The sequence below is a fragment of the Rattus rattus genome, chromosome 5 (genome assembly GCF_011064425.1).
Source record: "Rattus rattus isolate New Zealand chromosome 5, Rrattus_CSIRO_v1, whole genome shotgun sequence".
In the NCBI taxonomy this organism is placed as follows: domain Eukaryota; kingdom Metazoa; phylum Chordata; class Mammalia; order Rodentia; family Muridae; genus Rattus; species Rattus rattus.
In genome coordinates, this window is record NC_046158.1 from 124,247,590 (window position 1) to 124,319,231 (window position 71,642).

General features: G+C 44.5%; 1 protein-coding gene and 1 pseudogene across 1 annotated transcript; both read left to right on the forward strand.

Moving 5' to 3' along the window:
* The first annotated feature begins 331 nt into the window (after positions 1-331).
* Dtd1 (D-aminoacyl-tRNA deacylase 1) lies at positions 332-35,523 on the forward strand. Its single transcript, XM_032904337.1, has 4 exons — positions 332-485; positions 4,353-4,443; positions 18,877-19,112; positions 35,183-35,523. Exons 1-4 carry the CDS (start codon positions 443-445, stop codon positions 35,506-35,508), a joined length of 696 nt encoding a protein of 231 aa, XP_032760228.1. The 5' UTR covers positions 332-442; the 3' UTR covers positions 35,509-35,523.
* A 25,874-nt stretch (positions 35,524-61,397) lies between these two features.
* On the forward strand, positions 61,398-62,890 carry LOC116902051 (annotated as a pseudogene).
* The last annotated feature ends 8,752 nt before the right edge of the window (positions 62,891-71,642 follow it).

Sequence of the window (71,642 nt, forward strand, 5' to 3'; positions counted from 1 at the left end):
TGTATTTAGCAACAGGCTTGCTGCTGAGGCTAGGGAACAAGTGAAAAATCTGTGACTGGAGGATTGGAAGAGGGAGAAAAGCAGGAAAAAGACTAGGGGTAAAACTGAAAGAGAAAGAAACTGGAGCAGAAATCAATGTATGTCCAGACATAGTGGAGTCTAGGCAGGCAGTTTGGGACTACAGTGCTTAAGGAGCTCAGGGGTGGATAGGGCGGGGCCTACCACAGACGCACTAGATTATGGATAGGTGACAGGTGAGCGTGATTGACATGGGCGGGGCCAATTGGTGGATAGGTGTGGCCGACGTGGGCGGGATGCAGCTCTCGAATGGGTCCTCGCGGAGCTCTTCCGGTGTTGCCGGTAGAGGGCGCCGGCCGAGGAGCCACTGGCGGAGTCGCAAGGTCTGACCACACGGCGCGTCCCAGTCGCTACAGCCGCCGCCATGAAGGCCGTGGTGCAGCGCGTCACCCGGGCTAGCGTCACAGGTCAGTCGGGCGGGCCCGGGAGGAGCAGCCTCTGACCCCGGCGACCCGCTGTTCCGAGTGAGGGTTCCCCGCAGCCCCGAGTTGCGGGGCAGCTCCGGGGCAGCGCCGTGGCCGAGAAGATCCGGCACGTGCCTGGCCGCCCACGGGTTCAGGCTCCGTGCTTTTGTTGCTACATAAACCCTCATCTCCGTTGTCATCACCATTATAATCATCATCATTATCTTTGTGAGTGTGTGTGTGTGAGTGTGTGTTCCCCACAGACAAGGTGTCAGAACCTGTGAGCATCCCCAGGGCCCGGTGTTGAATGCACTGTTGCACAAACAACACATAGGGAGCATTTCCGGAGCAGACTCCCTCGTTTTCCACCGCTCGGTCTGAAATGTTGCATTTTAGCACCCCCCACCCCTTTGTGTATCTTTTTCTTTTAAATGGAACTTGGCTCATGATAAAATGCACAGACCAGGGATTGCTAATTGTTTGAACTCTGACAGCTGTGAGCCATTACATGCAGGCATCCTAACCAGGTGCAGATCATCCTTTGGTTCTGGATGTCGGTTCTGAGCGGCACAGAACCACAGAATTCGAGATGACATGTTTTCTCTTTCCTACTAATTCAATATGGACCAAGACGTTCAACCGTTAGCCATCAGTTGACTGTGGGAGTCTAGTTGAAATATTCAGGATCCAGCTACTGTAGTTATTTGAAAAGTGTTATAAAAAAAAAAAAAAAAAAAAAAAAAAACCACGTGTGCCATTCTTTCAGTCTTACGTTAAAAAAATAAACACATTTATTTATTTGGTGTGTATGTGTGTGTTTCTGTGTGTAACAAGACACTGGTGTCTAGGCCAGAGAACAATTTAGATGTGTCACTACCATTCGGGTCCTTGGGATTCAATTCAGGGCATTAGGCCTGAGAGCCAGTGTCTTCACCTGCTGAGCCATCACTCATCTAGTGTTTGTTTGTTTGTTTGTTTGTTTGTTTTTCCTGGAGACAGGGTTTCTCTGTGTAGCCTTGTCTAGCCTGGAACTCACTCTGTAGACCAGGCTGGCCTTGAACTCACAGATCCACCTGTCTCTGCCTTCCAAGTGCTGGGATTAAAGGTGTCTACCACCACTGCCCAGTGTATTTTAAGTTTATATTGGCAGAACTACATTTTTAGGTCAGATATTATGGCAAGCACAGGTAGTCACAGGCACTTTAGAGGGGGGAAGGAGATCCCTTGAGCCTAGGAATTCAAAGCAGGTTAGACAACAAAAGAGACCCTATGACACTCCGTTCCCCAAAGTTTCAGTTTAAGCAATACAGATATCTTTTTCTTCTTTGGTATTTTATACCAAATACATGTTTTTAAGTTTAAATCTAGACCTAAGATTCCTCCCCAACCAAGTAGCCAAACCACATATTTAGACCCAAGAGACCACCTTTTAATCCTGTTTAGTGATTTGCAAGCTGTTCTGCTAACTTTAGTTTTAGAAATCATTCTGGATTAATAAGGAGCAGAATAGGACTGGAGTTTATGGGACTAATAACATTTCAGGAAATATTGAGCACATGAAAATTGGGAAAATTCATTGATGAAAGATGGCTTTGCTTTTTGGGGAGGAGAATCTGTCTACTTGTTATGGTTATCACCAACATATTAAACTTTGAGCTTTGGTCCTTAAGCCCTCTATCCTGCTGATCAGGAGTTTGGAAAATGTACCTTTGGTTGTAGATGGTGGCCTATTCCTATCATCCCAGCACCATGGGGGCAGAGGTAGGAGTTCTCTAGTGTGAGTCCAGCATGGGCTACCTGGTGAGTTGAAGGGTAGACTGAAGCTACATAGTGAAACCCTGTCCTATCAAACCACGGCCTGGCACATGTGAGGCCCTGGGCTGGTACTTACACGGAGTGTCTAACACTCTTGGAATTTCCCTAGGGAGTCCTTTGACCATACTTGAGCTTAAGTTAATGAGACAGTTCAGGATAAGAGTCAGGGAGTAACCCGAATGACTGTCAAGTGTCTAGAGTGGATGGGCCATTGCCTGTAGTTTCTAGAAGTGTTCTAGGATATGTTTGGGTAGTAATGGGGCATTATCAAGAAGTTGCCAAGGAGAACAACTTATTTCCATTGCTTGAAGCAATTATACAGGGCCTATGTGACGGCTTAGCCAGTTAAAAGCATTTGACACCAAGCTTGAGGACCTGAAGAGAGCACCAACTACTACAAGTTGTCCTCTGATCTCCACATGCATACTGTGGCACAAGCATGTCTGTCACACGAGTAGACAAATCAATGTAAAAATTCAGTCAACTGTAAACGACCCGAATTAATATAATGACAGATAATGTAATGAGACCCCAAGTGTTCATGAGGTCTATGCAGGTGGGGTCCTAGGCTGCTAAGAGGTTGCTAGGTACATGGCTCAGAGAAGAGTGCAAAGTCCAAACCAAGTGGAGTTCCAGTTTGCTAAACTGTTCCCTATGCTTGCTGGCCTCATTACTTTGATACTTATGTGCTGAAGAATAATAGTAGGGAATATTAAAAGCCATTCTTTCCTATAAGCCATGGTGTTTCTGAGCACAAAGAGCATAAAACTGGGTGTGTACCATAAAACGTTACCATCGAGACGTGGGAGAGTATCAAATCTGAGGAGAGTCGTTTCGGGCAGTGTTTGTTGGTGTTGTGTGGCATGTGTGCGTGTTCTGTGTTCAGCACCAAGGCTGCATTGAAGTGGCATCATGAGGCAGCATGAATGAACACTGCCAGAAGCACCTGGGACACATTATGTGTTCAGATTTGTGTTAAGTTTTGGTGTTTGCACACTCAGAAACCTTTTATTGTAACCCTTGCTTTTGGTCATGTGAGTCCATATATAATTACAATCGAAAGTTGAAGAAGTTGGGGTTTAGTATGTGCTTCCTTGTTAGGAATATTTGCAGATATTGGTGCACAGCAGAAGACACACACACACACACACACACACACACACACACACACAGAGGCAGAATTCATTCTTCTATTCCTGATTGGAACATTAGGTCAGTACAAAATGAAATTAAAAAAAGAAAAACAACAGTAATATAATGAGACTGGGCAAGAAGGGGGAAATTAATCAAGGCTGCCACTTAAAATATGAGCTTTAACTTCACCGCCATAATGATGAATATTAGTCTAGATACTGTGCCAAAATTTTGAGATACTCGCTAAAAGTAGTAGGGAGTACATTTGACTACAGATATTAGCATGGTGTTCTTAGAGGTTTTTTTTTTTTTTATATGGACACAATGCATGACTCAAAAAGATTTAGATGCTATTGGCTCAGAATGTTACTTTAGAAATATATGTTGGGAGATGACAGCAGTTTCTGAGGTGAAGCTTACCACGTAAGTCACAGCGTTTATGGGTAATGAATTCACCTTTATAGTAAACAGGAAAAACGTATTTGTTTTTATGCCATGAACATTTTTCCATTCTGTGCTGTCTATGTTTTGAGTTACTAGGTTTGCTGATTTACAAGAAAAACGGGGGCTCTCCTTTCTGAGAATTAATCTCGCCGAGCTGGAGTCTCTGGAGAAGGAAATCACCTTTCTGTTATTCAGATGCATATATGGAACTGTGGAACGTTCCAGGCAATGAACCCAAAGTTGCAAATAAGATCTGGTGCTAATACCCCGCTTAGAGATTATTCACCTTACAGCTCCGATGGGTTCCAGATGAGAAACCAGATCGGATGGGAGTCATTGGCTCACGCACTCACCGACCTTAGCCAAAGAAGTGGTCAGAAGGATGTGTGATGTTAAGGATGGTCATAAAGTGACTGAAAAGACACTTCACAATGCCTGATTATATCTAAGTCTTTCCTCCTTCTTGGTTCCTTTTAGTTGGAGGAGAGCAGATCAGCGCCATCGGACGGGGCATCTGTGTCTTGCTGGGTATTTCCATGGAAGACACACAGAAGGAAGTGGAGCACATGTAAGATCTGGATTCTTAAAGTCATCGCTAAGTCCTGGGCTATGTGCTGGCCATTCTGGCAGCGCCTGTAATGATTTTGTGCTTATAAACTGAGCCTGTGCTGTTTTAAGCATTGTTCCACGCAGAGGAGACAAAACAAGAGTGATGTCAGCAGTGGAATAGGACCCCAGTCTACCTTATGCCCATGTACCATCGCCTCTGCAAACAGTGTTTCTCTCTCATAAATGTTGAGTGCCTTCTGTCTGATTTCTCTTTAAACTAGGGCAGTGTGACTTGAGTACTGTTTAAGCAAAATGCCGAGTTGTGCATCGGTCATGTGAGGATCTGGAACTCAGAGAGGCTCATTTCCTTGCTCTAGGCCATGCTTGTGCTCACTCAGTGAAAACCTGACCCCAAGTTAGGATCTGGCTGTGCACCCTGGGCTGCTGCTCTTTTCCAGGCAAGCTGTCTTAACGGAGTAAATCTTCATCTGCCCCTGCTTCTCCTCTAGTACTTCCTGTGTTCAGTTCAGATGCTGTCCCGTGCTGCCCAGAGCCTCAGTATGGTTATTAGAATCAAAGTCAGGCCCAGAACCTAATTCTTGCTAAGATGTTGATGACTAATCCAAGCAGTTTGATACCACTTTAGGGATGCTGGTATTGATTGAGTGAGTCCCTTAAGAGCTGAAATGGAGTAGAGCGGGATAGTGGGTAATACTTGGTTCTGGGTCTGGATCTCTTCAATGCTCTGATGACTAATCTTGATCATCTATTTATTTGGGTTGAGATGCTCATAGGAGATTAGTAAGGCTCACCTCTGGGTATGTGTGTGAGCATCTTTTCCAGAGAGGAGTAAGTAAGGGAAAGGCCTCTTAGCGTATGTAGATAGCACCATCCCATAGGCTGGGGTGCAGATGGAGTAAGAGAACATGCTAGTCATGTTAGGAGCTGCCATGCTCCCCCTGCCGTAGGAGACCAAAATGCCCGAAACTCTGAGGCATCAGAAACCTTTCCTCTCTGCAGGTTTGTTCTGTCAGGTATTTGGTCACAGTGGTGATCAAATTGACTGACAATTTGACTGGGACCCACTGCTGGTGGTTAAGGGACAGAACTCCACATAAGGCAAACCTTGTCCTTGATGCAGGGGTAATGAACAGCACCCTTCACGAAGGATACCCATGTGGTCACCCACCAGATGACAGTGTCTTTGCCTTCAGCATCAAAGGGTGACTCTTAGAATTGGGAATTTGAGCTTTCATACAGGTGGTTCTTTCGTGGCTTTTAAATTGGACTTACAACCATTTTCTGGTCCACTTCCTTGACAGTAGTTGCCCTTTGTCATCTGTATGAGGAAAACCTCCTTAGGCAAGCCCACCAAAGACATCCCTCTCTCTGTCGTGTGTGTGTGTGTGTGTGTGTGTGTGTGTGTGTGTGTGTGTGTGTGTGTGTGTGTGTATGTGTGTGCATGCATGCATGTCTATTTTGTGTTGTCGACTACTTCCTGGAATTTAGTTGATATACTCCCTGGCACTCTACTAGAGAAGATAAGGGTTTTCCTTTCCCAGCAGATATCTATCAATTGCAAATAGCCTCTTGATTATGGGTGGGGCTGCTCGTTCACTTCTCTTTCTCCACACTGGGACCTCGTCGTGTTTGAACCGGTGTAGGCCCTGTGCAGGCCGTCGAGTCTCTGAGTTCCTATGCACATCAGTCCTGCTGTGTCCAGAAGACACTGTTCCTTGGAGCTACGTTTGAAAATCTTTCTGCCTGCTCTTCTGTAACCTTGAGGGGAAGGGTTTGATAAAGACATCCCGTTTTAGGACCAAGTCCTCTAAAGTCTCTCACCCTCTGTACATTGTCCAGGGGTGGGTCTGTAAAAGGAATTATGGTTTCTAACTAGCCCGTATAAAAGGCGCATAATCCAGAAATTTCATTTATGAGCTGTAAGCCTAGATTGGTCAGGCTTTGGAGCTATTCTAAGTCATGTCCCAGCCATATGTCCCTTGTTGCTTGCTGTTTGTCCTGGCTGTGTGCTCATTGTCCATCTCTTTTCCTCTTCCCCTGTCTCCTTTCTTCTCCTGTGTCCTTTCTTTTCCATTCTCTCCCTGTGACCCACAGTCGGGTAACTGAAAACCCACCTACCTCTATCTATCACCCAATCACAGGCTTTGGTCTTTTATTGACCAATTAACTTGGGAAGCAAGGTTTATATAGCATCATTTGGTAGAACAAATGATCTGGTGGTGGTGGTGGTGGTGAAGATGAAGGAAGAGAAAGAAGAGGAGGAAGAGGAGGAAGAAGAAAAACCAGATCTGGGAACTAGTATTTAGCATTTAAATACAAGCAGCACCAGACCAGATCCCCTACATCGGATTCTGTGTTAATTACCAGCTCCTGCAAGAAGCTGATTCTCTGTGATGGTTGAATGATGTACTGATGTATGGATAGAGCAATATGTCAGTAAGTCATTTTATTTCTTTGTTCTTTTAACAGAGCAATGTTAGTAGGTTTTCTCCTAGGACTCATGGCCCACCTAGGTCTCAGGTTTTTGGCCACGTTATCAGTGTCAGATATAGGTTCCATCTCAAGGAGTGGGCCTTGAATTCAATCAGATTCAATCAGATTCAATCAATGATTGGTTATTCCCATATAATTTGTGTCACAGTTGCGCCACTGTATGTTGCAGGCTGGTTGCTGTTGTGGGTCACGTGGTTGCCCCTGGGCGATACTAGGGCTTTTTCTCCTCCAGTACAATGCAGAGTACCTTCTATCGCAATGAATGCTAGTTAGTAGGGCTGCAGCTTCCAGTAAGGCATCCGCCTGATTTCTCCGTATTCAGTGACATAAGTGGTGTCTTCAGAAGTAGACCTCGGGCTGTGGAGAGCAAACAGTAGCCTTGGCGACAGCCTGTGATGCTTGGAGGGTCTCTGGGACCCCTTAGCCAACAACTCAATATGGTGTGAGCTATTCCTGGCCCTGAAGGTGCTATTGGGTGGCATAAGATGTCTAGTTGGGGGTGTTGGTCTCCCCCATTTTACTGTGACTTCATTTAAATTCCTTTCATATGTGTATGTATTTTAAGAAACTTTTACAGTAGATTTCCACTTGACTTCTCTTAAACTATCTTTAATAGGTTTATTTATTTTATTTTATGTGTTTTGTCTGTATGTATGAATATATACCATGTGTGTTCCTGGTGCCCACAGAGTCTAGAGAAGGCACCATATCCCCTGGCACTGGGTTAAGGATGGTTGTGAATGACAGTCCACTTGGCTTTTCTTTAGGGGTGGGCGTGTTGGTGGCTCGCACCTGTAATCCCAGCTGGGGAGGGAGAGGCAGGAGGGTGTCTGTGATTTTAAGGCTAACCTGGTCTACATATTGAGTTCCAGGACAGCCAAGCAAGCAAGCAAGCAAGCAAGCAAGCAAACAAGCAATCCTTTGATGTTACTTGTCCCTCCCCACATTCCTTCCTTTCCCTTTCCCTTCCATCTCCTTCCACATTTTATCTCTCAATAACACATTATTCTACTTCCTCTTCCTTGGAAGATTCCCCTCCTCCTCCCTGGCTCCTTACTTGGTACCTGGCTTCTGATTGTAGCACACATATCAAAAGCTTAAGCACTAACATCCACATATAAGAGAAAACAGGAAATCTTTGTCTGGGTCTGGGTTACCCCACTCAGGATGATTGTTTCTAGGCCTACCCATATACATGAAAATTTCATAATTAACAGCTGAATAGGGGTTGGGGATTTAGCTCAGTGGTAGAGCGCTTGCCTAGGAAGCGCAAGGCCCTGGGTTCGATCCCCAGCTCGAAAAAAAAAAGAACCAAAAAAAAAAAAACAAAAAAAAACAGCTGAATAATATTCCATTGTGTAAATATACACCATGTTTTTGTTATTAGTTCATCATTTGATGGACATCTAGAGTGATTTCAGTTTCGGTGTACTTACGAGTTGGACGATGAACATGGATGAGTGACTATCCCTGTAGTAGGATGTATAGTCAGTCCTTTGGGTGTACGCCCAAGAATGGTATAACTGGATCTTGAGGTTGGTCTATTCCCAGCTTCCTGAGGAACTGCCACACTGATTTCCACAGTGGGTACCAGTTTGCACCCCCGCCAGGATTGAATATGTGTTCCCTTTCCCCAAATCCTTGCAGGCGTGTACTGTCATTTGTTTAGGAATCTTGGCCATTCTCACTGGGGTAAGATGAAATCTCAAGGTAGTTGCATTTCCCTCATGACTAAGGATGTTACTCAGCCATTTGTGTTTTATCTTTTGAGAATTCTTTGTTTAAGGCTATACTCCATTTTTAAATTTGGTTAGATTTTGTACTGGCTAGTTTTTTGTGTCAGCTTGACATAAGCTGGAGTTATCACAGAAAAGGAGCCTCAGTTGTGGAAATGCCTTCATGAGACCCAGCTGTAAGGCATTTTCTCAACTAGTGGTCAAGGTGGGAGGATCCAGCCCATTGTGGGTGGTGCTATCCCTGGGCTGGTCTTGGGTTCTACAAGAGGGCAAGCTGAGCAAGCCAAGGAAAGCAAGCCAATAAGAAACATCCCTCCATGGCCTCTGCATCAGCTCCTGCTTCTTGACCTGCTTGAGTTCCAGTCCTGACTTCCTTTGATGATTAACAGCAGTGTGGAAGTGTGAGCTGAATAAACCCTTTCCTCCCCGACTGCTTCTTGGTCATGATATAGAATGACCAAGTGCAGGAATAGAAACCCTGACTAAGACAGATTTGGTTCAGATCTTATACTAACCCTCTATGAGATGTATAATTGATAAATATTTTTCCCATTCTGTAGGTTGCTTATTGAATTTGACTTATAAATATTTTATTGGGGGTTTTGCATCTCTATTCATAAGGGACATTGGTTTATAATTTTTTGGGGGGGGGTTGGGTCATTGTGTGGTTTCAGTATCAGGGTGTTATTGGCTTCATAAAAAGAATCAGGAAATGTTCCTTTAGTTTCAGTTTTACAGAATAATTTGGGATTGGGAGGTATTGGCATTAATTCTTCTTTGAAGGTTTTGTAGAATTCTGTATTGACTCCATCTAACCTTGGGCTTTTTCAGTTGAGATTTTTATTTACTGCTTCTGTTTCACTAGGGGTTATGAGTCTGTTTAAATTGCTTATTTGATCTTGATTTAACTTTGGTAGGAGGTATGTAATATGAAATGAACCCATTCCTTTTAGGTTTTCTAGTTTGGTGGAATACATTTTTTTAAATACATATTTTAAAGTACGTGCTTATGAGTGTCCTTGATGTCTGTTGTAATATCTTCCTTTTCATGCCTAATTTTTTTTAAAGATTTATTTATTTATTATATATAAGTACACTGTAGTTGTCTTCAGACACACCAGAAAGGGGCATCGGATCTCTTTACAGATGGTTGTGAGCCACCATGTGGTTGCTGGGAATTGAACTCATGACCTCTGGAAGAGCACAGTGCTGTTAACCACTGAGCCATCTCTCCAGCCCTCATGCCTAATTTTTTTTTTTTTTGTTCCTATAAAGGACAGCATTTAATTGGGACTGGCTTATGGGTACAGAGGTTCAATCCATTATCATCTAGGCAGGATAGCAGTATCCAGGCATCATGCCTAATTTTTTAATCTCTCTTTATCTTTTGATTAATTTGGCTAAGTATTTGTCTATTGATTTTTTGAATACCCAACTTTTTGTTTAATTGATTCTTTGTTTCTCTGTCTCTCTCTATGTGTTTCCATCTCATTGATTTCAGCCCTGTGTTTGATTTTTCTATCCTGTCTCCTCTTTGGTATTTCATCTTGTTGTTCTAGAGCTTTCAAGTGTGTCTTTAAGTTACTAATATGAGATCTTTCCAGATATTTTTACCTGATTAATGCTCTGAATCACTTTCCTTGTGTCCCGTAGGTTTGGGTATGTTGTATTTTCATTTTAATGCAATTCAAAAAGGTTTTAACTTTCCTTCTTGATTTCTGTCTTGACTCAGTTTTCATTTAGGAGTGTGTCGTTCAATTTACAAGCATCCATATACTTCCTGCTGTTTCTCTTGTTGATATCCATGATGATCAGGGTGTTACTTGAATTTTCTTATATTTGTTGAGACTTGCTATGTATCTTAATATGTTGTCAGTTTTGGAGAAGGTTCCATGAGCTGCTGAGAAGAAATCATAGGTGGAACACTGTGGATGTCTGAGACGTCCATTTGATTTATGACATTATTTAGCTCAGCATTTCTCTGTTCACTGTTTGCCTGGATGGCCTGTCTGTTGGCAGGAGCGGACATTGAGATCCCACTTCACTGCAGGTTTGGCTGTAGTAGTCTCTGTTATGTACTTGAGTGCTGTTATGTTTGCCGCACGTTTAGAATTGTAGTATTTTCTTGGTGGGGTTTTCCTTTGATGAGTGTGTAGTGTCCCGTTATATTTCTTCTGATTAGTTTTGAAGTGTATTTTTTTTTTTTGGTTCTTTTTTTCGGAGCTGGGGACCGAACCCAGGGCCTTGCGCTTCCTAGGCAAGCGCTCTACCACTGAGCTAAATCCCCAACCCCTTGAAGTGTATTTTGAGATATATTCCTGATTGCTTCTTGGGTCTCTTTACTTTTGTGATTAGGTTATATCTGTTCTTGATGTTGAGGTATATTTCTTGTTTGTATCAGAAAGATGAATCCTATTTCCTAATCTAATCTCTTAGTCTATATCTTTTTTATTGGACAATTAAGACCCTTGATGTTGAAAGTTTTATTTCTCAGATGTTTTTTTAAAAACTGAAAAAAATTATTATTAAAAATTTTATTTTATTTGTATGTGTTTGTGTGAGAATGTCAGATCCCTTAGGAATAGTCACAGGCAGGTGTGAACTGCCATGTAGATGCTGGGAATTGAACCCATGTCCTCTGAATGAGTGCTCTTAAGTACTGAACTATCTGTCCAGCCTCAATGTTGAGAATTTATTGATAAGTATTGTTTATCAGTTCCTGTTGTTATTGTGGTGTGGAGGTCCCTCTCTTATTTACTGTTCTAGGATTATTATATTTTGTGTCCACTTGGTTGTAGTTATATTTCTCTTTAGACTAAAGTTTTGGTTTTAGTGCCTTCTGTAGAGCTGAAATTGATGGATAGAAATTGTTTAAATTTGTTTTTATCCTGAAATGTTTTTCTTGTTTCTTTGATTGTGACAGGTTTTCTGGGTATACTGGTCTGGGCTGGCATCTGTAGTCTCTTAGAGCTTGTAGAACATCTGTCCAGGACCTTCTGGCTGTTAGAGTTTCCATTGAAAAGTGCTGGCTCAGCGGCTAAGAGCACTGACTGTTCTTCCAGAGGTCCTGAGTTCAATTCCCAGCAACCGCATGGTAGCTCACAGCCATTTGTAATGGGATCCGATGCCCTCTTCTGGTGTGTCTGAAGACAGCTACAGTGTGCTCATATATAATAAATAAATCTTTTAAAAAAAATGTCAGGTATTATTCTATTAGGCCTGCCTTTATATGTGACTTCTTCCCTCCTTGCAGTTTTTAATATCCTTTCTTTGTTCTGTACATTTGGTGTTTTGCTTAGTATGTGTCATGGGCAGTTTCTTTTCTGTTCCTGTCTATTTGATTTTCTGTACATTTTTTGCATCTGGATAGACACCTCTTTCTTTAGATAGGGAAATTTTCTTCTAATATTAAAAGAAATATTTTTTGTGATTTGGGCCTATGTTTCTTCTCTTTCCTCTCTATAAATAGGTATAGCATTAACAGTGCTTCAGATTTCCTGGATTTTTTTGTTTGGATTATTTTAAGATTTAACATTTTCTTTGTCCGAACTATCTATATCTTCTACCTTGTCTTCAAGACTTGAAATTCTTCTATATCTTCTAACCTGCTGTGAGACTTACCTCTGAGGCTTTTGTTTGACATGCCGAATCTTTCCTTTCCAGGTTTATTTCAGTTTGTGTTTTCTTTACTGATTTTGTTTCTTTGTTAAATTCTACTTTTATTTCTTGAATTTTTCATTAATAAATAATAATAAATAAATAATAAATTTCATCAACTGTTTCTTTAGATCTGTGCAGTCTTCAAGGCTTTATTCATAGCCTCCTTAAGGTCTCTGAACGTATTCATAATTGCTATTTTGAGGTAGGTCTTTTGCCTCAGCTAAATGCTTTCCTCACAGCCCATTATAACAGGGTGCTGGGTTCTGGAAGAGGCACTACTGGCCTGGTTATTCAGATTTGTGGGATCAAGACATCCAGAGTTGACATTTGAAGTGTTTCAGTTATAAATTGCCTGATGTGGGTACTTGGAACTGAACTCAGATTTTCTGGAAGAACAGTAAATACTCTTAACTGCTTGGCCGTCTCTTCAGCCTCTAAATTATATTTTTACTTGGCTTATACAATAATAGGCTTCCGTAAGGCTTTTTCATAGATCTTTAGTTTTTGTTGATCAACTTCCCATTCTCCTTCCCTACCCTCTTCAGTTAACCTTTAACCCCTGGTATTTTCATCCTTTCTTTCACATCAAATGTGTTCTATTCCTTGTCCCATTAAGATCTTTCCCTTGCCACCTCTCAAGGGGCATTTCTAGCTTCCTGACCTCTACAGACACAATGGAATTTTATTCAGCTATTAAGAAACTGTGCAGAAAATGGATGGAACTGGAAAATACTATACTAAGTGAGATAACCAAGGCCCAGAAATACAGTTGTTGAATGTTGTCTCTAATATGTGAATACTAGTTTCAAGTTTGTAGATTTGTAGTTTTGATTGAGATTGTATTGACTCTGTAGATTGTTTTTGATAGGATGGCCATTTTAATAATATCACTCCTACTAATCTGTGAACCTAGGAGATCTTTTCACCATCCTCATGAATTCTTTCTTGAGGTTTTATGTTTCATCATGGAGGTGTTCCATATGCTTGGTATCTGAGTCAATGTTCTATTGCTGAGAAGAGATGCTATGACCAAGGCATCTCTTATGAATGAAAGCATTTAATTGGGGGCTTATGTGCAGTTTCAAAGGTTTAGTCTGTTAATCATGGTGAGGAGTGTGGTCTCAGAGATGGTGCTGGAGTGGCTGAGAGCCACTCTTCATTTGCAGCAGGGGTAGGGGAGAGAGATAGAGATAGAGATAGAGATAGAGATAGAGATAGAGATAGAGAGAGATATATATAGAGAGAGACAGACAGACAGACAGAGACAGACATACTGTGCCTGGCTTTTGAAACCTCAAAGTTCCCCCGCCCCCCACATCCTTCAATAAGGCCACACCTGCTAATCCTTCCATTCCTTTTCACTCCCTGGTGACTAAATATTTAAATATATGAGCATATAGAGGCCATTCTTATTCAAACTTCCACACTTGGATAAGGATATTCTAACATGTTTTTATCTATCTGTCTATCATCTATCTATCTATCTATTTATCTATCTATCTTTCTTTCTTTTTTTTTTTTTTTTTTTTTTTGGTTCTTTTTTTCCGAGCTGTGGACCGAACCCAGGGCCTTGCGCTTCCTAGGCAAGCGCTCTACCACTGAGCTAAATCCCCAACCCCTCTTTCTTTAAGGCTCTTATGAATGAGATCTTTTTCTGATTTCTCAGTATGCTTGTACAGGAAGGCTGCTGATTTTCATATGCTAATTTTGTATCTTGTTACTTTGTTGAAAGTATCTATTAATTCTAAATGTTTTCTGGTGAAATATTTAAGGTCTCTTATGTACACAATCATAACATTGTAAGCCTTTTATTTCCTTTTCTTGTCTTTTATTTCCTTTTCTTGTCTTACTATTCTAGACAAGCCTTCCAGTACTGAACTGAATAGGAGTGGAGACAGAGACAGCTGACACCTTTGTCTTCCTCATGGTTTCAGTGGAAAGTTCTTCCTCACTTAATATAATGTTGACTATAGCCTTTATATTGAGATATAGTTCTTAGTAACCTCAGGACCGCCCCCCACCCCGAGTTTTTCTGCAGCTCTGGCTGTCCTGGAACTCACTTTGTAGACCAGGCTGGCCTCAAACTCAGAGATTCGCCTGTATCTGCCTCCCAAGTGCTGGGATTAAAGGCATGTGCAACATTGCCTGGCTTTTTATTTATTTATTTACTTTGTATGTTTTGATTCTTTGTGATTCTCTTTCACATCATGCACCCCAATCCCATTCATTTCCCTGTCTCTTTGTATCTGCCCTCTGCCCTGCTGCAACCTCCCTACCAAAAACCAGCCAACCAACCAACCAACCAACCAAACAAACAAACAAACAAAAATGGACAAAACAAAACAAAACCATGGAGTGGAAGCTGCAGCGTGTCACAGTGTGTCCCACAGCACACCCTTTTTCCTACTCATGTTTCCTTGAAATATTCAGTGCAATGAGCCATTGGTCTGGTTCAATGCCCCTGGCTTCTGCTACACTATTAATGGTGGATCTGCACCAGGACTCCTCCTGGATATTCTGTTGTTGCCCTGTGTCATGGAGATCCCTGCAGCTTTGGATTTTCAGGAGCTCCCCCTTTACATACTTCAGCAGTTCGTAGATGGGGTAGATGTTGGGTGGGCCAACTCAGAACCCTGGATCTGGTCCTGGGTCATAACTGAGTGGGTCAGACCAATGGCTCTCCTGCACTCCCACCAAAGGGCCAGCTCTCCAGCACTGCCCCAGCTAACTCCCCAAATGCTGCAGCCAGCAAGGGGCAGGGCCAGCTGCCCTGCATTCATACCACCCTCCAGGCCCAGACCCTCCAGGCCTAGGCGAGGTGCAGGTTCTGCTCTCTGGAGCACTGCAGTCAGTGAGGGCAGGTTCAGCTATCCTGTTCTCATGACCCCAGGGCTCTTCCACCAGCCATAGGTATAGAGGGGCAAAGGCATCTCTCTCATGCCCAGGCCACCTCTTGGCAGATTAAGTCAAAAGTCTTCTTAATCTATCAAGATGACCATGTGGTTTCTGTTCTTGAGACCATTTATTGATTTTCATATATTGAGCATCCCTGCATATCTGAAATAAAGCCAACTTGATCATGGTGAATAATCTTTTTGATGTATTCTTGAATTTGTTTGCAAATATTTTGTTGAGAATTTCTGAATCTATGTTCACCAGGGAGATTGGTCTGTAGTATTCTTTTTATGTAATTTTTTTTATGTTTTTATATAAGATTTTTTATTTGATTTTGGTATCAGATTAATACTAGCTTCACAGAAGGAGTTTGGTAATTAAATTAGTTTTCTGTGACTATGATAAAATATGACCAGAAGTAACTTACAGAAGAAAGTCTCACGATCATAATGGTGGACTAGGCATGGTGGGTGGGGAAGGAAGCTTGACATAGAACGCAGAGAGACTGAACAGAGTGTGGAGACTACAGACTCTCAAACCCTGCCTCCTCCAGGGACCCACTTCCTTCAGCAAGGTTCTTCCTCTTTAAGGTTTGGCCTATACAGCATTATCAACTGGAGACCAAGTGTTCTAATACAGGTCCCTCATAGAGGACATTACTCATTGAAATCACAACAGTAGTATTTCTTCCCTTTTCTGTTTTATAGAATAATTTGAGAAGCATCAGTGTTAGCTCTCCTTTGATGGTCTTATAAATTCACCACTGAATCTGTCTAGATGCGGACATTTTTTAGTTAAGGGATTTAAAAATTTCTGTTTCAACGTCACTGCTTATAGATCTGTTTAAATTGTTTATCTCATTTTAGTTTAATTTGGCAGGCCATATGCACTTAAAACTTCATCCTTTTTTAGATTTAAAAATTTATTACAATCCATGTTTTTTAGGTGAGGCCTAATGGTTTTCTTGGTTTTATTAGTATCTGTTGTAATGGTGCCCTTTTCATCTCTAAAATCATTAAGTGTGTCATCTCTTTCTTTCTTTTGGTCAGTTTAGATAAGCATTCATCTAGTTTATGTTTTGGAAGAACTAACTCTTAGCTTTATTGATTCTATTTTTTGGTTTTCATTTTACTAATTTTTATCCTGACCTTAATGATTTTCCCCCACCGACCTGTTTAGAGTTTGATTTGTTTTTCTTTCCCAGAGCTTTGGGTATCAATCCTTAAGTTATTTATTCCTTGCTTCTCAGCTTTAAGTGCAGGTGCTTAGAGGAATAAACACCCCTCTCAGGGCTGCCTTTACCCCACAGATTTTAGTGTGTTTTATTTTCATTTTCACTTGATTCTAGGAATGCTTTCTATTTCCTTCTTGGTTCCTTCAAGGACACACTCATTGATTAACAGTGTACTGTTTGATCTCCATGAGCCCGTGCTCTAGAGCCTTTCTTGTTATCGATGTTTAGCTTTACTTCAATGTGATCAGGTAGGATACCAAGGCTTTTTGAAGTTTTCAGATTTTAATTGTATTTTTTGAGTCTGGTTTGTTTTCTAATGTATGATCTATTTTAGAGAAAATTCCATGGGCTGCTAAGAAAAAAATGTGTGTTTTGCAGTGCTCGGGTAGCATATTTTATAGAAGATGGCTGTCCATTTGAGCTAAGATGCTGTTTAGTCAGTTTTTTAATAATTTATTTATTTTTACGTGCATTGGTGTTTTGACTGCATGCATGGTTATGTGAGGGTGTCAGATGCCCTGGAGTTACAGACAGTTGTGAGCTTCCATGTGGGTGCTAGCAATCAACCCAAGGTCCTCTGGAAGAGCAGCCAGTGCTCTTAACGGCTGAGCCATCTCTCCAGCCCCAAGCTTTTTTGCTGTTGTTGGGATGGACTGTAATTTGGTGAGAGTCGGCTATTGAACTCACCCATTGGTACCTTGTTTTTTTCCCGTTGGATTGTTCTAGTTCCCATATCTAATCTTCAAACTCACATTCTATTCTCTCCTTGGGCCACTGCATTGCTGAGACTTTCCACAGCGTTCTTTATTTCCAGAGTTTCAGGCTGGCTTCTCTTCAGTATTTCTACCTCTCTGCTGCATCCCTCGCTCACGTCCTCTATCATCTGCCTTGCATAGCTGTTTGGTTTAGCTGCTTAGCATGCTCATCATCGTTACTTTGAGTTTGCTGTCTGAAACCTCATTTCACTTACTCACTAGATGCTGTTACTGCAGCGTTAGTAATTTTTAGAGAGTTATGTTGTCTTGCCGTTTTGTCTTTCTTGTTATTGTATTGAGATTTATGCATTTGCTGTTATTTCTTTGCTTTTAAACAAAACAGCTATATTCTTTTGGTTGAAGTACTTGCAGTGTTCAGGCGGGACATGGTTGGACATGGCAGAGTTGAGTGAGTTTAGGAAATAGTTTCTCAGTCTAGGCGCTCAGGATGCCTGGTCCACACTCTGCATGGTTCCATAGTAGAGCAGTGTCTGTGAGAATGACCACAGCTGCTGGATATTACCACTGTGCTTCTTGTACTAGCCAGTTAGCCAGTAAGCGTTGGAGGATAAATGACCAAGGACAGTAAAGAGTACCCTGGGGTTTAGGGAAGTAGAGTGGATCAGGATGGGGTGAGCGTTAGACTGACTTTGAAATAAAAAAGAAATCAAGGGGCTGGAGAGATGGCTCAGTGGATAATAGCGCTGACTGCTCTTCCAAAGGTTTTGAGTTCAATTCCCAGCAACCACATGGTGGCTCACAACCATCTGATGCCCTCTTCTGGCTGGTGTGTCTGAAGACAGCAACAGTGTACTCATGTACATAAAATAAATAAATAAATTAAAAGCGAGTAAGTAGCTAAGAGAGGGTAATTGGAGTGCTATCGGAGCCCACAGGTTCTAGCGACCATTAGAGCTGTAGAAGGTAACAATTAAGGAGCGGAAGAATAAGGATGAGAGAGAGAAGAGGCAGGGATCAGAGGGAAGGGAGTCCATGAGGTGAGGGTGGAAGACACTAAGGCCTGACTGAGCAGTGATAGAGACAGGCGAAGCCATCACGAGCCGTAAGCGCAGGAGTGGAGACCAAATTCTAGAAAGTAAGGAGTAGAAGATGCTTATAGAGTGAGTTGCTGGCATAGCTGTGCTGAGCTGGTGAAATTCTCAGATCCCTCCGGCTATACGGCAGGGTGTACTGGATCGGGGAGGGATAAAGGGGAGTGGTGTTGTCTGTAGTTTGTGAGTTCCATGTGGTTATAGGGTATGTGTGTGCCGTGCATGTACACGGACGCTTGTGTGTTTGTATCTCAATTCCTGGGCCACACCCACTTTGGCCTCTTCTGAGCCTGAAGGTCCAGAGTGTGTGAGTACCTCCCTTGCAGCTTCTACTGGTTTCTTATGGGTTTGGTGGCTGTAATCTTAAGTTCACTGATGACGCTATGAATTAGAGGACTATCAAAAAGGAATCACAGAACAGCCCTTTTGAGCAGGGCCGGTATGACCAAGAAGGTGAGGAAGTGAGGCATAGCTCACTAACGTGCCCGTGCCACAGCCTCTGTGAGAGCTGGAGCCATCTGTGTGTCTGCCTTTGGAAATATGGCGCGTGTTAGGTAGGAGCCTCGTGATTCTTCAGTTAGCTCTTACTGCTCTCTTTCCCCACAGGGTTCGGAAGATTTTAAATCTGCGTGTGTTTGAGGACGAGAGTGGGAAGCACTGGTCCAAGAGCGTGATGGATAAGGAGTATGAGGTGCTGTGCGTCAGCCAGTTCACTCTCCAGTGTGTCCTCAAGGGAAACAAGCCCGACTTCCACCTGGCCATGCCCACGGAGCAGGCGGAGAGCTTCTACAACAGCTTCCTGGAGCAGCTTCGCAAGAGCTACAGACCAGAGCTCATCAGAGGTAGGCAGGGGTGGAGGCAGCTCAGTGGCAGGATACCTGATAAACTGTGGGAGGCCCAGGGCTCACACTGAAAAAAAGACGGGAGCAAGCGGGGTCCTGGGTTCAATGTTCCAGCACCAGACGGTACCCTATCTTCAATGAAAAGAAACAAGTGATATTAATTATAAAATGTTTTTAAAGGTTTGTTTTAAAATGATATGTGAATGTCTGTGGGTCTGTGTAGGTATGCGCATGTGTGCACAGTGTCAGAAGTGCATCAGATCCCTTGAAGCAGGAGTTACAGTTGCGAGTTGCCTAACATGGATGCTGGGAACTCCTCTCCTTTGCAAGAGCAGCACTGAGTTCTCTCTAGTCCTGTAGATATACTGTAGATATTTTTTTTATTTGGTTTAATATATGCAAAATATTATGATATCAGGAAGGTAATCAGTACAACATATTTTGCGGTAGGATCTATCTATCTATATACATACACATACATATATACATACGTACACACACATATTTAAATCTCCCTGTTTGAGGACACAAGTGAGAAATACTGGTCCAAGAGCATAACAGATAAGCAATACATGATGGAAAAGGTTCTGTGTGAGCCAGTTCACCCTCCAGTGTGACCTCAAAGGGAACATATATAGATTTTACATGTGTGTGCCTCCATGCACATGTGTGTAAAAAGGCCTTTTTTTTTTTTTTTAAATAATGTCAGAATGTCAGGATTCAGAGGCTGGAGAGATGGAGAGAGGTGGGTGAGAATGCCTGCCTGACACGAGAGCAGGAAGATCTGAGCTTTGGTCTCAGCATCCACATGAAAAGGTGAATATGGTCATAGTACAGTCAGTTTAGGGTCTTGATAGTGTGTTCATTTTCTCTGCCAGTAACAGATAGCAGCAGAGAAACCTTAAACGCCACGGACAGAATCAGCACTTGAAGAAAGCTATTGGGGGTGAGGAAACACTCACATTCAAAAAAAAAAAAGACCCTTTGCTTCGGGAAGCCAAAACGCCTGGGGTAGTGATGGTATTAAAGTCTCTGAGGAATTTCCTCTCCTAATTTAGGGTTGGTCAGTTGAAGAAAGCTAGGACACTTGATTGGCCCAGAACTGCTGCGTGTCATGTCCTGTGTGGGTCTTGAACTTGTCCCACCAGTCCATCAGTGAGGGCTGCTGCTGGTAGTCAGAGCCTTCAAGCCTTTGTTTTAGTAGACCAGGCTTTTATCTCAGATTTGAGGGTGAGGAAGAAGCTGGCCGTCTCTCCTGAGTGCTGAGCCTTCTCTCCAGCCCTAGACCTTTATTTCTTTATTAACATGTCTGTGGCTGTGCTTCTTTTTTTTTTTTTGGTTCTTTTTTTCGGAGCTGGGGACCGAACCCAGGGCCTTGCGCTTCCTAGGCAAGCGCTCTACCACTGAGCTAAATCCCCAACCCCGGCTGTGCTTCTTTTAATTCTCTTCCTTATAAATGTGTACGTTTGTCATGAAGAAACATATGTGGCATCTTTCTGCTATAAATTAAATACTAGGCTTTGCTTGGGTTTTGATAGAGGAGCATAGTTCTGCATCTTCTGGAAATGGCCTCATTTAGAACTCCGTTCGTGAGTCGGCTCATGGTAGACATCTCTCGGGATCTCTGACCTAGCTTTGCTGTAAGCATACTTCTTCATAGAGTGAGCGGTTAAGTCAGGTTCTCTGAGCAGTTGCTTCTTTGCAGAGCCAAGGATTGAGAACTGTCAGCGTCATTGTCCCTGTTGTTAGATGTTCATGCAGTCATTCCATTTCCAGGAGAACTCTGATGTATTTCAGGGGACACACTCAATGGGGGAGCAGAGACTCTACCTATGAAATGCTTGACTGAAGGCAGCACAGCTTTCATCCGAGTCCTTAGACAGGGGGGCTTCACATATTATTAGATGCTTTTAGTTTGGAAGTGGTTTGTATTTTATCCAGAACATTATATGAAGGGCCTGAAGTAGTGTGCTGTAAACACTATCATTCTATAATGAGTCAGAATTTAAATTCAGGGGATATGATCTGTTTAATTACTTTAATGAAACATGATGTGAATTTTTAACCAAAAACTGTAGAGTTTTCACTGAAAATTACCTCTGCAACTTTTGGACTTTTGGAAGGGCGATGGTTTTGTGACAGAGCTGCACTCTCTTCCGGCCTCAGCCCTTCTCCGGCGTTCGGGGAGCAGAGCACATGCACCGTGTTTTCCGTGCTTATTACCTCTGATTACTTTTTGAGAATTTGGCTTCCAGCTCATGGGAAGCCTTTGAGCTGAAGAGATGTGGGGATGCAGAGGAACTACTGAATAAACACTCTGTGTTAGCGCTTCTCAGGGCCACTTTAGAAACTTTAGAGTGGAAAGTATTGTAAAAATATAAAAAATAAAAAAAGTAAGGAAGTCTTTTATCCCCCACTAGGTCCAGCACCTCAGTGCCCCATGTTATCTGCTGGATATCTTTTTTTTTTTAATCTTTATTAACTTGAGTATTTCTTTTACATTTCTAATGTTATTCCCTTTCCCAGTTTCCAGGCCAACATCCCCCTAACCCCCCCCTTCCCCTTCTATATGGGTGTTCCCCTCCCCATCCTCCCCCCATTACCGCCCTCCCCCCAACACCAAGGGCGTCCCCCTTCCACTGGTCCTCTTACTAGGCTATTCATTGCTACCTATGAGGTTGGAGTCCAGGGTCAGTCCATGTATAGTCTTTAGGTAGTGGCTTAGTCCCTGGAAGCTCTGGTTGGTTGGCATTGTTGTTCATATGGGGTCTCGAGCCCCTTCAAGCTCTTCCAGTTCTTAATCTGATTCCTTCAACGGGGGTCCTATTCTCAGTTCAGTGGTTTGCTGCTGGCATTCACCTCTGTATTTGCTGTATTCTGGCTGTGTCTCTCAGGAGATCTACATCCGGTTCCTGTCAGCCTGCACTTCTTTGCTTCATCCATCTTATCTAGTTTGGTGGCTGTGTATATGTATGGGCCACATGTGGGGCAGGCTCTGAATGGGTGTTCCTTCTGCCTCTGTTCTAAACTTTGCCTCCCTATTCCCTGCCAAGGGTATTCTTGTTCCCCTTTAAAGATGGGTGAAGCATTTGCATTTTGGTCATCCCTCTTGAGTTTCATGTGTTCTGTGCATCTAGGGCAATTCAAACATTTGGGCTAATAGCCACTTATCAATGAGTGCATACCATGTATATTTTTCTGTGATTCGGTTATCTCACTCAGGATGATATTTTCCAGTTCCCTCCATTTGCCTATGAATTTCATAAAGTCATTGTTTTTGATAGCTGAGTAATATTCCATTGTGTAGATGTACCACATTTTCTGTATCCATTCCTCTGTTGAAGGGCATCTGGGTTCTTTCCAGCTTCTGGCTATTATAAATAAGGCTGCTATGAACATAGTGGAGCATGTGTCTTTGTTATATGTTGGGGCATCTTTTGGGTATATGCCCAAGAGAGGTATAGCTGGGTCCTCAGGTAGTTCAATGTCCAATTTTCTGAGGAACCTCCAGACTGATTTCCAGAATGGTTTTACCAGTCTGCAATCCCACCAACAATGGAGGAGTGTTCCTCTTTCTCCACATCCTCGCCAGCATTTGTTGTCACCTGAGTTTTTGATCTTAGCCATTCTCACTGGTGTGAGGTGAAATCTCAGGGTTGTTTTGACTTGCATTTTCCTTATGACTAAAGATGTTGAACATTTCTTTAGGTGTCTCTCAGCCATATGGCATTCCTCAGCTGTGAATTCTTTGTTTAGCTCTGAACTCCATTTTTTAATAGGGTTATTTGACTCCCCGTGTTCTAACTTCTTGAGTTCTTTGTATATTTTGGATATAAGCCCTCTATCTGTTGTAGGATTGGTAAAGATCTTTTCCCAATCTGTTGGTTGCCATTTTGTCCTAACCACAGTGTCCTTTGCCTTACAGAAGCTTTGCAGTTTTATGAGATCCCATTTGTCGATTCTTGATCTTAGAGCATAAGCCATTGGTGTTTTTTTTTTTTTCTTTTCTATTCTTTTTTTTTCGGAGCTGGGGACCGAACCCAGGGCCTTGCGCTTGCTAGGCAAGTGCTCTACCACTGAGCCAAATCCCCAACCCCGCCATTGGTGTTTTGTTCAGGAAATTTTCTGCAGTGCCCATGTGTTCGAGATGCTTCCCCACTTTTTCTTCTATCAGTTTGAGCGTATCTGGTTTGATGTGGAGGTCCTTGATCCACTTAGACTTAAGCTTTGTACAAGGTGATAAGCATGGATCGATCTGCATTCTTCTACATGCTGACCTCCAGTTAAACTAGCACCATTTGCTGAAAATGCTATTTTTTTCCATTGAATGGTTTTGGCTCCTTTGTCAAAAATCAAGTGACCGTAGGTGTGTGGGTTCATTTCTGGGTCTTCAATTCTATTCCGCTGGTCTATCTGTCTGTCTTTGTACCAGTACCATTCAGTTTTTATCACTATTGCTCTGTAATACTGCTTGAGTTCAGGGATAGTGATTCCCTCTGAAGTCCTTTTATTGTTGAGGATAGTTTTAGCTATCCTGAGTTTTTTGTTATTCCAGATGAATTTGCAAATTGTTTTGTCTAACTCTATGAGGAATTGGATTGGTATTTTGATGGGGATTGCATTGAATCTGTAGATCGCTTTTGGCACACCACAACAGGAAAGTAGTTCATCTAGCTTCAACATTTCTTTAGCTTCTCCTTTTATGGTTGAATATTATTTATTCCCAACCAGTGTCCATTGAATCCCATACATTTTCTTGACAGTTGGTAGCCCTTCCCACTCAGACCAGATTCAGTCTGTTGTCTTACTTCCCATTGTTTGTGACCTTTTGGTCACGTGACCTCAAGCTCTTTTCCTAGATCTAAATAGAACAGGACCCCCCACCCCCATGCTGGCAAGCTAGTTACATTACTACTTTACTATTGTCAGTACATAGCATGGCAAAACACATCTCTTATTAGGGGCTTCGGATCTTCTAGGGCCCTGTGCGGAATAAGCACTTCCCATTGATTATCTGCTTGTATTTCCTCAATGACTGTATCAGATAGGCAAGACATTACCTTCACTTTACAGATGAGGAAGCAGAGGTATAGCAGGGTGACCCAGGGTAGCCTGGGATCAAGTGAGCCTCCATCCCTAGAGGCTGATGTCACCGATGTGGTCAGTTCACTGTGAAGTGCACACCTGGCCTCTCTGGCCCCCTCTCCTATCCTTCTGCCTTCATCAGGTCCATGGGGACCTTCCTGCCCTCTGTGCTGTGCTCAGGGAATTCAGCGAAGGGTTTGAACCCCATGAAGGGTTTGTAAGAGAGCAATGTGCCTGGTTTGTCCTAACTGACAGTGGCGTTTACCCAGGGTTTTAAGTTGTTCTGCTGCTTCCACTCAGATGGCTGTGGTGATTTCTCTATCAGTGAGGTGCTGTCTAGTGGGCCTGCTACTGGGCTAGCTGCAGAGCACAGCAGGAAGGAGACTGGTGTCTAAAGCAGCTTACAGCCTGTGTAGAAGAGAGACGCTGGGTGAGGGGGGCTAGTCCTACCTGTTCTAGAAGCCTCATGTTCTGCGGAGCTTGTGGGAAAGTGGAATAAGAAGCAAACCCCTGAGGACCCCATGACTCCTCTGGCATACAGGATTATTTCCTTGTCATTTTCAGAAAATACTCTGGGAACTTCTGTCAGAGCTGAGGGCTTTTCTCTTTTCTGTTGCAAATGCTATTTTATTCTTGCTGTGTTGTCCTCCTTGTCTAAGAAACTCATCTGCGCTGATGTAGCTGGTGTGGTAAACGTGTGTGTGTGTGTGTGTGTGTGTGTGTGTGTGTAAGTGCATTGTGTTTGTACTTATTTATAGATGTGGTTTTGCAATGTAGCTTAGGCTGGCCTTGAACTAATGATTTTACAGTCTCAGCCTCCCTTTCCCAAGTTCTTGGATTTTAGGTGCGTGCCTCCACATCTGGCTTCTGTACTCTCTTTTATTTATCATTAAGTGTGAGGAAATTCTCATTCCAGAAACTATTGTCATGAGAGCCTCCTGTAACAACCAGTGCTCATGCCTTAAACATGCGTAGGTGTTAAGGAGGTCTGGCTATGTTCTTGTGCTTGATTCTTTTTTTTTTTTTAAAGATTTATTCATTTATTATACATAAGTCCACTGTAGCTGTCTTCAGACACACCAGAAGAGGGCATTGGATCTCTTTACAGATGGTTGTGAGCCACCATGTGGTTGCTGGGAATTGAACTCCGGACCTCTGGAAGAGTAGTCGGGTGCTCTTAACCGCTGAGCCATCTCTCCAGCCCCTTGTGCTTGATTCTTGGTCATCTGTGTTTAGCTCATTTGTTAGACCTTCTTGACTCAGTGTGCTACATTACATGTTTGTACATGGGCAGTCTGGGCTACTCATGGCTCACCATGTGCATAAATTGTCTCTTGTCAAAACAGGGTGGGTCTCTTCATGAGCTGCAGTGATCCAGGGCACTGGACAGGTCAGCCTCAGAGCAGACTTCAGGTTTGTCCAGGGCTTGCCAGGTCCTGCATTCCTGGATTTACTGGGCTAAGGGGGATGGTTGGTAACTCCTGTGGCAGGAAACTGTGTGGTGGACCCCAAGCCTGATACCCTTAGGGCAGCATGTATGAATGCACTCCTCTGCATTGGAGCTGAGGTAGGGGTTAGGAATGAGAATCAGAGCAGGAGGGGTGGTGGTGTACCTCTGCTGGAGGAGCCACAGAGCTCATGTTCATGTCTCTAGGAATGGTACAGGCCGGTCATGCTGGCACATGTGTGACTGACCTAAGGAGTCCAAGAGGTTCAGGGACAGCTGTAGAGTGGAAGTCTCAGAAGCAGGTACTCAGTGGACTTGGGGTTCTAATGTGTGCAGACTTCCTTCAGACCAAGGATTCTGTGAACAGGTGCCCTAAGGCAGGAAGTAGACATGCCAGGCCTGGAAAGCAGTACAGTCTCACTTCTGCCATGGATAGTTGGTCCTGGCAGTCTCCCAGCCCACTGGGGAGGGGCATCCAGGGTAAAGCTAGACCTTACTGCAGGAAGTAATGCCAACATGTTTAGGGTTACCTCTTTCCTTTCATAACCCATGACCCTGGTGCTTTATCACTGCTCGCCTCTTCTTTGGATGACTGCTTAGGGGAGAATCATATTATACAGATTTGACGATCTTTCTTCTGTTTTTAGAATGAGCTAGCACTGATGGTATTCCTGAGGCTGCAGGCCAGTGGTTCTCAATGGTGACTTCTTTGGGGGATGAACGAACCTTTCACAGGATTCACTGAAGACCATCAGAAAACATACATTCTATATTATGATTCATAACAGTAGCAAAATTACAGTTATGAAATAGCAATAAAGATAATTTTGTGGTTGGGAGTCACCACAACATGAAGAACTGTATTAAGCCTTAGGAAGGTTGAGAACTACTGCTCCAGACTGACAAGAGTAGCTCTTGGAACCAGAGACAGTGGCGGCTTCTGCCGTCAGCCAGGGACCTCTAGCTTGGGATGAGTGTTGAAAGCACATTTGGTAGGTGGCATGAAACACTTGCAAAGCCGAGAGTGCTAAACAGACTTTGCTTTTATAATCATGGAAAAATAAATGTTATACCAACCTGAAGTGGTTGAAAAGAAAAACCCACTCTGTCAAGCTTCTAGTCGCAGCACTGCGTTGTATATAACAGGACCTAAGAAGGCTCACAGGCAAACCAGGAACTACTCTCGTAGTAAGAACTCCCTATGCATCCTCTGTAGGGTCTCATCTGTCGTGGGCAAAGAGCTAGAGAAATGTGGGCAAGCCCCAAGGCAGCAGCAACTTAGGGCTGCAGCTCTGTGCCTGGCGTGGGACATTCGTTACGTTCAGGCCTCCTGCAGCTGCATGAGACAAGGAGACGGTGCTGAGGACCGTATCTGGCTTTTGCTTTGTGGTTTAATTGCTGATGCCTATGGATTCACTTAATTTCCTACCCTTTTTACTACTTAAATCATTTTAGCAGCATGAGTGAACTTTCAGTAGATGCTGACTTTGGCAAGGACGGTGAGGTGAAGTCATTGTTCTTAACACAGATTTAGGAAATTACAGTGTGGGTCTGGCCTTTACTCTTCAGGTGTCTGCACAAAACAAGACCAAGTTCTCAGCACAAAGGAGATGTATTTGCCTCAGAAGGACAAAGGACAGGGAATAGAGGATGAGGGAGAAGAGAAGAAGGAACAAGGGAGAGGGAGAAGGGATATTTGCTCAGGGGGAAAAATGGCTGCCTCTGGATAGGAAGGAGATAGATGTGGTTCATAGCAAATGATGGTTTTAAAGGAAAAGGGGGAGCCAAGCAGTGGTGAGACAACTTTAATCCTAGTAGTCATTCTTTGAGTTCAAGGCCAGCCTGCTCTGCAGAGCTAGTTCCAAAACCAATCAGCCACCTAGTTAGCCAGCCTGCCAGATAGCTGGCCGGCTAACCAACCAACCAGCCAACCAACCAACCAGCCAACCAGTCAACCAACCAACCAACCAGCCAACCAGCCAGCCAACCAACCAACCAACCAGCCAACCAGCCAGCCAACCAACCAACCAACCAGCCAACCAAGCCAGCCAGCCAGCCAGCCAACCAACCAACCAACCAACCAGCCAGCCAGCCAGCCAGCCAGCCAGCCAGCCAGCCAGCCAGCCAGCCAGCCAGCCAGCCAGCCAGCCAGCCAGCCAGCCAGCCAGCCAGCCAGCCAGCCAGCCAGCCAGCCAGCCAGCCAGCCAGCCAGCCAGCCAGCCAGCCAGCCAGCCAGCCAGCCAACCAACCAACCAACCAACCAGCCAGCCAGCCAGTCAACCAGCCAGCTGGTGGCTAACCAACCAGCCAACCAAACAACCAAAAAAAACCCCAACAAAACAAAACAAAACTCACAAAAACAAAAGAGAAAAAGGGGGAAAGCCCACGTTAGGATGAGTTGGTTAATGTCAATTCGGCATGTTAATTAGGTGAGCCAAAAGGGGGATTTCGATTGCTGGATTTCAATACTTTGATAGCTGGACCTTTATAGTCAGCCTCAGGAGGAGAAAGTGGTCAAATAAGGGAGTGGACCCTAGTGAGTAGCTTTAGGAATGTAATCTAATGGTTTAGTAAGGTAGAAGGAATGGGGGAGAAGGCTAAAGACAAACTTGTCAGCGTCATGTTTGCCCTGCATGGGCCTGCTAGAACCCTTCAATGCCTTCGAAGAGAATTCTGGAACTTAAACCCCACCACTCTGTCTGTCTGTCTGCCTGCCTGCCTGCCTGCCTGCCCGCCTGCCTGTCTGTCTTAAAGAATATTTTAGTTTTATTTATGTGTGTGTGTGAGCGTGTGTGTGTGTGTGTGTGTGTGTGTGTGTGTGTATTCATGATTTTTATGTATGACTTCCTTTGGAAGCCAAGAGAGGTGTTGGAGCCCCTGGAACTGGGGTTACAGGTGATTTGGTATTGGAAACCAAACTTAGGTCCTCTGGAAAAAAAAACAAAACAGGAAGTGCTACCATCTCTCCCTGCCCCTTCCCATTGCTTCCTATTTCCCATGGGGATAAACAGCTTTATTCTTGAATATGCTTCCTATCATGATGCTTTGTCTTGCCATGGGCTCAAAGTGATAGGAATTAGAGACCATGGACAGGGAAACCTGAACCCATGGCGCAAGACAAACCATGTTCCTATAAGGTGAATATCTCAGGTGTTTTATTAGAGTAACAGATGCCTGATGAACACATCGTCTCCCTTGGCTTCCCTACCTGCCCTTATTTTCCTTCACCCTTTCTTTTTTGTAAAGTCTCATATCCTGAGCTCCCTCCACACTTCCGATCATGAATTGATGGCCCAGCTCTTTCTTCTGTCTCAACAGTTTATGATGGCAGTTCAGTTTGAAATAAGGACAGAAGTTTAAATGACAAAGCAGACATAGATGGGAAGAAATCTTGTTATCATTGCACTCACTGGCCAAGTCATACATGCACTTGGGCTGAGAAAGAAGTCCTGCTTGCTCAGCAGGAGTCATTAGAAGCATTCAAACCAGCGACCCAGGGCCTGGGAATACAGACACATTGATGCTTCACACCTGTGCTTTACTGAGGACATGAATAGTGCACATGTCTTTTTATCGTTCTTCCCTTTGCTGTGCCCGGGGAATCCTTCTGGTTTATGGGTCCCTTCACACATCCTCTGGGTTCAACCGCACATCATTGTTTCTATTCAGTAGGCACACACACAACCTACTGAGTCCGTTTAGTGTTGCTTGTGTGTACATGTGTCTGGGGCTGACCGCTGGAGACTGTCTCTGAGCTAGACAGACTCCTGTCCTCTCAGTAGCCAGTAGATTGTGTCTAGGAGTGGGGCCATGTGGAATTTTCCCGTCCACATCAGCATGTCCACTGGTGTTGTCATTGCTCACATCCTGTTTAGGTGGCCACAGTGTTGAGACTTCATGTCTAGAAGATTCCGTCTCAGAGCAGGCGTCCTGGTGCTCTGGTTCTTAGACTCTTCTGTAATTTTCCTGAGGCTGAGGTATAGGGCTGCATTATACATACGTTACTTGGGAGTGGGCACCCCACAGTCAACTATTTTCTACATGTTGACACACTGTGGCTGTCTCTAGTGGTCTTCATCTACTGCAAGAAGAACAGCTTTACTTTAAACTAACATAGGGCTTTTTGTCTTGGTTGTTGGCTTGGGCATTCATTTCTGGACTCTCAGTTTTATTCACTGATGTGTCTTTAAGACACTCTACACCACATTTTCTTTTGAAGAATATAAACATTTGTCTTATGTGCATTGGTGCTTGCCTGCACTTACGTCTGTGTGTGGGGGTTGGATGCTCTGGAACTGGAGTTATAGACGGTTGTGAGCTGCCATGTGGGTGTGGTTGGACATCTTTTCAGATTAATTTTAGTATTCTTTTTTTTCATTTCTAGAGAACTACCTCTTAGTTGACCTAGTTCATCTTTATTTCATTGTTTTCCTTTAATCTTCAGTCTTTTCATTTCTTCTTTACTTTTTGTTGTGTGGTCTATTGTCTATTTTCTTGCTTCCTTATTTCATTTAGTTTTTTTTCCTTTTTAGTTTTCCTAAATAACAAATTTATAGTCTAAAAATGTCAGAATTTTGCATGGCTCCTTTTTGGCCACATCTGATCCCTTAGGAAAATTTCCTAGCCACTGTGCTGACATTTGCATGAAACCGAATGCCACTTCTTGTATCAGCTACTCTGTGTCCCAGACATCAGAGTCTATCATCTTAACGTGGTAATCGTGACCACTCCCTCTTGCCTGCAGCTGGGTCTCCTTCAGGCCGTATTCACAGCAGTTTTAGCCTTTTCCTGTAGACGTTTAGGTCGGGGAACACTTGTAGGGATTGTGCACTTCTCAGCCGTGGTTTGTGTGTGTGTGTGTGTGTGTCTGTCTGTCTGTCTGTCTGTCTGTCTGTCTGTCTATGATATTGGGGTGTGTGTGTCTGGGTGTGTGTGTGTGTGTGTGGGTGTGTGTGTGTGTTTGCATTTGTGTGTATCTCTGTGTGTTTGTGTGTCTGTGTGTGTGTGTGTGTATGTCTGTGTGTGTGTGTGTGTCTCTGTGTGTGATGTGTGTGTGTGTGTCTGTGTGTGTGTGGTGTGTGTGTGTGGTGTATGTGGTGTGAGTGTCTGTGTGTGTGTGGTGTGTGGTGTGTGTATGTGTGTGTTGTGTATGTGTTGTGTATGTGTGTGTGTCTGTGTCTGTGTCTCTGTGTGTGTGGTGTGTGGTGTGTATGGTGTGTGTGGTGTGTGTGGTGTGTGTGTGGGGTGTGTGTGTGGGGTGTGTGTGTGTGTGTGTGTGTGTGTGTGTGTGTGTGTCTGTATGTCTGTGTGTGTGTATGTCTGTGTGTGTGTGGTGTGTGTGTGTGTATGGTGTGTGTGTGTGTCTGTGTCTGTGTGTGTGTGTCTGTGTGTGTGTGTGTGTGTGTGTGTGTGTGTGTGTGTGTGTCTGTGTGTGTGTGTGTGTGTGTGTGTGTGTGTGTGTGTCTGTGTGTGTGTGTGTGTGTGTGTGTGTGTGTGTGTGTGTGTGTGTGTGTGTGTGTGTGTGTGTGTGTGTGTGTGTGTGTGTGTGTGTGTGTGTGTGTGTGTGTGTGTGTGTGGGTGTGTGTGTGTGTGTGTGTGTGTGTGTGTGTGTGTGTGCGTGTGTGTGTGTGGGGGTGTGTGTGTGTGTGTGTGTGGTGTGTGTTTGTGTGAGTGTCTGTGTATGTATGTGTGTGTGGTGTGTGTGTGTGTATGGTGTGTGTGTGTGTCTGTGTGTGTGTGTCTGTGTGTGTGTGTGTGTGTCTGTGTGTGTGTGTGTGTGTCTGTGTGCCTGTGTTCATATGCACAGGTTAGGGGAGGAGAAAGCATTATCCCTTCCTGAGGACTATTGTTCTCTTCTGGAGGGGCAGGAACTGATGTTCTGAGCAGAGATGCTCTCTGCCCATGGGGCTCCCTGTTTGGGAACTGGTCATAGCTCAAGTCCTTTTCTCTCTCTTTTTTTTTTTTCGGAGCTGGGGACCGAACCCAGGGCCTTGCACGTGCTAGGCAAGCGCTCTACCACTGAGCTAAATCCCCAACCCCAGCTCAAGTCCTTTTGATTCACCTCTGAGCCTCTGAGGTTCTTCCTGTGGAGCATCCTTTGTACCCTAAAGTTCTGACCTGGATGAGAACCTTGCTGTGAAGCCCCTCTGAGGCCGACGTGTTCTCAGGGGGAAAGGTATCTCTGTTTCCTATATTGCAGCCAACCGTCCTTACCAGTCCAGCAGGAGTTCTGCTATGAGGTTAAAGGACTGTCCGACTAGAGTCACATCTATTATGTATTCAAGATACAAGAGGAGATCAACTGTACTGTCAGCAATATTGACACGCACAGAATCTGCATGTAACTCTCTACCTTTCTCAAAGACCCAGAAGGGACAAAGATTAAAAATACATCATATTCAGGTTTAAAGAAATAGAAGTCTAAGCTCAGAAGACTCTGGCTGGTTTCCTAGCCAGTTGCTCTCAGCACAGGGGTGTCCTTGGCCAGTCTGATATGGGTTCACTTAGCAGCCATGTCCAACATACTTGCATACCTGTGTTACAAGTTGTCCTTGTAGGTCCGTCAGGGCCTCAAACATTGCAGGCTTCTCACATAGGCTCTTGTGTACCTCCTTCTGGAGATGAGGTGGACTTTTACTTTCCAGAAGGTTATCTAGGCAGACTGTTGTTAGGTACTGCAGAACACAAAGATGTCTGAGCAAAGCCCCATCATCAGAGACATTGGCTAGAATCTCCATGTTAGATGAGATGAACTTCCTTACTTGCTATGAATCCATAATCCTAGCACCTAAGCTCAGTTAGAATATCTGCCTGCTGTGGTGAATTTTGGTCCTACATATTTACCAGCCAAACGGTTGTTTTCTGTAGAGCCATGTTTTTGGCTGTATGGTTTGTGTTTGATGGTGGCCCCTTCCTATAAGTAGACAGTTTTGATCTTGGGCCACAGGTATATCCCATTCTCTAGTAAACCTTGCTATGAAGACCTGGGCCTGGGTTACCTCAGGGTACAGAAGTAGCGCAGCCAAGCAGAACACTTTCAGAAGGGGAACTGGGTCTGGGAGAATCTCCATGGATAGGGTTTGCCTGTCTTGATCCCTTCCTGGCTTCCAGTATAGAAGAGTTCTATACTCAGGCCTGACTGTTTATACTCTGAAAAGCTCAGTTACCCATACTATCCCCATGTGCTGACAAGCAGCTGTCTTCCCAGGAAAATCTGAGGAAGTATCTGTCCTGGAGATTCTGGTTTCTGCTAAAGCCTCCTAGAGTCTCCCTTGCCACTGGCAGGCAATTTGCCTGGAGCCAGGCACCCACTGCTGTGTTGCAGTCATTGACCCAGTGTGGTGCATTGGTAGGCCATGTCCTTGGAGGAGGTGGGGATGCCGAGAAACACTGCTGTCTCCATGGAAGCAGGCTCTGCACATGAGGCTAGAGCTGCTGCAGATGCCAGCAGCTGCCAGTGCCACCCACGAGCATGGCCTAAACAGTCAAGATTCAGATCAAAGCCCTGCCGCTTGGACATGGCCATAGCTTTCTAAGGCCTGGAGCCTGTGCACCAGGGGTGGAGTCTCTAGTAGCCACTCCCCCTCCCTGCCCAGGCTCTGAACAGGTCAACAGTTCAGCACAAAGGAGTCTTGGTCACAGCGAGAACACTGCCTGGGTGGAAGGGAACTGCCTGTAGGAGATGGGCTTGGTTCAAGCCAGCCCAAGGCTCTTGTCTAGTGCCATGTCCCCTAACAGTTTTCAGAGTAGGCCACATCCCAGTGGATCAAGGCTGTGCTTTGCACAGTAGAGCTTTCATTTAACCAGGCCAAGAAACAACAGCACTTGTCTCTTGGTTACTCTATTTTTCCTTCAGTAATTGTTGTTGTTGTTGTTGTGTTTCCTGGTCAATTGTCTGGGCTGTCCCTCAGATTGACCATATACTATGATGGCCAGTGATAGGCATGTTAATAGCAGGGACCAAGGCTTTTTACACTTTCATTGCATTAAGTGGTAACTGGCCCTATCGGCGGTGAGGGCCTTCTTGGTGTGTGATAAAGAGTCAGCTGAGCATTGGAGAGGCATGGACACCAGCCTCACAGATCAGTAGTGAGTCCTGATGTGTGGTTCACCCTCCAGCATGGTTAGGAGGGGACCATGAACAGCTGCTGACAGAGGCCAGTGTGTAGATGCTGGGCCCCCGCTGGCGTTTTCGTGTCTGAAACATGTGGCACAAACATGTTGGACACGTGCTTGTCTTGCAGCCCTGGGTGGAACCCTGAGACTTACATTTAAGAACAACTTGATTATATCACCACATGAAACCAGATGTAATTTTGTAGATATGTTCTTGTCTTTTATTTTTAAAAGTGTATTTATTTTCCATGGCCAGTATAATTTTTCTTGGGGACTTCACCCTTTGATCTGGACTGGAAAAAAAATGTTACCATTTTAAGACCTCTTAAAACCTGTCTTTGGATTTATTGTGTGTACAAATGGAAATTCAGATAATAGTTCTGTTCCCAACTGAAGAAAAACAGGAAAAGAAAAATAATTTCTCACTACTTGGAATGAGAACCACGGCGAAGCATGTGCCATATATCCTGCCAACAGAAATTCAAGGTCGAAAATAATTTTCTTCCTCCTGAGTCTGCCTGCAGCTTCCCTGAGGAGCGTAGATGGTGAAATTTGCTACTAATTGTAGCCATAATTTTAGCGTGCAATTAAACACATGATTTCCTTCCCAGCTGATGTCTTTTTAGCGAGTATGACACAGGTAAAGCAAAGGCTCTGCTGATTTGAACGGCCACTTTAGTCACGGAGATCACAGAGAGCCTCCATTATCTGGGCACACTCGGGTCCCCGCGGGAACCAGACTAACTTGCCTATAAAGATGGCGGACAGCTTGGGTGCTTTTAACACCATGTCTGGTGTTACTGTCTGGTCATTGAAGAAAACCAGTGCTGGTGCATGTCTGTCTGTCTGTCTGTCTTTTTAAATCCTCATGAAATTAAGGAGGAAGTAAACTGAGTGGGAAGAATCAGAGGGGGAAACGGATGTGGTGGAAGCCATAGCTCCTGGAGAAAGATTCTGACTGGAGTCGTAAGTCTGCCTTAAGTCCAGCAGGCCAACAGATGGGGATTGATTAGAAGAGCCTTTACTGGACACGGGGCCAAAGTGGCATCCCTCAGGGGCTGTGCTAGTGCGCCTTTCTGCCACTCACACAGCATTCTATTCATGCTGGGTGTTACCAGGGCTTTCTGGCCAGTTCTCTTGTTCAGCCTGTAACGTCTGTCCCCCTCCTCAATCCTTCACCCATTTGTCCTGTGTTGGCTGTCCCGTGTTGGCTGTCCCGTGTTGGCTGTCCCGTGTTGGCTGTCCTGTGTTGGCTGTCCTGTGTTGGCTGTCCTGTGTTGGCTGTCCTGTGTTGGCTGTCCTGTGTTGGCTGTCCTGTGTTATTGTCGTTACTACTACTTTTGCTACATTGCCATCCATGTAGTCTTTGGACAGGTAAACTCAGGGTCTCCAACTCTTGAATTTGTTTGAATTGTTCTTTCAGATGGCAAGTTTGGTGCCTACATGCAGGTGCACATTCAGAACGATGGGCCTGTGACTATAGAACTGGAGTCCCCTGCTCCTGGAGCTGCTAGCTCTGATCCAAAGCAGGTAAGCCTGGAGCCTGGAGCCTGCATCAGTCTCGAGGGTGTAAGTAATGTGCCTTGGCCTAATCCTAGTCTCTGGAGTAGTCGTCATCTTGAGGTGGAGGAAACCCTTCATGGCTACAGCCTCACGTTTATTTTACTTTCTCTCTTCTCAAGTATACATGTTTACACTGTCACTCCGGAGCTTGTCTCAAGTTTGACCAGGCTGAGACAGTGTTGTTAGAAGGGTCCAGTTCTTCCTATGGGCTGTTCTGGGACTGTCATGGCCCACAATTGCCACTGGATGGCAGCAGAGCAGCGGCCCTGGCCAGTGTACCCAGTGAAAGTGGTTACCTGGATTGGGTTTTATCCAAGGTGTGGGTGGTGGATGCGCAGCTCAAGATTCTTTATAAGTCTTCATTTTTCTAAAGCAACATCTGACCTGGTTTTACTGCCAACTCTATAAGTGCTCAGGAAGAAAGTAATTAAAATAGAGAAAGGAGATGTGTAATAGTCTTGCAAACGTATGCTGTCCCATTGTGTTTAGCATTTATAAAAGCTTTAATTAATCCATTGGATAGAGACAGAGGCATGGCAGGCTGTGGAACTAGGTTTATTCCTGCTTCTCCTTCCTAGCATCTTTCCCTTCCTAGATGCTGCAAAGGGGAATGGTGATCTCACGTGGGGATGCAGCATAGAAACGAGGCTGAGTGAGTGGTGTGAAACAGTGGTTTTCTTCTGTCATTGACACTTTGCATTGACTGAGAAGTAGGACCATGGTGCCATGGCATTAAGCTTCCAAAGTGGAACTGAGGGTGTTGCTATTACTGACACATTCCATCCATGCATCCATGCACCCATCCATCTATCCATCCATCCATCTATCCATCCATCTTATGAGTACATGTATGTACATCTGTACACCAGAAGAGGGCTTCAGATCCTACTATAGATGGCCATATGTGGTTGCTGGGAATTGAACTCAGGACTTTTGGAAGATCAGGCAGTGCTCCAACCGCCTGAGCCTCCTCTCCAGCCCCTACTAATAACATTTTAAAACTCACAGACAAAAAATCTACAGGAAAATGCAAGCCTTGAGATAATTTGAGCCTTACAGGAGAGCTCAACGGACCCTCTTAGTCTTTCCCTGGTTTGTCTAGTTTGACGTCTTACTTAGAGTGATCACGTACTGAAGTTAACCCTGATACAATACTTTAGCTTTATTACAAGCCTTTTCTGAACTCACTGGTCCTCCCTCCATCCTTCTTTCCTCCCTCTTCCCTCTCTCTTCCCTTCCTTTCCCTCCTCCCTCCCTCACTCTTACCTCTCTCCCCTTCCCTCCCTCCCATTTTCCTTTCCTTCCTTTTTCTGACACAAGGTATCTCTGTAGTCCAGGCTGGTCTTGAACTCTGTCGGTCTCTTTCCCCAGGCTTCTAAATGCCAGGATTACAGGTATGAGCCGCCAATGCCCAGTTTCTGTGGCTGCTGCCTCTGCTGCTTGTTTAGATCTTATAGGAAAGCGCCACAGCGTGTAGTGTCACTAGTTTTTGTTTTAGCTGTGCAGTATTCCAAATTCCATTTAATTACAGTTGTCCTTCCTCCTTCATTTTGTCCGGCCTGAGCCGGTTTCTCATTCTTTCCTGTGTTCACGGCCTTGACACTTCCCCGTGTTCTGCAGTGCTGTTTAGTGGACCTTTTTTCAGTTTCACTTTTGTGGTTAGAGAAGGCACTGTGGTGTGGGAGCAACAGCCGCTTGTTCTAAAGCAGTCTCGTCCTCTCCTTAGTGCATCATCAGGCGTATGAGACGCTGATTTGTCTCACCCCGTGATGCTCACCTTGCCGCCTGGTTAAGGTGGAGTCTACCAGATTTCTTCATCTTTTGCAAGCTCCTCTCCCCTCTCCCCCCACCTGTCTTTCTTCTGGTCATAGCAGACAGTTCTCTCTTCTCTGCAGAGAAAGAGGTCAGCAGATGGCATCCCCCTCCCCCTTCCAGTGTAGCAGCAAAGCTTCCCTTTCTGGGCTGATGCCAGCCTCTCCTTTTGGGCCAGAGCCAAAGTGAAATGAAAGTAAGGACCCTGTTCAGACATCCTCGGAGGTTTCCTTTGCACCACGCGGATCCTGGAGCAGCAGCGGCTCCTTCTTCTTGTGTAGTTCTTTCCCTTGGAGCTCAGGGATTCCTTAGTTAGGGATTGCGAACTTTCTGATGTCTCTGAGAAAGAAGACAATCTATTTGAAAATGAAAACAGTTTCAAGGTGGTGACAGAGCAGAGGCTCCTTGAATACAGGCCCTTCATGGTGGTAGGGGTCACATCCTGTCCAGCCGGTCTGGCCCGGCTTTGACTCCTCCCTTTCCTGGCTCTTAGCAGCCTTGCATAGCTCTCCCAGCTACGATTACTCACCATCTTATTCTTCCAGGCCTCCCCTCCTCTGTGCTGGGAATTGACTCCATTGTCTGATGCAGCTAGGCAAGTGTTGTACACCCAGCCATTGTTGGTTCTCCATGGGCTTCCATCTGTGCTTCCATCTCGGCATCTGCCTTCTGCTCTGCTCTTGGTGGCTCAGGGACCCCACTGACCTCTTGGTTGTCCTGTTGTATGACAGCTTTCATGACCCCTTCCCTTGTCCTCCCAGCCATTGCTGCCCCGGTGGTCTGCTTGGTCCTGGAAGCCACTGCAGCCATAGCTTGCAGGGTGGCAGTCTCTCTGGCTTTTCTTTCTGCTCCTGTTGTTCCCTTTGATTTTATGTGATTGCTGTCCCATAGTTTTGAGGAATTATTCTGCTTTAACTGTATTTTGGGAAAATTTTAGATTGGCTTTTTCATTCAGCCTAAAACTGTTTTAAAATGGCATGTTGTACACCTGTAACATATCCCATAAAATCAAAGAACCCTGGTGAGCCTCAAATGGTGTTCTTTAAACATCGGAGGAAATTATGTTAATTTATTAGGTTAGAGAAGACTTTATGGAGTCCTAAAGGTCCTTGCTGTTTAAATTCGTGTGTTGTCCAATTTCACATCTGCAGCTCTTCCTGACCCTAGGCATTCATTCAGGTTTCCGTTCCCTGGCTCTCCAGCAGGTGGCAGCCAGTGGGCACAGAAGGGCCAAGGTGACCATGGTGCTTTCCTGTGCTTGTGGCCTTTCTCTGCCTTTCCCTTTCAGCTAGAGGGACTTGTCTTGCAGCAGACAGTGTCTTGGCTTGCTTTTGTGTGGATAGGAAGAGCGCAGCCAAATTTGTTTTACTGATAGAAAAACATGTGTTTCTGTCAAGTAAGCTTTTAATTCTAAGTGTTTTATTTCCTTACCATATTCCAAATTCTACAGTTGCATTATGGAAAAAACATTTATTTGGCAAGTTTTCGTGTTAGAGAAAAATGGTTCTCTTGCCCAGTTTTTTAGAAATATCAACTCTGTAAGCCGTCTGTGCAGATGAACAAGGTGTGTTTGTATGCAAGCCCGTGAGTGCCTACGTATTTATGAGAGTGTGAGGAACGGACAGATGTGCCGCTGCCACCCAATCCTTGCTCTCAGACATGGATCTAGAGCAATAGACACAAGGAAGGTCAGAGACCATGAAAGAGGTCCAGTCAGCACAGGACACAGGGAGTGTGACAGCCACATGGCTCAGACCTTTAGGGCCTTCCCAAAGCCTGTGGCAGACAATCCTAGTGTTTTCTGTCACCAAGGATGGAGGGGTGTACCTCTATGGCCATCCCGTCCATTCTGCACGCTCTTGCGAGCTTTCTCGGTGAAGCCCTCAGTGTGTTCTCTCTCCAGCTCAAGAAGAAGCCATCCAGACCTTCCTGGTTCTGGTGGCAACATCTCAGAGGAGGGGCTTCTCGCTACCCTTCAGGGCAGTGGTGCCCCAGGCACTGTCATACCGTGCTATCTGTCGCTGTCTGCTTGCTTCTCTGCTTGGCCCCTTCTTCACCACTCTTGGGATGTGCACCCTGTGTCTTGTTTGCTGCTGCGCTGCAGGAAGTGCGCCCAGAGATGTGTTATTTGAGTAGGAACAGCGCCTTGTAGACTGGGGGCTGTGCTGTCTGTGAGCATCCTGAGGTTGGTTATTTATTTATTTATTAAATTAATAGAAATATTTATTTCATTGAATACATAGCTCACATATAAAGGTTTCTTTAAAAATTATCTGACAATTTCATATGCTTATATAATTCATTTTGGTTATTTTTTAAATCCTATTATCTTCTCTTATCTCTTTTCTTCCCCCAATGAAACCATTCCTTTTTCCAACAAGCTTCTTGCCTAGTTTATTATTATTTGTATGTGTGATGCACTGAATTTCCTTACGGCTGCTTGCATAGGCATGAGTGGGGCATTATTTACTGGAGCATGGACAACTTATTCTGACCAGAAATGACACACTCCTTTATCAGCAATCGTCACCTGCCCATTTTCCCTCAGTGGGGGATTGGGCCTCATGAGCCCCTCCCTCACTGATTGTCCTGGTTCCCAAAAGCTACTGTCACCACTGTTGCTGAGCTGGGCTAATCTCTCAGGGGACCGGAGGGCTCAGCTGACCTCCCTGATGGAAAGAGAAGGGATCGTCCATTGTTTTAAACTTGCAGTCCAAGTGCAGGCACATCCTTGTCTTCAGAGGTTCTAATGCTTCATTCCCAGCCACTGAATGGACAGAGACTGAGCTGGTAAAGTGGTTGGCTTGCCTTAGTCAGAACGCTGCTTACTGCTGGGCCTGGGCACTGCAGCATCTGGATCTTTCCTACAGTCACACCGGCAGCTCGCCTGACTATTTTGCAGGCTGCAGTTGGGCTGATGATAGACTGATGTGAGAAGAAGCTGGAAGAAGAGCATGCGTCCATTCGTCCTTTGTAGGGCATCCACCAAGGTCTCAGGCAGTGCAAGCTGAGAGGGAGCTGCTTCTCTAGTGGAGTTCGTGCTTTCCTGCCTGATGTGGGGGAAGCGGGTTCCGGAGCATCCTGATGTTTACCTGTGTGTGGTTGTAGGTGTGTGATGTCTGCAGATGCCCAGATGGTGGGAGATCAGCACTTTAGCCCAGCATCCCTGAGGTAGAAACTTGTTCTTGTTTTACTCTTAAGTGACCTTTCCTGAGTGGGGCTACTTCCCTGACACTCACATGGATGAAGTGACATTATGTAAGAGCAGATGGGCATTGCTCCTAATGAGAAAGGACACTGGGTAATTGAAGGGTTCTTCTCAGGGGTTCAGAGCCCTCCTATTTAAGAATATGGCCATGAATTACTTACATTATCATTTATTTACCATGATTGAAAGCCTAAGTAGAAATACCGGAAGAAGCTAGAGAAATGAACCTCTAACACACATCTCCACGCTACCTCATGTGTTTGTTGACAGATCACTGGAAGGAGTTGACTAGTGCATTATGGTGCCTTTAACTTTGGGAAGCGTTTAGTTTTATGCTTCTTTGAGTACTGCTGTTGCTTTAGTTATAACTTCCTCTCTATGCTTATCAGTCAGTGTCTATCACTGTGCCTGGACCTTGGAGTGTGGAAACAGACACATTTGTGGTATTGGGGATCTGGCGGGAATGGAGAAGAAGTCCATTTGGTGTGTTTGCTTATCCTTCTGTCTACTGGAGCAGCTGTTAATCAGTGTTATGGAATTCAGGTGATACAGAGGACAGACAGATGTACATATGGCTTCTGCTAGACTGCCTGGTGCAGGTGTCCAGACAGCCTGCCGTCTGTGGAGCTGCAAATGAGGCCTATGCAGTGAGAAGCTCTATCAGAAGGAACGGTTGCGTGGATGCTGGCCTTCTCATGGAAGAATGCAGATGCTCCCCTTTCCACTCATTTTATGCTTGGCCTCTACATCAGAATCCCCTGACACTGGCCAGTTCCAACTGGCTCTGGACTTGACTTACCTCAGGAGGATGGTTTCAGGATGATTGCTGACATGGAACTCGGGTCTTACCACTTACAGTGTAGTAGTCTGTCTGTCACAATAGTTTGCTGAAGAAATACTGGCTTTGTTTGTTTTATTTCTGCTTCAATTGCTCTTCAATTATATAGTATATGATGTTGTTATGGCCATTGTTCTGGTGACACTGGTTTCTGGTGACACTGGTCTCTGGAATCCAGCTTGTGTTGAAGGCCTCCCACCAGGGCGAGGCAAGGATTTGGCCAGACCTCTCTCCACATGTGGAATCCTGCCTGGCTTCTTGTTCTTTCGGTCTGAACATCTGCTTTTCTGTGAGTTATGAAATAGTAACAGCCCTGTGGGGAGTGGCTTGGAGAGTGACTGGGTGGGGCTCCGGACCATCCTCAGCTCTGCCCACTACTAGTTAGCAGTCAGGTGACCCAGGCCTCATCGGTGCCCAGCAGAATGCCTTGCTCCATCAATGCAGAGGCTGAGGCCCACTACATATCTGTAAGCAGGCTCCCCCTTCTAGCGGGAACTTGCTAGGGGCCCCTTTTCTTTCAGTTCTTTAACCCATTTCCATGTGGACAGTTGTACACTGTAGTCTTAAAAAGTCTTCCCAAGACACATGTGACTGTGCGTCTCTGCTTGAGAGCCCATGATCGATGGTTGGATCAATTGACTTTCATCTTACCATCTTGAATCTATAGCCTGCGTTAACAAAATTGTAGGAATTGAAGAGTTGTTCCTTGTGATTGGAATTCGGATGGCAGTTTTGAAACTCTGATTCACAGCCCTTCTTTCTCTGACACGTACACCATTTCTAATTGCACTAAGGCAAAGCATCTATTTTGCTCTAAACCAATCTCTAGGGCACAAATGGATTAGTGTCTTAAACTTTAAGCACTTCATTTGTTCCTGACATGTTTGTGGTGTCAGGAAGAGCTGGAGGGAATTTTTACTTTGTACTTGGGTAGAGTTTTCATTATTTTAGCTGCTGGTTTCATTTGTGGTGGATGAACAATGACCTCTCACCTTGTTTACTTGACCTGTCAAAGATTACATTATCCTTTTTGTTTCTAAGGATTGGTCAATTCTGTTTCCCCTGGGCTTACGTTTTGAGCATAGCAATAATTTCATCAAAGAGGCTCAAGATTTTAGTTTTGAATCCTTAACTTTTTAAGTGATTTATCAGGAATCCTAGGTAATAGTAAAAAAGTGTTCTGCCATCCATTTGTGTTTTGTGGGAGTGGTGTTAAATATCTCAGCATTGGAACATGAAGAGTGCTCTGGAAGTGATAGAAATGCAGTGTTTGCTATGATGCTTCAAGGATGTATTTAATACACAAATACCTAGCTACAGACAGACTTTGCCAAGACTAATCTGTTTTGGGGGCAGTGTAATGATTAAAAAGGCATTTGCTATCATTTAGCCAGTCTCTAAGAGAACGTAAAATTGGGCGAGTGGGGTCTTAATTAGCTCAGGTGGACTTTTGGGGGTGCACAAACTGCTTTGAGGTCAGCCACATGGTGTGTGTGTGTGTGTGTGCTTGTGTGTGTGTGTGTATGTACATATGTGTGTAGTTCTGGAAAATGCTATGGACAGGGGGCTGCTGTCAAGTCATTGTGAGCTGATGATAGCATTCATCCAGGGGTGGCCTTAGGACTCATGCCATACAGGTACCTGGGGTACTTGCTAAAATGCCGAGCGCTGGCCCTACCCACATTTCTGAACCAGAGCTCCAGGCATATGTGGGTGTGGGTGCAGGACACCAGTAGATTTCCATTTCTAATCATGTTCTTCACAAGCACGCGGACATTTGAGAGCAGCTGGACCACAGAAATCAATCTGACATTACCATTCCATCTGGTTCAGGTGTTGTTTCCTCCAGGCCAACCCATCCTCCCTCCCAGCTGTATCGCATCTAAAAATACTCTGCAGCCTGTGTCTGTGCAGCTGCCGGGGAGCAAGATGGCTGATCTGGATTATCGAGGTCACACGAGAAGCTGGTTTCATTTGTGAGTGTTCCCTCAGTCTCCTCACCCCATTCCTATGCATGCCGCGACAATGCCCCTAAGTATGGTGCCGTCTTGAGACCACTACAGGTGCTAGGGAAAAGCCAGTAGAGCACAGCAACCTAATGCATTAGTGGATTAAGGCTGATGACTGCCACTCTGCCCAGCGACACTCAGACATGTTCTAGGGCATCACTTGTTCTTGTCAGTGATGAGCTCAACATGGGTGTTGTTCAATGGCCATACAGTGTGTTGATAGTTAGTTCTCTCTCTCTCTCTCTCTCTCTCTCTCTCTCTCTCTCTCTCTCTCAGTATATTACATATGGATAGCCTCACTCTTCTGTTGACATATTAATGGGACTCAAATAAAACCCCAGGATCATCCACATCTTAGTCCTTGCATGGAAATTGCAATTTCTTGAAATCTGTGAATACTGATGTTCCCCTGGGCAGCTGCTGATCATTTACATTAAACTCACACTAGGCATTGTTAAATGTTCCTGTTTTATAGTGGATTATTACTTATGAAGTTCACAATAAAAGCTCCCTTTAGCCAATCGTAAACTGGGTTCCTGTAGTTATTTGCTGGTTGTCAAATAGCATTGATTTTTTTTCTCCTGTGTATTTCTATTTGTCTATCTGAAATGAAGTTCTTTTCTGTGTGCTTGTTGACATATTCCCTTTTCTATTATCAGTATGTATGTGTGAGTGTGCATATGCCTGTAAATATGCATGTGTCTGCATATATGTGTGAGAGTGTGCATGTGTGAGAGTATGCATGTGCATATGTGTGAGAGTGTGCATATGTGTGAGAGTGTGCATATGTGTGAGTGTGTAAATGTGTGTATGTATGTGTGAATGTGCATGTGTGTGTGTGGTGTGCACGTGTGTGAGTTGTGTATATGTGTGTGTGAGTGTGCATATGCCTGTAAGTATGCATGTGTGTGTCTGCATATATGTGTGAGTTTGCATGTGTGAGAGTATGCATGTGCATATGTATGAGAGTGTGCATATGTGAGTGTGTAAATGTGTGTATGTATGTGTGGGTGTGCATGTGTGTGAATGTGCATGTGTGTGTGAGTGTAGAGCATACCACAGTGCATGTGTTGGGGTCAGAGGACAACCTTTGGGAATTAGTTTTCTCCTCCCACCGTGTTGTGAGATAGCGTCAGGTGCTTCGGTGTGCCTGTGCCCTCTACTCCAGGCAAGCTGGCTCCTGAGCCTTGGGACTCTTCTCCTCTGCTTCCCTTCTTACTGTTGAATTCTGGGATTTTAGATGCATGCTACTGCATTTGGCTTTTTACATAAATTTTGGGGATCCAGATCGGGTCATCCATCTTGCAGGCCCCAGTATAACCCATCTTTTAGAATCCATTCCAGAGAGTGTTTCATTTATGGTGCTTACCTCAGTTTCTCCAGACGCACCCTCATTGCTTTAACTCTCCTTTATGTGGTGTGGACTGTATTCCCTGGTGGAACCCCGCTTGGCCTACCTGCATTCAGTTTTTAGTTTACTTGTTGACTTAGCTACTTAACTTTCTGCCCATGTGTCCAACAAGCTGTCTGCTTGAGTACCGGTCCCTTCACTTATTTGTCCACCTGCTTGGCCTCCCAGCTGCTGCTTATGAGATGTGTACTCAGTGCAGCACCGACCCTCAAGCCTGTTCTCCTGGGAATTCATGTAGGGGTAGAGAAACATTCCAAATAAGTAGAACTTGAAACTGTAGCAATAATAAGGAACACAAATGTGATTAGATATAGCAAATGTTGCCGTCTTAAGCACAGGTGCTGAGGACAGACACTGAGCTAAGGGGAAAGGAGGAACTGGAGGAAGAATGTGGATAAGCAAATGCAGACTCCAGGCCAGTGTAGTTGGAGTTTGGAGGTACCATGGGGGCAGTAAGAAGTGAGCAGTTTTAAATTGTGGTATGAGTGGGCCGGAGAGTGACTAGAACAATAAGAGCTTGCACTTATCCAAGGATGGGTGGTCTGTGGATTCAGGAAGGATGGGATATATACACGGTGCAGAAGAGAGCACTTGAAAGGTTGCAGTAGGAGCTGGGTGAGGGAACGAGGGATTCTGGGTATGACATGGAGGCCTGTAACTGCTCTGATGCCTACCTCCCACATAGAGGTTTGTTTACCTTTTTCTCCAATGTTTCATGCTAGATTTCTATCATACTGTGGTCTGAACATCAGGGCAGACTGTGAAGTCTAACCTTCCACAGCTCATTACAAGAAAGACCTTATTTTTCATGGCCACATCGGTGGAGGGAGTCAATCGTATATCTGTGACAAGCTCGTGCATTTGGAATCAAGGGTGTAATTTTTGCCCTGGGGCATGGGCTGGGTACAAAGTCAGAACCCGTTTGATTCAGTTTAGCTGAAAAAAGAGAAGCAAGCACTTCCTGGGAAACTCTCCTCCTCTAAGTTCAGCAGGAAGCCAGATGTCTCACAGTTGCCCAGCTTCCGCTAAAATGCAAACCAACCCTTGAATTATACAGAGTATTATAAAGGCCCAAGAAACAACATTTCTATTGAATCCGATTTATGTGCACCATTTTAGCTGATATTGTCAGAATCTATTTTTTTCTTTCAGAATCTTTAAGTTTTTAGAGCTTGTCAGAGAGGGGGAAAAAGATGTATTTTTGGAGAAGTATGTTCCCTGGTGTTCATTGATCTTGGAAATTGCAAGAAATAATTGTCAGAAGGGAGGTGGCAGTTAGAGCCATAGAGCAGACGCCCAGGATGCAGGCGGGTGTTCCTGCCGTGGACTCTAAGCCTTCCTGCCGGCGGCAGGTCCAGAGTCTCACCCCACAGCGTCTTCACACCCCACTGCCTCCCAGCCTCAGTGGGTGGTGTTTTTTTTGTCAGTGTGGAACACAAAAGCATTGCATTTCTATGAAGATTCTTCACATGAAATTTATTCCTTTGACTATTTTCCATAAAATGTGAAGTCAATTTCTTTTTCTATTTTTAATCATGAAAGTGAAGCCCGGAAGCCTCAATTTCTGTGTAATGGAAAGATCTAAGTTTGTGGCCCTGTTTCCATTCTCCAGCCCTCCTCCTCTGTGAGGAACACGATACCCACATCATATCCCCCGGGCAGTGGCTCCGTTCAGAAATGGCATCGCTGTTAGACTGCAGAGGGAAGGCAAAAGCTTTTATTAACTGTTGGTGTCATTGTTGGGTCACGAAACCTTCAGGGGATAAATAGAATTCCTATAGCATTGCATTCAAACTCCAGACTGGGTCTCTGTGCGAGTTTTCTGTCCCCCTCCTCCACTCTCATGTTGTCCCTTTGCCCCTTTCATTTCTCCTGGGATGATGCTCTTATTATTGTGATTATTATTATCTTTAAATTTGAAATAAGCAAGCACGTAATGAATGGAAAGTACCAATTTGGAAAAAGTTATTTTTAACAGTGAGCTTTTAATAGTATTCCTGGATAGAAAGGTATTTTTATACAAACGGTTCTTTCCCTGCCATTTATTTTTCTTAGGAGACCAGAAGACAACATTTTATATCAGTTTTTTTGTTACATATAATACATAAATCAATATTCTTTGAAATATTAAGGAGTTTAAGATATACCAGAACTGCTCGATTCTGATCTTTTATTCTCCAAGGTAGCACTATTGATGAGTGAGTGCCGTTATTTCTTTCCAGTCTTGAGAAAACAGGCTTGTTTCTCTGTTCATGGAAATAGCAGCAGTCTGTGTGCTGTGGCGGCACGCACACGACACAGAACTTACCGTTTACTTGTTTCCAGCACACCCGTGTCTGTGGCTGTTATGACCGCTGTCCATCACAGAGTGCAGCTACACTCAGAACTGACGCTCTGGCCTCAGCAGCGATGATTCTCTTTGTGTGTCATCTGAGTGACAAAGAGTTTTGTCTCTGGCCTGCTTTATCATGATGTCTTCAGGCTTTATCCATGTCAAGCCTTGCTTGTGGGTCAAAATTTAATGGCATCATCACAGTCCACTGTGCATATATTTTGTATTTGTATTTTGTTCAGGCATTTTGGCCATTTGAGTTAACATTTACATGAGTTATAAACTATTCATACATTTCTACTTATGGACAAGTTGGCCAAACAGTGCTGAGAGCTTCTTTTTTTTTTTTTTTGGTGGGACCATTTAAGAATAAGTTTTTTGGGGGCTAGAGAGTTGGCTCAGCAGTTAAGAACATTGGCTGTGCTTCCAGAGGACCCAGGTTCAATTCCCAACACCCACATGGCAGCTTACAACTGTCTGTAACTCCAATTCCAGGGGACCTGATACCCTCACACAGACATACATGTAGGCAAAGCACCAATTAATGCTCACAAAATAAGAATAAATAAACTATACACAAAGAATAAGTTATTGATCTTATGCCCCCTCTACACTCATTTATATATTTCTTGAAAATAAGGACATTCTCTCGTAAAAACTCCAAACTCCCATAGAAATCAGAAATTTACCATTATTTTACTAGCATCCAACCTTCAGATGCCATTCACATTCCACTCCCATTACCAGGGAAGCCTTTTATAGTGAATGGATCCAGTTCAGAACCACGCTTTGTATTGACTTGTCAGGATCGTCAGGATCCTTCATTCTAAGTTAGTGCGATCTTCGTTCCGACCCTGATTTCAACTAGTACAGGCAGTGACTTGAAGACTGTCTTTCAGTTTGGGTCGCATGATGTTCTAGGGTTAGATGTAGTGTGCATGCATGCATGTGTACAGAAGCCCTTGGCCTATGTGGCACAGTACCATAAATGACATTGGTCTGAAGCTTGCTCTCAGCCCTCCTGCTGATCACGTGTGTGCTTCACGCACAGCTGGTTCATTCATCTTTACTGCAAGCCAGGGCTCCATTTTATGAATAGACTGCACTTTGTGTAACGATTCTCTTTTTGATGGATTTATGGAGTCATTGGAAAGTTTCTGCTTTTATTAAAGTGATACAAGATTATTGTGAATATTTCCTTTTATAGATCTGGATTTGCAAGGTAATAGGAAATTGTTTCTCTGTAATATTTGTTCCTTAAAAAAATCAAGATATTTAAAACTTGCTAAAAGTGCAGAGAAGCATAACAGCATCTAACTGTACAAAATGCTAGTATTGGTTCTGGAATCTTTAAGTTGTTAAATTACCATCCCATTCGATAGAGGATGAACCGAGGAACTTTTCTGAGCTTATTCTAAGTTAGTGTCTTGCTGAGTGAGAATTATTATTAGTGATAAAATTGCCTCAAAGGTATATGGCCTTTTTAAAAGAAAGATGTTTTGGGGGAAGTTAGAGTAAAAAAAAAAAAAATCTGGGCTTACCTCCTAGGTGTGACCTGTGAATACATTACCAGGTCGGCGCAGCCAAATTTTCTTTTCGATTTCTTTAATGTTTATCTTAATAGGATTTAATAAAAAGAAACAGGAGGAGGAGGAGTCATAAAGGTTAAGAATAATAGGCCTGGAAGAATTCCTTGGCACCTGCCTAGAGTCATGTGTCATGGTGGATCCCTTGCTGGGCTCAGGCGTTGGTGAGGTGAGACCCACACAGGGAAGCCTCGCAGGCTGTTCAGGCCCAGGACAGACTTGTGGTAAATCAGTGTTGTCACCGTGAGTGGCAGCAGGTAAGCCAGGGGAAGGAGGACAGGAGTCAGACTGACTTTCAGCTTACTTTGCCAAACCCTGGGAAATGGAATTCTCTGGAGATAAGCAAATTAATTAATTGGTCTGGGATTTAGAGAAATGGCAGCGACAGTGTAAGTTTTACTAAGCTGAAGGCGGATCCTGTCTTCTAATTCACACACCTGTGGGAAGAGGGGACCGTGACTCCAAGGGGGTCACACTCCTACAGGTTCTGTCATCATCATTGAGAGACCAGCTCTAGCCAGCTTTGGAGATGTGATCTCAATATCTACAGTGAAATCCCTAGACCTGCCTTAGTGGAGGGTTTGTGGGTTTTTAAATTGCTAATCCCCCGCCTGCCCCCCGCCCCAGAGCTGAGGACTGAACCCAGGGCCCTGTGCTTGCTAGGCAAGCGCTCTGTACCACTGAGCTAAATCCCTAACCCCTAAATTGCTAATTTTGAGATGTATCGATCATACATATAAAGTACAACATGACAGACACACTCACGCTTGCGCACACACACACACACACACACACACACACACAGAGGAATATGAAAGAAGGACAGAATGTGAGTGAATCTCAGGTTTGCCTTGAACTTGTAAACCTACTGCTTTAACTTCATGAATGCCACATACCACTCTATCCCATATTCCATGACATTTAAATGTATACAATATGTAACGATCAGAACAAGGTAACTGGCAAGGCTTCAGCATTTGTCATTTCTTTGTGTAGGAGTGTTCAGTACCCTTCCCACGGGCTGCTTTGAACTCTACAGTTAGCCATTGCCAATCACAGCTGCTGGACTGTGTGTGCTGTGGAACATTGAGGTTCTCTTGGCACCTAGCACCGGCTGACCTCTCTCCAATACATCTCTGACACACTGATAGCCACAGTTCTCTCTTCCTCACACTGTCATCTGCATGGAAGCAAGAACATGAAGTGTTTGCCTTCCTGTGCCTGACTCATGTCACCTGACATAATGTCCTTTAGTTCCATCCGTGTTGCCACAAACCACAATTCCTTTTTAATGGCTGAATGATATTCCATTGTGTATATGTATTCATATCACATTTTGTTTATCCCTTTTTTGTTGGAGAACAGTGATGCTGATTATTACTGTTATATAACTAAACACAGGACTATATTTGCCTCTTCCCTGTACTGAATTCCTTTATAAGAGGCTAGAGTATATGATAAAAAAAAGTCAATTTGGACTTGGAAGGAAGCCTTTGCCATGCTGGAAAGCACACTGGAATGCCCAGATCTTGCTTGTGGTCAGCATGTTGGTGCAGCAGGCTACAGGGTCCCTTCTGGTGGCCTGAGAACACCATTCACCCCATTTCCCTCCTTTCTTTTTAAAGGCTGGGGGAATGCCCACAGTGCCCAGTGTATCTTCTTCCTTCATCTGCTCTCAGAAAGGCCACTGGGGAGCTGAGAGTGGGAGAGTACATCAAAGCAAGGCTGGAGGCTAGGCTCCTGGGACTTCAGGCCATGTGGCCCTGTCATGGACCTGCTGGAGTCCTTGTCCTAGCATCAGGTTAGGAGTTGGGCCTGTATTGTTTGAGACCTGCCTGTCCGTGGTGTTGATCCTTAGCCTCATGGAGGACTACTCAGTCACTTAGCTGCCCTGTTTGGCTTTCTGTTGATAATCTTTCCTTGGGCCTTTGTTCTCAAGAAGAAACAGACAGCTCAGAATGGCTGGGAAACCTCCACTGGGGACTCCTGTGGCTTTGCGAGCTTTAGTCTCTATACCTTGATGGAAATCAGATGTCAGGAAAGAGGGGCATGCATGTTAATGAGCCATATGGGCCTGATTTCGTTTCAGGCTCATCAGCCTGGACCTTCTGAGATGAACCACTTACATTTGGTGTTACCTCGAGCTCAGCAGAACAAAGTGAAACTCTGACAGTGGTGTGTGTGTGGGGGGAAGGAATTCCCACTTTCTCTGCCCTTCTAATCAATCAACCCAAAACTCTCAAAAGGCCAAGTATTCAGAAATAACAAATGCAAATAACTTCATGTTTGTATTCTGAATACATGTTTTCCAGAACAGATCAGTGTTTTCATTGGCTTCGAGTGAGAGTCTAACCTTTACATTTGACCCACGACCATACATATATAAACTGGCACAGTTGCCTGCATTTGTTCCTTTTCATAAATACTGCTGACAGCTTTTTATATGTCAGATTCTTTATCAGGGAAAGAGAAGTAAGGCAAAGCTTCTTTTCTTCAAGAGACTCTTACTTTAGTGGGATAGAAGTCATATTGGGGTGGTTCTGAGAGGTGCTCTTAGGGCTTAAGGAGCAAGTAGGGGTACACAGAGCCTGCATTGAGGCATGGTTTCTCGTACAGATATGCATGAACACCTAGACATCTGGGCAAGAAGTAGCCAGATGTGCTGGCTGGTCTTATGTCAGCTTGACACACATACCAGAGTTAACTGGAAGGAACCTCAATTGAGAAGATGTCTCTATAAGAACAGCTATAAGGCATTTTCTTAATTAGTGGTCGATGTGGGAGGGCTCAGCCCATTGTAGGTGGTTCCATCTCTGACTGGTGATCCTGGGTTCTATAAGAAAGCAGGCTGAGTAAGCCAGGGGAAGCAAGCCAGTAAGCAGCATCCCTCCATGGCCTCTGCATCAGCTCCTGTCTCCAAGTTCCTGACTTGTTTTGAGTTCCTTTCTTGACTAAATGGTTAGCACATTACCTTGGATGAGATAGGAAATGCTCACAACACCAGGATCTCTATGTGGAAGAAGAACATTAAAAGAGATATGGAGGGCTGGAGAGATGGTTCAGTGGTTAAGAGCACTGACTGCTCTTCCAGAGGTCCTGAGTTCAATTCTTAGCAACTACATGGTGGTTCACAACCATCTGTAATGGGATCCCATACCCTCTTCTAGTGTGTCTGAAGTCAGCTACAGTGTACTCATATACATGAAATAAACAAAGTTTTTAAAATAAAAGAGAGATGGAGAGTGTAGACTTACCTGTGGGCCAGTACTACTCACACCACTCCAGAATTCAGTGTTCTGACCTAAGGAGTGCGGTGTGCCATGCTTCTTATTTAGAAGCAGAGTGTGCCAAGTAGGCTGGCCACTAGGTCATGCTGTATTTCTCCTACACTCTTTCTGTTTGCTTTGGTAATTTTTTCCCCCCAAGGTCTGCTGGATACAAAATGCTACCCCTCTGTATGTTCAAGATTTGCTCCCTAGCTACCTGAGGCATAAGTGTTAGGATGAGACCTTTAGGGGATGATGCTTGGTGGAAGAAAGTTGGTGGTATGCTGTTGCATGGGATACTGGGATTCCAGCCCTTTCCTATCTCTGTTTCGGGCCACCAGAAGGTGAGCAAGCCACATACTTCTTGACATGTTTTGCTGCCTCACACTCCTGGACCAAATGACTTTGGCCTAAAACACCTGAGACTGTGAGTTAAAACAACATTGGGAGGATAGTGTTCGTCTGGCTTACGGCTTACAGTTGCTTACAGTCCATCATGATGGGCATTCAGAGCAGGAACTGGAGGTAGGAACTGAAGCACAGAACATGGAGGAATGCTGCTATTGGCTGGCCTGCTAGCTCACATTCAGCTACCTTATTCAATCGGGACCACCTGCCCAGGGGTGGCCATACTCACAGTGGGCTGCTCTCTCCCACAGCAGTCACTAATAAAAAGTACGCACCATAGAGTTACCTACAGTCTAACCTGATGGAGACATTTTCTCAATTGAGGTTCTCTCTTCCCAGATGACTGCAGTTTGTGTCACGTTGATAAAAACTAACCAACGCCTTTGGTATGGATAAAGGACCAGATTATGGCTATAGGAAGCTGATGCATTTTCTTCTCTGATTGCTAGAAGGGCCGCCTGCAAGGTCCATATGCTTGGTACTTGGTAGCTTCTGTTTAAGCTGCACATTTCAAAACTGGGCCCATTGCCTGGACTGTACCTTAGGCCAGCGTCAGCAGATCCTCTAGAAGAAAGGGGCCACAGGTTGTTCTGTCAGAAGTGAGGTTGTAGATCACAGAGCTGGGCTGGACAAGGAGGGACCACGAGGATAGGTTGATTGATAGGGTTGGATGGGTAGGATGGTTGGATAGGGTCTCAGTGCCTTGATAGGGTTGGATGGGTATTTTTTGGGATTTGATGAAGAATAAAAAAAAACAGATTCCTTGATCAGAAAGCATGGGTTATGGTGGTGATAACCTTATGGGCACTAAAATGCCAAGGTTTTTTTTTTCATAAACTCCTCAGCATTCATCATGATGACTTTCCTATTAATGTCATTCAGGCAAAGGAAGAAAAAAACATAGATGGTATTAGCATGGCTTTTACCATTTAGAGTATGCAGTGCCTGTTTCAAACACACTTGACTTGCATGTAAATTACCAAAATGATACCATTTGTATTTTATAGTTCATACATAGGGGTCATACTTGTACAGTTCATTTTGATAAGAATGGTAGAAATGGATTTACCTGATTTTGTTCATCGTTTATCACACACATGTTCTGCCAACACCTCCTCCATTTACTGAGGAGTAATGAAAGGAAAGGAGCAGGCAGAGCAGCTGCAGGCACTTTGTTTCCTTCTGTGTCATGGCATCCAAGGTGGATAGTAATTGAGACTGATAGGAGAGAGTGCAAAGGCAGTGGTGAGGCTCATGGGGTTTGGGGGCCTTAGAGCCCTGTTGCCCTTTCTGTGTTCAAGGCAGTTGTGATTCAGAGGGAAACTGTGGTCCTTGGGCTTCCAGCCTTGCTTTCTCAGCCGTGGATTTGACTCTCTTATACTGCACTTGCTTTCAGTATCACTGGACTCCCAGGTGTTGCGAGCCCATGGGAATCCTATACTTGTGAAGCACCCGAAACTGTGTGTGGGCCAGCAGCAGGGGAAGACAGCAGACACCCACACTGTGTATGTCTCCTTTGCACATGAGCATATGTCATGGCCTCCATGAGACTTCACCAATGAGAAGCAAACCCCTGGGTAAACTTATTAAGAATTTCAGGATGCAGTGGCAGAGCATTAAATAAATGCAGACCTTTATGAGTGTGGGGACTGTGCATTTGTTCAGTTCACACGCCTGTGAGCTCAGGCCTGCCCCTCCCTCCCACCAGTCTCTCTCCCCACCTTTCTGGCCTTCCACTTACTTGGTTTGTGACTCCATCCTGGGCTTCACCCCCAGGGCCTCCTATCGCTCCCCCATTCTTTTGTCAGATTTATTACCTCTAAAATTGTATTTCTTCTGGTTATTTTACCTTTGAAATTTGTTGTCTAGAGTGTCAGTTCCCCAAGAGTGAGGATCTCAGCCCACGGGTAGACAAGAGGCAGTCCAGAAGAGAATGTGTGCCCTTCACTGCCAACATTTGCTTGTGTGACAAAGTAGGCATCATACAGTTATGGCAGATGGAAGATTTCTCAGGAAGTGGTAACTGGGCAATTGGTTGGCAATTATGGAAAATTAATCATTTTAGATCCTTAGTTTATGCCACCCCTTAGAATACATTTCAATGGAGTTAAAGAGATAAATGTAATTTAAAAGAATCTCACAGAGGGTCCTGGCCTTCCTAAATATCAAAATGTATTAGCGCCACTGTGGTAATGAAAGCAGATGGTGCTGCCAGCATCAGAGAGGAGAGCTATTAGAAGACCTGATAAAGACCTGAAAGAGAGTCCCATTCCTTATGGGGAGCTGGATTGGGCTTCTGGTCAGTGGTCAGGGCTGGATTTTCAGAAAAGGACATATATTCAATTATTTGTAAAAGTCGAGTGAACAGTGGGGAAATGCAGTAGATATACCATTATATAAAATAAGCACAGCTCTAAAGAATATGTGTAGTGCAAGTCTATTTATGTCAAAACTGAAACCATCTGTTGGTGCGTAATCAGTCTGGCTGCCTCCCACTATTGTGGCTCCCTTTCGTCTAACACATTCTGGTAAAGAGAGTTTGTTCCACCCTCTCTTCAGACACAGTTTTAGTGTGTGGCACCGGCTGCCCACAAACGAGAGGTTCTACTGCCCGTGCGTTCAGAGTGCTCGGGTTACGGGTGTGTGCCACCATGCCTGGCAAGGAGCGAGTTTATCGTAAACCCTCATGGTCATCCCTTCAGAGGTGCTGTACTGAAGTTCATGGTCTTTCTGTGGAGCTCCACTGCTGTACTCCTGCGGGCGGGGTCAGGTCCTGGCCCGGGAAGCTGAACTGCACGCCGACTGAACAGTGTCATAGACTTAGCAGTGACTGTGTGCATAGCTCTAGCTGAGAACCATGGCTTTGTCTGTCTGGTGTCTAAATCTCAAGGTCTAACCTAGAATACCATTTAAGGGCTTAGGGCATCAAACTAACACTTTTCAAAATTTTACACTGGGATGCAGAGTGTGTGTCGGTTGTCTGTCCAGAGGATTGGAGATGAAGCCTAGCCACTGATTCCTGCCCTCACGGCTCTCATGGCTTCTGAGGAAGCCTTGTGGCGAAAGACCAGTGACCAGGGAGCATACATGGAGCTGTCTGAGGTGGCTGTGCACAGGGGACAGGCTGCAGGCTCCAAAGAATCCTCATTTCACCATTTACGTGTCATTTGCATCTCCTTTGTAAAGCGTAGTGAGTGCCCCTTTAGGCCTTTTGCAGGTTCTCAGTAAGGATCAACTGGAAAATACTGCTTATATAAATAATCTTTACAGTTTGGGAGAAATGCCCCCTTCTATTTTCTGCCTGGTGGAGTGGCTCCTAGGAGCAGTAAGATGTCATTCAAATCCTTTTCTTTCTGAGTTCCTACTGGATAGTTCATAACTATCAGGTTGTCCAGAGAAGCCCCTCTAGGTTTTGGCCTAAGCTGTGTACAGACCAAGGGCCTCAGGGCTGGAGCAGGATTCTAGGGAAGCAGGCAGCAGCCCTGTGGCTCCAGCCTATGATGCTGTCTGGGCGGCTTTATCCTTTTCTCTTTTAGATAGGAAATCGTGTTGACTAGGCTGTCCTAGGCTCAAATGAGCCTCCTGCCCCAGCCCCTGTGAGTAGGACGGTCTCTAGCTGAAGAGCGCCATTCCTCTTGAGTGAAACTCTAAGGAGAAGGCTGTGAGAGATGCTGTGTGTTAGTTGTTTCTCAACGTTGCCACCAACTACTTGGCAAGGACATCTTAAAGGAAGAAGGGTTTGTGTGGTTCTAAGTTAGTAAGTGGTAATTGTCCATGATGGCAGAGAAGACATGGTGGCAGGAGTCAAGAAACAGAGAGAAGGGACAGGAGATGGGCAAGCTCAGAAAACTCCATGCCTACTCCAAGAGATCTACCTTTGCCAGTTAGACCCACCACAAGGACCCCCTTAGCTGGGGATCAGATGTTCAAACCTACGGGCCTATGTGGAACATTCACATTTCAAACCACAGCACTCTGGTTTCATGGAGTCTTGGCCATGTCCTATAAGAAAGCACATTCATTACAAATGTAAAAATCCTCGTAGTTTCTAACATTTCTAAGAAGGTGCTTCAAAGTTTCTTTGGACATTCAAGGCAGTTTCCTCCTTGTAAGCCCCTGTTTGTTTACATTTTTTAATATAGAAATGTGGTTATTTTGCTTTATGGTGTATAAATGTTTCACAAGCATTTATGTCTGTGCACTGGAAAGTTGCATGTCACCGTATGGGTGCTGAGACTCTAGCTCAGGTCTTCTGTATTTGCTTTAAACAAGTACAAACTATACATTCCAAACATATAATGTACAGGGTGTCAACGGAGCATAACAAGGAAGATCAGAGACCACAGCAAGACTAAACCCAGCAGGGCAAACACCAAATCTTGTCGTTCTATGTCCCTCTAGCATCTGGGGATTGTGATGGAACCCTCTGAGCTCCAAAGGGTTTGGGTAACTAAGTCACCCTCCCTATCCCAGCTCTGCTACCTGCAGAACATACAGCTTCGCTCTGGCTCTGGCTCTGTTCTGTGCTTACAGTTTCCCTTGCTGGATAACTCCTGGTCCTGTCCTCCCCAGCATCGTGGAGTCCTCATCATAGTTTAGGCTTTGTCACCACGGTTTTACACACTGGCCCTTCCAGGCATCCTGGAAGGAAATCCAAGGCTACTACACGTTGTCTGGCCTCATCGATGCCTGCCTCCTCGGCCCACTCACTCTTGCATATTCCATGCATGTAAACCTTGTCTTAAAAAAAGTAATAAAGGAAGCTAAATCTAAAACAAAAACAACACAAAACAAAACAAAAAACCCAAATCAGTATGTGGTAATCATGACAAAGCCTGGATGAAATCTTGTAATTTCCTCTGCAAACACCTATTACTTACATTTTTAAACTTTTATTTTTCATGTCTGTCTTTACATCTATTTTACATGGTGTCTTGCCTACATGCATGGATTGTACCAAGCGTGAGCCTGGTGCTTGGAGAAGACAGAAGAGAGCTTTGGGACCCCTGGAGCTGGAGTTAGCTCTGAGCCACCATTGAGTGCTGGTGTTGGAACCCGGGTCCACTGTGGATGGACAGCCAGTGCTCTTAACTACAGAGCCTTCTCTCCGGCCCTGAAGCCCGCTCTCTTTTAGTCTCACTTTACTTCTTAGGACCTAGGCAGAACAGAGCCAGGTTCCTTGTCAGAATATGGCACAAATGCAAGTGGTCTTTAGCTCAGTTCCCAACAGATTCCTTGTTCCCTCCAAAACACCACAAATCTTCCCAAAGGCCTGCAAACTCCATGCTCAGGTTTATGACAGCGGCAAGCCTTCTTAGGGCTTGAACAAGTTCCTGCTGAGGGGCAGCTTATGGAGGAAGGGTTAATTTTGGGTACAGTTTAAGAAGAGCTACAGTTTGTGGTAGTAAGGAAAGCATGTCGGCAGGAGAGCAAGGCAGCTGGTTCCATTGTATCTGCAAAGAGAGCACAGGAAATGGCAACAGGTGAAGTCACCTCAAGGCCTGCCCTCAGTGACCCAGTTTCTCAAGCAGGCCCTGCTGCCAAGTCCATCCCCAGCTGTGGACCAAGTATGCCATGCATGAGCCTATGGGAGATGTTTCACATCAGACCAAAATAGATGCCTACTCTGTTACTGTATTCTGTATTCTGTGTTCTGTTACTGTGACAAAATACCTGGGCAAATCACTTTATAAAGAGGAAAGGTTGATTTGGCTCAGAGTCATAGTCAGTTAGTTGATTTTGGACCTCTAGTAAAGTAGCATAGCATGATGGGAGTGTGAGTCAGAGGAAACAAAGAAAGAGGAAGAAGAAGGGCTGGGGTAACATCTCTTTGATGGGCATTCCCCAGTGACCTAACTTCTTCCCATAGATTTCACATCCTAGAAGCTGCATCAGCTTCAGGTATCAACACACACTAGAGACCATGATTTCAACACCTGGACCTTTGAGGACATTCAAGGTCCATACAGCATCCACATAAAAAACCAGGCCTGATGTTTCCTGCGTGGTGGAGCCTCAAGCAAGAGGGAATGCACTTGACTTGAATTTGAGGTTGTGAGGAGCTTTAGCTCTAAAGAATCACAGCAGAAGAAATGAGGACACAAAATGAAAAGCGTTTTGTAGACTGCAGAAGTCTGGGACTATGCTGGGCATCATTGAAAATAATGAGGAAGAAGGTAGACTTTTTTTTTTCTTCTTTTTTTTTTTGGAGCTGGGGACCAAACCCAGGCAAGCGCTCTACCACTGAGCTAAATCCCCAACTCCAGACCTTTTTTTAGAAGCAATTTATTATTAATTATTATAATAATGATGCATCTCTCTCTCGTGTGTGTGTGTGTGTGTGTGTGTGCGCGCTTCATGCATGTGGAGATCAAAGGACAACTTTGTGGAGTTGGTTCTTTCCTTTCACCTTCTCTTGGGGTTCCCGGATGCAACTTAGGACGTGAGTGGCAAACACCTCTACCAGCTGAACCAACTCGCAGCCAGCTGTCGGATGGCATTTAGAACAGAGCTGTGAAGGCTCTCACATGTGCCTAGGGACTGGCTGACCTCACAGCTTAGAGCAAGGATATGCTTAGGAACATGTATTGGCTGATATTCTTAAAGAAATATTTTGCTAGCATGTCTGAGACGTCTTTAAGCAAGAATAGTGTACCATCTGTGTCTGGGGCTCCTAATAAGCGGGCTGTAGCTGGATCTTAGCGTATTTAATGAATTGAAGAATAATTAGAAGATTCATAAATTAGCTTTCTTTGAACTTAACTATTAATTTAAAGTATATTAATATAAGAAAATAGTTGTTGAGTTTGACTTCAGAATATGAAATCCGAATACTCCAAGAATTCAAGCAGCTTTTGAAATCTGAATAATTTGACTTATTAGTGGCTTGTAATTAATGTAGGAGGAGTATAAGCTGCAAACAAATGGCATGCTTTAAATGAGCTCTAACTCATAAAATGCTAATTCGCTTTCTCTCTCTGCATAATGGCTCTGACACTCCTCCCCAAATTTCCTTTCTGTTTTTAAGTCAAATGTTAGGGAGCTGTTTTGGAGAAATTTATAACTTTAAAAGTAAGCTTTTTTTTTTTTTAAATGAAGTAGTTATGTCTGAAGAGGCATTGTTAAAGAGCAGAGCCTGGCTATTAACAAGTCAGATCGGAGAACTAACAACTTAAAGGATTCATAGCTTTGTAGCCTCACACCAGACCTGCGCAGTCACCATGAAAGGGAGACTTTTGGTCATCCTGGTCAATGACTAGGTCCAGGTCACATGGCCTAGCTGTTAGGTTAGAGAGATGGGCTCCAATGGAAGACATGATTCAGGCTGCATTGGCTCAGGTTTCTTTTTTCTTTTTTCTTTTTCTTTCTTTTTTTTTCATCTTTATTAACTTGAGTATTTCTTATTTACATTTTGATTGTTATTCCCCTTCCCAGTTTCCGGGCCAACATGCCCCTAACCACTCCCCCTCCCCTTCTCTATAGGTGTTCCCCTCCCCATCCTCCTCCCATTACCCTCCCCCCCAACAAACACGTTCCCTGGGGGGCCCGTCTTGGCACGACCAAGGGCTTCCCCCTTCCACTGGTGCTCTTACTAGGCTATTCATTGCTACCTATGAGGTCAGAGTCCAGGGTCAGTCCATGTATAGTCTTTGGGTAGTGGCTTAGTCCCTGGAAGCTCTGGTTGCTTGGCATTGTTGTTCATATGGGGTCTCGAGCCCCTTCAAGCTCTTCAGTCCTTTCTCCAATTCCTTCAGGGGTCCTATTCTCAGTTCAGTGGTTTGCTGCTGGCATTCCGCCTATGTATTTGCTGTATTCTGGCTGTGTCTCTCAGGAGAGATCTACATCTGGCTCCTGTCAGCCTACACTTCTTTGCTTCATCCATCTTATCTAATTGGGTGGCTGCATATGTATGGGCCACATGTGGGGCAGGTTCTGAATGGGTGTTCCTCCTGCCTCTGTTCTAAACTTTGCCTCCCTATTCCCTCCCAAGTGTATTCTTGTTCCCGTTTTAAAGAAGGAGTGAAGCATTCACATTTTGATCATCCGTCTTGAGTTTCATGTGTTCTGTGCATCTAGGGCAATTCAAGCATTTGGGCTAATAGCCACTTATCAATGAGTGCATACCATGTGTGTGTTTCTGTGATTGGGTTACCTCACTCAGGATGATATTTTCCAGTTCCATCCATTTGTCTATGAATTTCATAAAGTCATTGTTTTTGATAGCTGAGTAATATTCCATTGTGTAGATGTACCACATTTTCTGTATCCATTTCTCTGTTGAAGGGCATCTGGGTTCTTTCCAGCTTCTGGCTATTATAAATAAGGCTGCTATGAACATAGTGGAGCATGTGTCTTTGTTGTATGTTTGAGCATCTTTTGGGTATATGCCCAAGAGAGGTATAGCTGGGTCCTCAGGTAGTTCAATGTCCAATTTTCTGAGGAACCCCAAGACTGATTTCCAGAATGGTTGTACCAGTTTGCAATCCCACCAACAATGGAGGAGTGTTCCTCTTTCTCCACATCCTTGCCAGCACCTGCTGTCACCTGAGTTTTTGATCTTTGGCTCAGGTTTCTTTAGCTTGTACTTTTCACAGTTTGAAGCTGGTCTATTTAAACACTAGCATCTTGTCATTGCTCAGGCCAACAAGTGGCACTTGAACCCCCAGGAGTCAGCTGCTCCACGATGTTTCCACGTTCTTGCTATTTGATCATGTGAATAGTTGACTTCCCTGCAAGGCGCAGGAGGTGGCCAGGTTTCTGTGTGGCCTTTTCTGCAAAAGCTGGGTGAGGCTGAGAGAGTCCCGCAGCATCTGCCCTGCAGATCCATCCTCAGCACTCAGCTCTTTGCCTGTTCCTCTGGGCTAGAGTCCCGAGAGTCACGTTGGCAGTCCCCGGCACCCATACATCACACTGATGACAGTACTGCCTGTATTTGACAGGTTGAAAAAATGGTTGAGGGAAAGGTTAAATAAATTAAAGCCTTCAGCTTTATACATGTACAAACAAAAGCTTTTCCTGGTAGTAAAAGAACCTTCTTTTTTTGAGCATTAATTAGTACTAATGGTATTCTTTTGGCGAGGTTACATTATTATTTAAAAACGTAACCATGACTTAGAAAATGTTTATGGCTGGCTGCGGTGCTTGGCTCCCTGAGCTATCCAGTGTCATCCTTGTCACTGCAGCGACACTCACAGCAGATGAAGAAATGACTGAGCAGATAACCCTTCGTGGGACCCTTAAGGGCCATAATGGATGGGCCACCACACCACAGTTCTCGGACATGCTCCTGTCAGTATCTTGAGACAAGACCATCATCATGTGGAAGCTGACCAGGGATGAGACCAATTGTGGCATACCGCAGCTTGCTCTGCGAGGTCACTCCCACTTTGTTATCGATGTTTTCTCCTCTGATGGTCAATTTGCCCTCTCAGGCTCTTGGGATGGAACACTGAGCCTCTGGGATCTCACTACGGGCACTACCACGAGACAATTTGTCGGCCATACCAAGGATGTGCTCGAGTGTGGCCTTCTCTGAAAACTGGCAGATTGTCTCTGGGTACCGAGACAAGACCATAAAGTTATAGAATATTCTGGGTGTCTGCAAATACACTGTCCAGGATTAGAGTCATTCAGGATGGGTGTCTTGTGTCCACTTCTCCCCAAACAACAGCAACCCTATCATCGTCTCCTGTGGATGGGACGAGCTGGTCAAGGTGTGGAATCTGGCTAACTGCAAGCTAAAGACCAACTGCATTGGCCACATGGCTATCTGAGCACAGAGACCGTCTCTCTAGATGGATCCCTTTGTGCTTCTGGAGGCCAGGATGGCCAGGCTATGCTGTGGGACCTCAGTGAAGGCAAGCACCTTTACACCTAGATGGCCAGACATCATCAATTCCTTGTGCTTCAGCCCCAACTGCTTGCTACTGGCTCTGTGATGCCACTGGCCCCAGTATCAAGATCTGGGACTTGGGGGGCAAGATCATTGTAGATGAATGAAGCAAGAAGTTATCAGCACCAGCAGCAAGGCAGAGCCACCCCAGTGTACCTCTCTGGCATGGTCTACTGATGGCCAGACTCTGTTTGCTGACTATACAGACATCTTGGTGCGAGTATGGCAGGTGACTATTGGTACCCGCTAAAAGTTTATGACAGAGTCTTAGAAATAAACTGGTTCTTTGAAAAAAAATGTTTATGGCTGATATTTCTGCCTTTCATTTTAATGTATAATTTAAAATAGCCACTTATTTTTAGGGTGCTTTTGGCTATAAACATGTTTACCATGTTATGACAATCCTCTTTCAGCATAATTTCTGTAGTGACAGAACAAGAATCCAGAATTTTAGGGTGGATAATAGTCCAGGGAATAAGCATCTAATGTGAATGTTTCCAATTTGGTGTGCCTGTTTTTCAAACAAGGCCATGAACTCTGGTGAATTAATCTAGATACAAATGGCTTCGATTACCACAGAGTTTATGGGAGCAGTGATAGTAGACTAATGAGCTAATCCATTAGCAGCCGACTCCAACCTCTGACGCCTCAGCCCAGTTGCTTTCTCTGTGGGAATTCGTTTTCTTGCTTCTTGTAGTGAGTGCGATAACTTCTGTTTATCACAAGGGTTAGTCTCTTTTAATTAGAGCAATTTTTCTGAGTACTTATCTTGCTAACTTTGTACTATAGAAACCCTGAAACCCACATAAGGATAATACAACAGATTGTCAACCTTGATTCAGTGGTAATCAGTTGTCCCAAAAGGCACATTTTATATGTTCTGTGTGTGGCAGAGTTATAAACATTAATGACTGAAGCCCAGTTAGAAAAGCATGATCAGAATCTATGGGAGGGACCTCAACATAGCATTCACTGGCTATTTCCTATATTTGATGGTATTTAGTTTGCCTCAGTGGATATCTTTGTCCATAAATATTGCTTATTCTCTAGGCTAGCAAAGGAAACAACTACAAATCAGGGAGGCCTGGATACCCTCAGTCTCCTAGGAAGATTTTATTCTAGTCTGGTAACTTGGCAAATAGGGCTTCTTCTTAGAAGTTCAAGGTTAATGGTTTACTGAATGGATATACCTTTATTGGGATTATGTTAGACAAGTTAGCTGTTACAGCTGACAAACCTGGTGATCTCGCTGGTGTAACAATGAAAATTCATCTCACCAAGGTACCACTTGCTGTACGTTTTTAAAAATTGCTTTTATTTTTTTTAACAGTTCAGTTGTTGCCCCGCCCCATCCCAGTCTGCTCTTCCACAGTTCCTCATCCCATTCCTCCTCCCCTCTGTCTCTAAGAGGATGTTGCCCTCCTCTCCACAAGGCCTTCCTACTCCCTGGTGCCTCAAATCTCTAGAAGGTTAGGTGTATCTTCTCCCACTGAGGCCAAACCAGGCAGCCCTCTGCTGTATATGTGTTGGGGGATGGGAGTGGGGCTCAGACCAGTTTGTGTATGCTGCCTGGTTGGTGGCTCAGTGTGTGAGAGATCTTGGGGGTCTGGGTTAGTTGAGACTGCTGGTCTTCCTATGGGTTAACCCTCCCCCTCAGCTTCTTCCTGCCTTTCCATAATTCAGCTACTGGGGTCCCTGACTTCAGTCCAATGGTTGGGTCTAAGTTTCTGCTTCTGTCTTAGTCAGCTGCTTGTTGCACCTCTCAGAGGACAGCCATGCTAGGCTCCTGTCTATAAGCACACCATAACATCAGTATTAGTGTTAGGCCTTAGAGCCTCCCCTTGAGATGGATCCCAAGTTGGGCCGGTCACTGGACTGCCTTTCCCTCAATCTCTTCTCCATTTTTGTCCCTGCAGTTCTTTTAGACAGGAACAATTCTGGGTCAGAGTTTTTGACTGTGGGATGGCAACCCCATCTCTCCACTTGATGCTCTGACCTTCTACTGGAAGTGGACTGTACGAGTTCCCTCTCCACTGTAGGGCATTTCATCTAAGATCCTCCCTTTGAGTCCTGAGAGTCTTCCACTACAGAAGAATGGATACAGAAAATGTGGTTCATTTACACAAAGGAATACTATCCAACTATTAAGAATGAGGACATCATGAATTTTGCAGGCAAATGGATGGAGCTAGAAAATATCATTCTGAGTGAGGTAACTCAGACTTGAAAGGACATGCGTGGTATATACTCTCTGATAAGTGGAAATTAGCCAAAAAAGTACAGAATACAATCCACAGAACTCAAGAAGGTTAGCAAGCAAAGGCCCCAAGTAAGGATGCTTCAATCCCACCTGGGAGGGAGAAGAAAACAATCATGGGAGGCAGAGGAAGGGAGGGATCTGGGTGGGAAAGGGGGGTCGGGGAGGGGAAAAGGGGAACATGATCAAGTATGGGGGGTGGGGAGACAGGAGAGAAACCCTGAGGGCCATCAGAATGAATGGAGGTGCAACCTCAGGGTAGGGGGATGGGAGGTGGGGTGACTCTCTAGAAAGTATCAGGGATCTACCATACTTTTAAAAAAAAAAAAACTTAAACTTGGTTCTTCTGAGAATTTCATATATGAGTGCTGTATTTTAACTTCTAATTTAATTTGTAATCAGTTTACCTGTCAGGGGACTTGTTCTAGGAGAAAACGGATTCTCCCTCTCTCAGCAGCCATGACTGCCTTTAGCTCTTAAGGGTGGAACTTTGTGAAATTTCTCCCATTCATGTTGGTATGTCAACTGGTGGTGCTATACAGGTCTTACATAGGCAGCCACGTTGTTGAGATTTCATGCACACAGCTTCCTTGCTATGCAGAGAAGAAACTACCTGGCAGCAGGTACCCTGGTCCTTGGGCTCTTACATTTTCTCCTGCTCTGTCTTCTGCGATTCTCCTGAGCCATAGGTGTGGCGGCTGCATTACAGTTGTGTCTTCTGGGGTGGGCGCCCCATGCTCACTTGTTCTCTGCATTTGACCAGTTGTAGATTTCTGTAATGCTCTTCATCTGCTGCAGAAAGAGGCTTGACACTTACCTGTGGGCCTAAGGATGTCCAGTTAGAATGGTGAGAAATTATATTGGTTTAGGGAAATAGAAGTAGTTGGTGCTCTTCTTGGACCAGTGACCTCTTCAGTTTCTAGACTAGGCACGAATTCTCTCCTTCTGAGTTTGGAGAGTCTTCAGTTAATTGGATGGCTGATTGTTACCTCCAAGCTTAAAGTGCCACTGCAGCACCATGGGCTGTCTTGCTGTGCTGGTCATTGTGCCTTATAGTCTTTAGGGATGGGTAGGACCCCTGATTGCTTGTCTCCCTTGGCGGCTTGGATAGCACCTTAGATGCTATGAGAGTTGGTCCTCAGGAAGGAGGTTTCCAGGTCATTTCCAGTTCAATTCCTCCAGCCCTTGTGTCTCAAGTGCATGGCGTCTTCAGCAATGGGGACTTACCTTCAGTTCTGGGAGGCAGTGACAATAAGCCATACAGTCTCAGAACTCTCTTGGTCTCCCCTGACCCAACAACTGGAAGGAGGTTTCCCATGCCAGCTTTAATTTAAACGCATTAACCCTGCTCCGGAAGGGCTCTGGTAGCAGTTTTCCAGAGTGTACTATGGGAGCCTCCTTCATCTTCTTACTCAGGAATCCATCTCCCTTCTGAGTGCATTGCCAGGCTTCTCCACCAGGGCACCAGGGAATTGGAAGCACCTCACCAGCTTTTATTGACATCTCTGTTCATGCTCCCCTGTGACTGACTCCTTTACTGCATGGGAAGGGGTACCTGGCTGTTGGGTGGGTCTCTGTATCCGCTTTCTGTTCCAGTTGTCAATGTTCCGGGCTCTGCAACTCCCATATACGACAACACACAGCCAGTCAGCAGAGAATGGGAGGATTGAAATCAAGTGAAACCTCCACATCTCAGCACCTTCTTAACTGTGACTGTGTCAGAAAGGCTTTCCCAAGTACATTCTGGAAAACTGACACCACAGTCTTTAAAGGAAGAGTTAGTATCATTTAAATTTATGCCATTATTTTTGTTGTTATTGCTTTAAGATGAATTTTGTTTTTAATACTTTTAAATTTCAAAATAACTAGTTATAAGCTAGGTGTGTTGGCACATTCCTACAGTCCCAGCAGAGGTAGGTGGTTCTATGTGAGTTCAAGTCTAGCCTGGTCTAGCAAGAGGGCTATAGGACAGCCAGGGCTAAACAGGGAAACCCTGTCTCAACAAACAAACCAACCAACTCTCCAAAATAAAAACCAAAACCAAACAAACCAAAGTAACTAGTACAAAAATTATAAAACTAGCACATAGACTATCCACACACCACAGTTTCTGTTGCTTGTCCAACAGCTGTAGTGTAATGATCCAAAATAGGACATTAGCATGGCTCTGAGTCCACAGAGCTTTCATGAATTTTCTCAAAGCGAATGCTTTCCTAACTAAGGTCATGGCTAGGTTCCCATTTGTGTTCGCATTACTCTTGAGTGAATGCACAGGACACACTGAGATTCCCCTCAGACCATTGCCCTCTGGGACCTGTGCACTTTAATAACTGCAGCCTAGAACTGGGCCTCTTTAGAGGAGGCTACAGCAAACCATGGCTGTTGGCAGAAGCCATACCAAACCAAATGAACTCAAGGAGTGTGGGGGGCAAAAGCAGCCTTTATTTGTTAGGAAATAGACAGAGACTCCTGTAGCATGAGTTATTAAAAACCAAATCCACGCTAGTGCCCTCTAGGTGCTGGTCAGCAGACTGGCATGTTCTCAGCCTGTCTACTTTAGCTAAAGCCTGTCCCAAGACTGGCTCCGCCTTTTCAGAGTTCAGTAATCACTCTTTCCTCCCTGTGGCTGGCTGCTGCCAAGCCTGTCCTGCACTTCCAAGTTCCCTCGGCTAGCTGGGGTGCAGCACTTCTGCAAACCCACAATCTGCTGCAGTTACCTCTCTATGGAACCCAGTTGAGTTTCCTCGTAAAGGAAAACACCACACAATCTTAGTTTAGAATCAATAGGTAACACAATTGCTGAGTGCAGAATGTAGTATCCTAATTTTACACACTATTCTGTGTTAGAAATCCACCAGGATCTACCTGCCACTTGAACCAACAGCCTCTGGCTTCCTACAATGTGTCTGCTTGCTCCCGCTGTACGGAAAACCAGTCTCTTTCTCCTGCGTTCCCTCCTCCTCTCCCTGACCTGGAAGTCCCACCTTCTCGCCCAGTGATTGCTTTCTTGCAATCTTTATTCATCAGGGGGAAAAATACCACTACAGAGTCCCCAGTAGTTTTAAAGACATTTAAACTGTATTGCCTACAGTTCTATCTTGACTTTTATTTATCCAAAATATTCTCAAAACGTGTGTGGCCACAGATGACACAGCTAACCCTGCTGAGTCACACATACAATGTCTTTGTCACAAAAGTAGGAGATTGTTGCTGAGTCAACAGTTCCTTGGTTTTGCCTCATTCAGATTAACAAGCACTGATTATCCATTGAGCTCCGGAAGTCCTAGAAAGATAAGGGTGCTTTGCCTTTATTACTGTGTAACAAATTTATTGACTGAGAACAATGAATATGTACTATCTCGTACAGTTCCTGTGTGGAGAAATTCGGGAGAGGCTTTGCTTGGGCCTTCTAGGACTGGGCGGGGTGGGGTAGGCCTTGTCAGGATGCGGTGAGGCTCTCTGCTCTTAGCTAGACTGCCATCTCTGATGGTTTGATGGGACTGGAGGCTTCATCTCTCAGGTAGTGCCTCATTCCTGTGCTTCACAGTTTGTGGTTGGTCATTGGCAGAGATCTTCAGGCCTCTGTAAAGAGAGGCTTCCCAAGGCTCAAGAGACAAGGTAGAAGCCACAGTGCCTTCATGCACACATGTGCCTCATTGGTTGCATAGGTCATGGTCATTCAGTAGTAGATGGGGCTACACAGGCCTGAGTGTTAGAAAGCGATGGCCCCTGGGGGCCATTTTGGAGGCAGGCTACAGCAGTTGGGAGAGGCCCTGGCCACTGACCCTGCATTTACTGAAAAGATTAAGTCACTGAGGACGTTGCTGAGCAGGGCAGTGCTAGCCTAGGATGTTCAAAGCCCTGGATTCCACTTCTGACATGGAGAAGGGGAAAGAAAAGGAACAACAGCATTAATTAGAATACTGTAGCAGAGGAGGTGGGTTTCTTGTGAGCATTGTGGTGGTTTGAGGTCTAGTGAGAAAACCAAACCAAACAAAGAACTATCAAAAGCAGATAGGACGGAGACTGCTTAGGAATAAGGAGGAACCTGTGGATGAGGCAGGGGACTGGAGAGGGTAATGGGGTGGTAATCAAAGCACATCTGTACTTGTATGCAAATGTCCTGGTGAAGCCCATTATCTAATGCAATCAAATATACTAATAAAAATAGGTTGTCACAAGTCTAGAGCTGGAGGGACCCGGGAGAGTGGAGCCAGTAGATGAGGGGGACTAAAGTCCCATACACCAGCCAGCTTTATTCAGAGCCACAGACACCTTATACTCTGAGGGTTAAGAAAGGTCACATGAGTGAGGTTCTTACGAGTTCAAGCTGTGTACCATCAGAAGGACACTTGCCCATGACTGAGACATGTTTTCCATAAAGCTTGTAAAGCATAACTTAAATATTTAATTAAAGAACACAGCAAGCAATAGGAGTAATCTGAGGTAGACTCACCCCTACCCATTTCACCTGGGAGAAGCCGTATTTAAAGAACAGTTCCATGTTTTAAAGAAACAGAGGTAACAAGACTCTTGTCTTCTTTTCTTGTGTGTTCTCACAAGCACTCAGAATTCTCCTCGCATGGTTCCATTCCTGGGCCATGTCCCAGCAATAACATGAAAGTGTGAGATTCTTCCGTAGTGGAGTTTGAGATGGGCTTGGTTCCAGTATCAATTCTGCTTTTTACAGGTGGATGTAAAGGGTCCTAAGGCTTCCTCTCTGTAGCTGGGGTGGTGATGCTGGCCATGCAGCCCTCGCAGATCGATGGGAAGTAAAGTTTTACTTTTAAAGTAAGGTTTGTTGTGATTAGTTTTAAAAGAATGGTAAAAAGATTTTAAGACAGACAGGGTGTCTCTTCATTAATCACATGAACACAAGGCACATAAAAATGAAAATAAATGTAAGTATATGAAAAATAAGCTCAGCTTTGTCATAAAGGAGCTTAGACGATAACGAGACTAATAGAAATTATTTTTTCTTCAATTTTTTATTGGATATTTTCTTTATCTACATTTCAAATATTATCTCCTTTCCTGGTTTCCCCTCCGGAAAACCCCTATCCCATCTGCCCACCCCTGCTTCCATGAGGGTGCTCCCCCACCTACCCACCCACTCCCTCCGGCCTCCCTGCCCTGGCATTCCCCTACACTGGGGGCATCGAGCCTTCATAGGACAAAGGGCCTTTCTTCCCATTGATGCCCGACAAGGCCATCCTCTGCTATATATGCGGCTGGAGCCATGGGTTGCTCCATGTGTACTCTTTGGTTGGTTTAGTCCCTAGGAACTCTGGGGTGTCTAGTTGGTTCTTCCCATGGGGTAGCAACCCCCCTCAGTTCTTTCTCTAACTCCTCCATTGGGGACCTTGTTCTCAGTCCAATGGTTAGCTGAGAGCACCTACCTCTGTGTTTGTCAGGCTCTGGCAGAATCTCTGAGGAGACAGTTATATCAAGCTCCTGTCAGCATGTACCCCTTGGCATCCCCAATAGTGACTGCATGTGGGATGGATCCCCACATGTGGCAGTCTCTGGATGGCCTTTCCTTCAGTCTCTGTTCTATACTTTGTCTTCTTATTTCCTCCTGTGAGTATTTTGTTCCCCTCTTCTAAGAAGTACTGAAGCATCCACACGTTGGTCTTTCTTCTTGAACTTCATGGGGTTTGTAAACTGTATCTTGGGTATTCTGAGCTTTGAGGCTAATATCCACTTATCAGTGAGTGCATATCATGTGTGTTCTTTTGTGATTGGGTGACCTCACTCAGGGTGATATTTAGAAGAGAAAGTGGGGAAGTGCTTAGAACACATGGGCACTGGGGAAAATTTCCTGAACAGAACACCAATGGCTTATGCTTTAAGATTAACAATAGATGGGAGTTGGGGATTTAGCTCAGTGGTAGAGTGCTTGCCTAGCAAGCGCAAGGCCCTGGGTTCGGTCCCCAGCTCCAAAAAAAAAAGAAAAGAAAAAAAAATTAAAAAAAAAAGATTAACAATAGACAAATGGGACCTCATAAAATTGCTGAGCTTCTGTAAGGCAAAGGACATTGTCAATAGGACAAAACAGCAACCAATAGATTGGGAAAAGATCTTTACCAATCCTACATCTGATAGAGGGCTAATATCCAATATATATAAAGAACTCAAGAGGTTAGACTCCAGAAAATCAAATAACCCTATTAAAAATGGGGTACAGAGCTAAACAAAAATAAGAAATATCGAATGGCCAACAGCACCTAAAGAAATGTTCAGCATTCTTAGTCATCAGGGAAATGCAAATCAAAGCAACCCTGAGACTCCACCTCACACCAGTCAGAATGGTTAGGATAAAAAACTCAGATGACAGCAGATGCTGGTGAGGATGTGGAGAAAAAGGAACACTCCTCCATCATTGGTGGGATTGCAAGCTGGTACAACCACTCTGGAAATCAGTCTGGCAGTTTATCAGAAAATTAGACATAGTACTACCTGAGGACCCAGCTATACCTCTCTTGGGCATATACCCAAAAGATGCTCCAACATATAACAAAGACACGTGCTCCACTATGTTCATAGCAGCCTTATTTATAATAGCCAGAAGCTGGAAAGAACCCAGATGCCCTTTAACAGAGGAAAGGATACAGAAAATGTGGTACATTTATACAACGGAGTACTTCTCAGCTATTAAAAACAATGACTTCATGAAAATATTTTTAAAAATTGGATTTTTAGAAATTTGAGACAGGGTCTTGTGTAGCAATTTCCTCTAAGTTGAAACCTTCCATCTTGGAGGAGTTCTTAAGACTCAGGAAGTAAACAACTCATAAATCTCAGGATGTCCCCGAGGCTTTACCAGATGCACAGGGTCTTCCTCCCCTCCCAATATATAAGAAGTACAGGCTGCTGAGAAACTCTTTGACCTGCAAGTTGTGTAGAGATCTCCAGGGCCCAGTTTTCAAATCACCTGTGCTGGGTTAAGCTTTTGGTGATGTAGCCGCTTTTGAATTGTCCCAGCTTCTGTAAGTAACCCCTGACTCCACACCGTCTACATAGCTTTAATAAACTCATTGCTTCACCAAGTTGGATTTGCATGGTATCATTATTCTCATCTATTGTTGATTTCCCATCTGGGGAAAGTAGACTTTTTTTTTTTTTTTTTTTTTTTTTTTTTAAATGTATGAGTACACTATTGCTCTCTTCAGACACACCAGAAGAGGGCGTCGGATCCCATTACAGATGGTTTATGAGCCACCATGTGGTTGCTGGGAATTGAACTCAGGACCTCTGGAAGAGCAGTCAGTGCTCTTAACCGCTGAGCCATCTCTCCAGCA

Excerpts from the sequence above, each read along its gene's own strand:
- Dtd1 (XM_032904337.1), top strand. The coding sequence starts at position 443 with ATGAAGGCCGTGGTGCAGCGCGTCACCCGGGCTAGCGTCACAG. Across the intron at positions 486-4,352 it reads CACCCGGGCTAGCGTCACAG|TTGGAGGAGAGCAGATCAGC; the intron begins GTCAGTCGGGCG and ends GGTTCCTTTTAG. Across the intron at positions 19,113-35,182 it reads CAGACCAGAGCTCATCAGAG|ATGGCAAGTTTGGTGCCTAC; the intron begins GTAGGCAGGGGT and ends TTGTTCTTTCAG.